Source organism: Indicator indicator, chromosome 11 (genome assembly GCF_027791375.1).
Source record: "Indicator indicator isolate 239-I01 chromosome 11, UM_Iind_1.1, whole genome shotgun sequence".
NCBI lineage: Eukaryota > Metazoa > Chordata > Aves > Piciformes > Indicatoridae > Indicator > Indicator indicator.
In genome coordinates this window covers 17,371,227-17,434,183 of record NC_072020.1, presented here as the reverse complement: position 1 = coordinate 17,434,183, position 62,957 = coordinate 17,371,227, and the positions used below count along the sequence as shown (strand labels likewise).

General features: G+C 48.9%; 2 protein-coding genes across 2 annotated transcripts in view; both read right to left on the bottom strand.

Moving 5' to 3' along the window:
- Nucleotides 1–25,810: 25,810 nt before the first annotated feature.
- MTURN (maturin, neural progenitor differentiation regulator homolog) lies at nucleotides 25,811–39,902 on the bottom strand. Its single transcript, XM_054385085.1, has 3 exons — nucleotides 39,741–39,902; nucleotides 34,131–34,253; nucleotides 25,811–25,939 (listed from the first exon to the last, which is right to left on the bottom strand). The coding sequence occupies exons 1-3, from the start codon at nucleotides 39,900–39,902 to the stop codon at nucleotides 25,829–25,831; spliced, it is 396 nt and encodes a 131-aa protein (XP_054241060.1). The 3' UTR covers nucleotides 25,811–25,828.
- Nucleotides 39,903–49,745: 9,843 nt separating this feature from the next.
- EAF1 (ELL associated factor 1) overlaps nucleotides 49,746–62,957 on the bottom strand; it is a 17,536-nt gene continuing 4,324 nt past the window's right edge. Inside the window, exons 3-6 of the mRNA XM_054384931.1 lie at nucleotides 60,281–60,417; nucleotides 58,197–58,363; nucleotides 51,926–52,156; nucleotides 49,746–49,990 (exon numbers count right to left, since the gene is read on the bottom strand). Of these exons, the coding sequence (XP_054240906.1) occupies nucleotides 49,944–49,990; nucleotides 51,926–52,156; nucleotides 58,197–58,363; nucleotides 60,281–60,417 (582 nt within the window). The 3' untranslated portion in view covers nucleotides 49,746–49,943. The remainder of the gene's footprint in view (nucleotides 49,991–51,925; nucleotides 52,157–58,196; nucleotides 58,364–60,280; nucleotides 60,418–62,957) is intronic.

Sequence of the window (62,957 nt, the reverse complement as noted above, 5' to 3'; positions counted from 1 at the left end):
TGCAACACCCCTTCTCTCCTACAGGCCTGCCTGCTGCTGCCACTCTTCTCCTAACCCTGCAACCATTCTCCTGCTCCACCTCTCCATAACAGAGCCTCTGCCAACAGCTGGTGAATGTGCCGGGTCTGCAGTTGCCCCAGGATCAAGCAGGCAGGGCAGTACTCTCTGGGCATACAGGTGAGGTGAGGACTTGTTTTCAGGAGTCACTGCCTTTTGGAGCAGCTGAACACATGAAGACTCCATCCCAGGTCACAGCAGCCACCACTGCTCAGCAGCCATTGCTATTCCAGCTGAATGGGGTTTAGTTGCCATTTCTGAGCAGGCACTGCCATGCTGCTTCTGCATTGCTCTTACTCTTCCCTGATGGGAAAGAAGCCTCTGTCTTTCCTGCTGTAGTTCCTCTGCATGCCCTCCTGCCTCCAATGAAAGAAAACTTCCTCCAAGAGACCCTGGCAGCCTCACACTTACGGGGGCCAACTGCAGCAGAAGCCTGAATGACATGTAGGAACAGCATGCTCAGGTAGCCTCAGTGGATACTACAATGCTGCAAGAGAGCCCACCTGTGCTCTCTGCTCCTGTTTTGGTAGGTAGGCCAGTTAATAGACACCAACCCTTCTTCTGGAAAAAAAAAAAGAAGGAGGATTATATGTAGGGAGTGAACGAGTTAACTTGAAAAGACAATCTTCCTGCAGCAAAGCAGATCTTCAGGATGGAGAGACAAAGCTTTGGCCCTTCAGTGCAGGTTTGTGAATCACATGCCAGTGGACCTGGGCTGAGAAGCTGCTGTTCAGATCTCAGCCTCCCCAGCGCCAGAAGCATCCCAGTTGAGGCTTACCCAGGCTTAATCTGCCAAGAGTATGAAAGAGCAGGAGCAGTGATTGACATGGTAATACAGCATCTCCCATGCAAAAACACCCTCACCCCCTCCAGCATTTTTATGGCCAAATACACACCTTGTTTTGCACTGTAAAGAGCATGGGAATGAAATGTGATAATGAGGCATAATGAGATGCATGGATAAGACAAGCTGTGGACAGGCAGTGAACATAAAAAGAGACATATCCATGTGCATGAAGGGAAGAGATGCCAGAGATACACTTTCTTATAATCTATCAGCAATAATCGTGACAATAATGTAGAGTTCTTTTCACTTCCCATCCTCCAGAAACCTTTGTGTGGCTGGAGAAAAGCAGCAAATAACCAGGCTTTCTGCCCAGATTCTTCTAACTTGACTCCAGCAAGCACTGGCCCATGAGCAAATGTCCACTAAGATCCATGTCAATCATCAGGGACCTTTATTTCAGCTGTTTTCCTGCCCCTTGCATTCTGCAGATTTTTGCTTTATCAGCAAGGAGAAAGCTGCATGGAATGCCTACAAGAATGCATTTTATATATAGAAAAACTGGGGAGACCTTACAGCAGCCTTCCAGTAGCTGAAGGGGCTCCAGGAGAGCTGGGGAGGGACTTCTAAGGGGCTTGTAGAGACACAATGAGGGGCAATGGCTTTGAGCTGGAAGAGGGGAGATTGAGACTGGAGATTAGGAAAAAAAATCTTTACAGTGAGGGTGGGGAGACACTGAAACAGGTTGCCTAGGAAAGCTGTGGATGCCCCCTCCAAGACTGGATGAGACCTTGAGCAACCTGATCTAGTGGAGAGCGTCCCTGCCCAGGTCAGGAGGTTAGAACTGAATGATCTTGAATATCCCTTCCAACCCAAATGATTCTATAATTGGAAAACATCAGTTCAGAATTCACTTTCCACAATCCACGGCACACTGAGAGCTAAAAGCTGCTTTTACCTCATCAGGAGTCAGAAGCAATGCCAGATCTGCCTCTGTTTCTTAAGCTGGCGAAATGAAGATCAGCAAGCTTCAGATCAGAGAGGACTTGAAAAGATTTTCAAATGGTAACTAATAGGGGAAAATAATATCTGAACAGTGCAGCAGCAGGAAAAGAGGCAATATTTGTTCACTGAACTCTTTTGTAATTATTGACATATTGCAACTAATCAGCATTAAAAAAATAAGTTGTAATCTACCCACGTCCTCCTCTTCTTGGCCTGTTTCCAGCACTAATTGCAGCAGGGGAACGTTCCAGACTGGGACCCTCTGGCTTTTCCATTCATTGCTTAGAGGATCTCCAAGCCTGCACAAAACATTAAAGGTTTTCTGACTTTTTTGCAGTAACCCTTTCATCTTTTTGCTCTTTTTGTGTGTGTGTGTGTGTGTGTGAGGCTGCAGCTCCCCAGTAATAACCCTTTAGCCGAAACCCCATTGCAAGCTGAACCAACAGTAGCAGATGCAGAAACAGATTTCCCTTGGGAATGAACCTCAAGTCAGTCTGACAGCTGTAGTGGCAAGCACTAGCAGTGTTCATTGCCCTTGTAAACCTTGGGGATAAACATCCCTAAGATGTCAGTGAGTGATGGTGGGGGTTGCACACAGTGTGAGTGCTGTGGCACACAGTGTACATCCCTGTACTCTCACTGCACGGAGGGATCATTTGTCTCACGCAGACTGTAGGTGCTTGCTCCGTGGCATGGAGCTCATGGGCAGGCAGTGCTGGGGTGGGTGAAGATGTTTGCACATGTGCACGTCACCATGATCAGAGTTCATTGATTCTTTTACTCCCTTGTATCTGCAGCTGTCCAGGTGGATGCTTCCTCTCACTGGAGCGGAAATTTGCGCAGTGTGAGAGCTGTGCAAAGACCAAACTGTGGCTGTGATCCAGTCCTGCTGCTGGAGGCAAACCTCTGTCAGAAGAGAACCAAATGATTCCATCTCTCTCCATCATGGCATAGGGGCCTCTAGGACAGGCTTGGGGATTTCTAGTCTGGTTTTGCTCCCTGTTCAAAGGAAACATTTACTTTGCTCCCTATTCTGCAGCCTTGCAGGAGAAGTTGTGAAGGCTGCACACCCTATTCTGGACAGGGAAATACGACACTGAAGCCATCCTCTAGGCAAATTTTTCTTTTCAGCCATCTTTCCAGATGCTATATTTTTGCCCTTTTGTCCTAAGGGGCAAGGAAATTACCAGTAGGACATCCACAGAGATGGAAATTTCACTGGTAAAACCAGCAGTTCACTTATTGTTGTTACTTTGACTCGTGCCTGGATCATCTTGCAATGGTTTCTATGACAACAGAAAAATTATTTCTTAACCTAAATCAAGTTTGGCAGACTTATGCTTGTGCATAGCACTTGCTGAAGGCTAAATAAGCAAATCTGAGACCAAAAGCAGACAAACTGATCATGAAAATAGAGCTTACAAGGATCTGAAATAGGGAAAAAAATCCTTTGTTTTCCTTGGGAAATTTGTTGCAAGTTTTGAGTTGTGTTTTTTCTCTTATATTTTGTGAAAGAAAAGCGTTAGAATGGTGAATAACATGAATAAATAAACTTAGCTTTTAAATGCAGAGACTTCAGGATAAATCCACTCTGTTTCTAAGAAAAGATGTGTGAGTATGCAGCACAAAACACCATAGGAAGAGGAAGAAAGGAGAAAGTGGGTGAAAGGAGAAGGTGGGTGAAAGGAGAAGGTGGCTGAAAGGAGAAGGTTGGAGAAAGGAGAAGGTGGGAAAATGAAGAAGGAAGGTCACAGAAGCTCCTCTTTAGGAAACATGGAGGGATTTCTGAAAATCACATTCAGTGCCTGTTTGCTACACAGGCAATGATAATAAATCTTGGTAAGCTGATCTCCAGAGTACACCATCTCACCTTTACGTTTTGTTTGCACATTCCTCCTCATCTTGCCCTCTGGAACCTTTTTATTAGCCTCTCTAAATACGGTTATCCCTGGTGAACTGGAAGCACTGGTTTGCAATGGTTCATCCCTATTGCATGTGTCTCTGCTGCATTTTGATGAGCTTTTGAAACAAAAAGCAATATAAATTTATTTACAGCCTGAGTGATGAGCGGCAGCATCTCACATCCATCCAATCTCTTAATTTCTGATTACCACAAAACCCTTTCAGCAGTTTAGTGCCATTTGTAACACTGATCTGGGTGCTGGGTTTAGGCAGTGGGTTACTCCTGATCATCTAAGCCCAGGTGTTTCCTGGGCTGGTTTAGTTCAGCTGTTTCTGACCAGGAGGTATCCTATTCGTGCTGTGGAGGATAAAAGCCCACGCCTGTGTGTGGAGCAGGTGCTGCTGCATGAGTACAGGTGAGTGTGTTGCTTTCTGTCCACAGCACAGCTCCTGCTTGTCTCAAAGGAAGCTTCCTAGAATGAGCAAAGGCAAAGCCATTGCTGCAGAAGGTAATGGCACTGTTTGTTGTTTTTCACTCTGCTGATGCTGCTGGATTCAGCAGAACTCAGTGGGAGTGATTCCTCTTCCCTTCCTTCCTATCTTCCTTTCTGTGTTTTTGATCTGTTTCCTTTTTGGCATCTCTTCTTTCTTCATACTCCTTCTTCCAGCATTTCCAAACCCAGCCTCCACAGCATCTTGGCTTCCTTTCCATTCCTCTCCATCTGCTAAAATGTATTCATGTTTTATGTATCAAATGTTGACATTTCTAATGGTGTCAGTATGGTTTTGAGTCAAAGCTTGAATGGAAACAAGCATTTGGGGCAGCATTTTCCTCTCTCCTCAGTATTATTTCAGACTATTTTCAGACTAAAGAAAGAAAACACTGCACAGTTGGGTTCTACTAGGAAGATTTTGTGAACAGCCACGATGGGTAGGAGCATTTTTTTGTTCTTTATTGGAAGTTTAAATGCCAAAAAGTGTGGTGGTTCCAGGTGGTTAACTCATGGAGCAAGTGGACCCAGTGTTTCAAGAATCCTGTATCAAAGTAAGGATCCACAACTGCAGTGAGTGTGTCTTTTGAAACATCCACATACACACAGGGAGTGGGATCCTGTGCTTAAAGCCACAATTCCACAGCAGTTTGGTATCATCTGGAGGTTGCCCTCCACCTTCCCTCAGGTGCAGTCTTCATTCTTCACTGACAGTTGCCTGATCATACAGAGACCCAGCTAAGAGGGAGAAACTAGCAACTCATTTCACAAAGAGGGGGAAAAAATTCCAGTTTAGCTCTCCAAACCAGCTCACTGATTAGGGAGAGTCAGAAAATCCAGCCAGCGGTTCATGGGCAGAGAGGCAGGTAGCCAAGAGGTAACAGCAACCTAGGTCAGTTTGGGCTCTGGCAGAACTTCAGCTTCAGGGGGAATTTTGAACATCTCATGCATGACTTGCTTGTATTCATAAAACCACCAGAGGCCTGACCACCTTGCTTCAGAAGCGTTGTGACTTTAGGGACTCTTACATCTCCAGTCCTGTTTTCCATTTCTGGTCTTCAATGCATTGATTGCTACTCTTCCTCCAAGCTGTTTGCTATGCATCACACTTCCATTTTAGCAGAGGTGTCAGACATATTGTCAGCTCTGGATATCTGGGCAAGAGAAATTTCTGCTGCTGTACAGATTCACTTGATCTATGGTTATGGGATGCCCATATCTGGCTGTTTGGATCTGAACTGTGTATTACACCAGAATAATTGGATTGCTGGTTCCATAGGACTCCCGATTACAAGCCACTATATTCAGACAGAGGCAAAATAAGAAATAGGGTCAGGCACAGGACCAGTCAATCCCTACTTTGCCAAAAAGAGAATTTATTTTTTCTATTTCATCCAGTCTCAAGTTTCAGCATTTGGAAAGAAAGGAATAACAAAAAATAAATCCTTCAGCTTGATTCCCTCTTGGAAAAATGAGCTGAAATTCTGCTTCCTGATTAATGTGATGAAGTAATAGCAGCAGGCTAACTAGTACATGGCTGAGTCTCAAAGGAAACAGAGGTGAGAAAAGGTTAGAGATGAGAAGACAGAAATAAAAATCACAATTTTCTGAAGGCTTCAGGTCGTCAAAGCCCTGCACAAATGTCCAGCTAGGTGAAATGTGCCCTCTTTACTCTTTGATCTTGGTCTGCGAGTGATTTGTGGTGTTTAGAGACCTCTGCCAACGTGCCAGCCAGTTATTAGGGAGTCATGGAAATCAGTCACAGCTCCCACCCTTGTTTCCACTTCATTCAGCAGCTTATGCCAGCAGGGAAGAAGCACTGGTGAAACAGAGACAAGCTCTCTCCATATGGCCCCTCTGCCACCCCTGCCTTATGTTTAGTTGTTTTCTCTTATGTTTGGTTCTTGCTGCTCCCAAGCTTGTGCACTGTATCCCATTTCCTCTAATCATTTTGCAAACAGACTGAATCAAAGGACATCTTCCAAAGAGAAGATCAAAAGTTCTGCTTTGTTTGCTGATAGAGGTCACTTACCCTGCACATTACATTCATAATTTATTTCTGAGTTGCTGTTTTTCATTCTAAGTGGTTCAACCCATATACAATATCCTGGTCTTGAAACAAGCTGAAGGCCACCCAGGAGCTGCTGAACCTTTCCCACTCTCCTGAGAGTGGAAGACTCGAAGTAACTCCCTGTGCTGACTCTTCTGCCCAGAGCAGCAATGAAAAGCTTCACCCTGATGCATCTGCTTCCCGCCTTTCCCGTTTGAAGAAAATTAAATAAGGGAATATCTGAGGGGCGTTCCTGATCCCAGTCCTCAGTAGGTAGGTGCAGGCCTTCATGGAGATTGTGGTTTGTATCAATCACATCTCACTGTGGTGCATGTGACATCTGTGACCTTTCATCAGCTTCAGTCTGAGCCTGCAGTGGCTTCCCAGGATGGTGTGTGTCTGTCTTACAATGGAGGCAAAGCTTCTCTCAGGAGATGAGCTCAGAAATTCATCCATCCTGCATGTCCCTCACAGGAAGGAGTGCATTGTTTAGTTTCGCTTTGCTATTTATAGTCACTAGGATCCAGTAGAGCTGTGGAGCTGCACAGATGTTTGCAGAACTGGAGCTGTATTCTTTTAACCCAAACTGCAGGTGGAAACACAACACAGCCTTGCACAACAGACACCTGAGGGTGTTGTCAGGGGGAATGTGGTGAGGCCATTCCAAAAGGAGTCATGAGAAGCATTCAGTCACAAAGCTAATATTTGGCAAGGGCAAAGTGACATGTCTGTAGACAATACAAAAGATGCTTCATGCCAAGCTGTGCTGCTGTGTAACTGTGTGGATGTTGACAGATGGAAGCCACAGCAGAGAAGACTCAGACCAGCAAAGCTAGCCCAAAGTGAACAGCAGTGCTAACTCAAAAGCCCTGTGTCTCAAGCAGAACTACAGCAGAGAGGAGACCCACAGGCTGAAATGAAAAATGATTTAATGAAATAGCCAAACCAATACTAATGCAAATATAAAGTCTATAAAGTTATTCTCAGCCTAGCAGTAGTCACAGTAAACTGGAAAGCAGTCCTCAGGTCAAAATGGCAGGCAAGTGCCTTCAGGAATGAAGAGCCAGGAGGAGCCCCCACCCTCAGCAAGCTTCCCCTTTATACTGGTTGTGATGTTCATGGTCTGCTTGTACCCATAGCCAGCTCCAGTCAGCTGTCCCGGATGACTTGAAGCTGCTATGGCACCAGACTCAGTGCTGATGTGGATACAGACAACACAAAAGGTGTTTTTGGAGGATGGTGAATGGAGAGGGATATAAGACATGAGAAAATAAAGCTTAGTGCCCACTGGAATTTGGCACGGCAATTCACAGTCTAGTGCTCTGTGTTCTCAGCTGATGTGGGCTGGAATAACTCTGCTGAAGTTGACGAAGGTCCAGCTGAGGGCTTGGAGAAAGATGTTCCTGTGTTAAGCTATTTTGTGTAAGCTTCACTCTGCCACCTTCCATGATGTTTTTTTTCTGCCTGCAGAACACCAAGGGCCAAATTTGGGCTATGAGGTTGTCAGGCAGCTTATAACACCCAACCATGCCAGTGTCACTGCAGCCACTTTCAAAACCAACACATGGAGGAGCACTGCAGTGCACAGCAGACAACAATGTGGTGACCAAGGCATGGTGCCCAAATCATGGTGACCATGCTAGGCTGGAGAAACCAATCATTCACAGGCAGCAATCAACCACAGCCCAGAAAGACTTGGCTTGGCTGTTCTCACCAGCTCAGCACTGGCAGAGCAGAGATGCTCAGGCAGCCAGCACTCCTGGAAGGGTGTTGTGCTTCATCCCCTCTGCTTGCCAGCTGCTTCTGCTCCTCCAGTGTTTGAAGAGCAGGCAGGAACCAGCAGCTGCAGATCTGCACACATGCCAGCTGAGCTGCTGCACCACTGTAGCCCTGGGTCTGCCCTGGATCTGTGCAGGGGTGAAGTCAGATGTAGGGCACACTGTGCATGCACAGCCTGTGAGTGATTTCAAAGGACAAGTAAAGCCTTCAACAAGAGGGCGTCCTGAGGGAACTGAGAATTGTGTCCTAGAGCATGTAGAATGCAGGCTTGTGATGGAAGGACTGAGCCATGTATAGCAGATGACTTGCAGAACAGCTCCAGTGCCAAGCACAGAGCCATTTGCAGGGACCAGAGGGCTGCTGTGAGGATGTTCAAGACTGTCTCAGGCTGTCTGATTTGTGGGGTTGATCTTTGTGGCCTAATTGGCAGAGACAGCTCTTACCTCAAGCCCAAGGGACTCTATAAATATACTTTGGGGTATTTACTTCCTGTGAATTCTTAACTATCATTAACTAACAATTGCCCTATTGATTACACAAGGGGGAGAAAATCACTGCTCTCTATAAGAGCTGCAGAAGCACTCTTGAGGGTTAAGATTCTCCTGGCTACGATCAGCTTCCCTGTTTGTTCAGCCTCCAACAAATTAAAGATGAGCAGAGCATCAGCATACAATACACGATCACATTTTTGACACATCCCATCTTCTCTTAAATCAGAACCTGTTTTCACTCTCAGAATTTAATAGAGCATGATATAAAGCCTTGAACAGAGAGCATTTCTTCTGAACTTTACTAAAAATAGCTTTCCTTCCACAGTGAGCTCATGGCTTTTTACTTTATCTTAGAGTCAGTTGGCTTTCCCTTCACACACACACGTATTTTATGAAGTGGAGTCACACCAATGAGATCTCTAAATTATTCATTTACTTTGTGTTTTATTTTAGTAGCTTCCTGTTATCAGAGTCTCAGAAAAAGGTTTGGCTGTTACACAAATGCACATTTTGCAGACACAGCTCCTGTTCTTGTATGTTCTCAAACACAGAAGCGTGGCCAGCAGATGGAGAGAGGGGATTCTGCCCCTCTACTCTGCTCTGGGGAGACCTCACCTGCAGTGCTGTGACCAGCTCTGGAGCCCTCAACACAGGAAGAACATGGATCTGATGGAGCAGGTCCAGAGGAGGGACACAAAAATGATCAGGGGGCTGGAGCACCTCTGCTATGGGGACAGGCTGAGGGAGCTGGGGTTGTTCAGCCTGCAGAAGAGAAGGCTCCAGGCAGACCTAACAGCAGCCTGCCAGTGCCTGAAGGGGGCTACAAGAAGGCTGCAGAGGGACTGTTTGCAAAGGCCTGCAGGGACAGGACGAGGGCAATGGTTTGAAATGAGAGCAGAGCAGATTTAGATTGGATGTGAGGAACAGGTTCTGCACCATGAGAGTGCTGGAACACTGCAACAGGTTTCCCAGGGAGGTGGCTGAAGCCCCATCCTTGGATATATTCAAGGTCAGGCTGGACAAGACTCTGAGCAACCATAAGGCTCTGTTCTGAGTAAAACTTGGTCCCTGTTCATACTGAGTCAGGTACCTGGAGTGAGGTTGTCAGAAGAACTCTGATTTTTATTTTTTCCAGCCCTCTAAGGCCTGAGCAGGTAACTTCAAGGCTGTGTTAACTTCTGCTTTCAAAGGGATAACTGCTGGGAGTGCTCTGTATAGCTCCTGCTCAGCTGGCTGTCCACTTCAGACTCCACTTCTGCCCCCCTCACCTCCATTGAGGTGTGACTTTTGAGTATGATAAATGCATTTTCAGCCACTCATTGCAGGAGAAATTTGAATTAACAAAAAAGGGAAATTAAAACTGGGTTCTGCATTTCGGTGCTGTGGTGTTGTAGTTAATTAGCCTCATGCAAGGCTTCAGAAGCTGAGTGACATTGTCTTTGATTAACACAAAGCTCCTATACAGTATGGTACAGCTAATAATCAGATTGTTGCACTGGGGAACCTGTTGCACCACAGCCTCAGTGCTAATGACGCAGCCGTGCAGCACAGACCCAGAATCCAGCAGCCCAGCATTTGCAGAAGCTGGGTTAGGCAACTCCTCAGAGCCCAAGACTGCATCCAGCAACGTCAGACATGCAGTCATTTTGGCTTCATTCCTTCCAAAGCCAACTTTGGTGATGACTAAGTGGCAGGTTTGCTTTTGAAATGCAGCGGTTACTGCTGATTTGAAAGAAGAGTGCCAAGACTGATAAGCTTGCTTACTGCTCTTGATCTGGCTGCTCAGGGGGATTGGAGCACTGGCCTGGGGGAAAACCTGCTCTTTGAATATTGTTGATTGGGGTGGTGCTAAAAAGGTTGCCTACAAAGCATCCAACAGTGATACAGGAAACAGCATTCTCTGGGTGATCTCTTGCAGACCCTTGTAGTTGGATCTCATCAGCTGTGGATGAACCAGTGGCCATGGTCACAGTCACAATCTGAAAAGGACAAGCCTTGGTATCTGAAAACGAGTTTGAAAAGGATGATGACTACCTGGTCCTGCCTAACACCAAACCCCTGCTGCTTTGCTGACATTCATGTTCCTACACCATGTACTGCTATGCCTCTTGGTGCGGCTCTCACAGGTGCTCAAACCAAAACTGACCGCTGCAGCCACCTGGTTTGAACAACCTCAGAGCATGGGCCACAGGGTCTAACCCCCAACCTTGCCTCTGCTGAGCTGGTTTTGGCTGTCATTCCCATGGGATGAGTGCATCCAGGAGAGTCTTGAATGAATGGTGACTTTCTTTTCTGGCCGGTGTCTAAGGATGTGAGACAAAAATTCCTCTGAGCAGGTTTTCTTTCACCTCCTATTTTGCACCTTACAGTGGTTTGGCCAGTCAAGGTGGGAGTCATCTCACTGACACCAGATGTCTCCATCAGAGCTGGCCCTTGTCAGTGAAATTGGTACTTGTAAGGGGTGAGTCATCTGCCCTTCTAGATATCTGCATTGAGGTGAGATGACTCAGGCCCTTCCCATTGCCTACAAAGGAAGCTCAAACCGCAAGCTCAGATACAGACGTTGATATTGTGAGGTCTAGAGCTGGATGAGTCTAGTGCTATTCTTAATATTCCCTGGTATGTCCAGACCTGCTGTCACTCCTGATCTGTCACTTCTCAATAAAGCAACACATTTGCCCTCAGAATGATGTGTCTCATGCCCACCTCCCTTCAGTGGGCACTCTCAAACTGGAAAGAAATGAAATGTTTACAGGATCTTATAGAAATGCCTCCTGTCCCTGCCTTCTATCTAGCCAGCTTCTAACTTCTGCTGCTGTTTTACAGTCATGTCTACCACCATTTTTTAAATTAAGACTTCTCCAGCTTCTTTCTATTCCTGCTGAGGCCAGACAAAGCATGCAAGGAGTAGACACAATGACAAGAGAAGCTAACACATAGCAGGAATTCTGCCAGCTGTATAAAATAAAATGATAACCTAAAGGACATTTTTTCTCTCTAGTCTCTTTTATTTTCTTAAAAAGAAAAAAAGACTAGTTATGTATGACAGCAATACAGACTCCTCCACAGGATGATCTTTGTGGGCAGTGTCCCTGTAAATTAGATTTTTCTTATCAAATAATTAACTTCATCAAGCAGCCCAAAACAATGCTTTGTATTAGACAGGGCCCCAAACCAATTAAGGCTTTATTATTCAAGCAAGCACCTCCCTTCAGCTTTTATCTCCTCTCAAGGGCTTGCACAGTAAAGCAGGCTCCTTTGTTTTGGTTTCTTTTTAATTAGTCCTTCTGCCCTGCAATCTTCCATTTCATTTTCCAGTATGCAGGCAAGTTTTGGCACATGCAGCACCGGACTTGACAGCAGCATGATATTAGCCAGCACAAGGTCAGCATGCAGGAGGGAAGCTGATGCAGGAGAGGGTGGAAGGGTGGGGATGAGAAAGCTCTGAGCGTATTGCTACCTGGTTTGCAGTTCCTTTTGCATGGAGAGCTTTGTTCTCCAAAGCTGCCAACACAGGGCATCTTTCCTGACCACTTCCTTCTCCCTTCACACGGCAAGGAATTGTCCAGTCAAGAAAGCTGCTCTCACTGAAAGCCAGATCACTTGGAAATGAGACAGTCTGGGTTTGAAGAAAGCCACCTTTTGTTTTCCCTTAATGCCCTGCTGTTTGGCAGGCTCTGAGATCCCATGTGCAAGTCTGGAAGGAAGGCACACCAGGCTGCCATCTTGGCTGCAGAGGAACAAAGCTCCAAGAGGCCCTGCAGTTGTCAGTCTCCCAGTGCAGCTACCTGTTCACTCACCTCCTGCCATCCAAGCTCATCGAGGGTCCAGATATTTCCCCTCCCTCTCCTTATCACTGAGGACTCCCAGGGGTGCTGATGCCGTTCCCTCTCCTCTGCATCATGAACAGGAAGCTCCAGGCTGGGTTTAGTAGGAAGCTTCACACCACTAATTGGAAAACCTCTGGGGTTTGGTTGAGGTTCTGTTGTCTGTTTTGTTGCAGGTCTGTGGCAATGAGCTGGCTCCTGCTCCCCCAGCAGGGTTAATTATTTATGAATGTTCCACAGGGGCCAGGTCCTGTTAGAAAATGATGAATCCAAAGGTTTGCTGGCCACACTGCCTGGCTGCTGTTGCAGTTCTCACTGAGCATTGGCAGATTAGGATACAGCCTGTGTTAAAATTTGTGGACTAACTAATTGCCTCCTCTGGGAAAAGAGGGCCCTTTCCAAACCCTCATCTCCATGGAAAAGAACAGACCTGAAGTAGCCACTAATGTCTCTGTAAATGCCCCCACATAAGGGTTTATATGACTGTAGCTGCTGCACGCACAGCAGCAGGTGCACACAGGCACCAGAGGAAGGTGACAAAGATTCTTTGAGCATCTTCTGCCCGGTGAGAGACAGCGGGCAGGCTGGTGCTGAGGTGGTAGGTAGGTGGATCTCACCAGGCACTGCAGAGAAGACAGCTCAGCACAGATGTACAAGGGCAGCTGGTTCCCTTCACACTAGGCCTTGATGGAGAGTCCCTGCCTTGCTGCTCCCTTTGCTACACCACAGTGCCACGGACCTGGATGTATTCTCCACCCCAGACATAATCAACAAGATGTTAACTATGGCTTCTACAGGAGGCAGTTTTTTAAACAAAATGTGCAGGATGGTACTCCTTTGGCTTGTGGTTTGCCTGCACTTTGGTGTGTGCCCGAGATCTGCATGTCCTTTCCAAACACTAACAGCAGTGGCTGCACATCTGCTGAGGAGCTGAATATATAACAGAACAGGCAGCAGCCCAAATGAGAGTCCCAAGCCTTGCTGCTGTTGGATCCCATTCAACTCTTTTCCCTAGCTGCCATTTGCTCTAGCTGTGTATATTAAAATGCATAACAAAGAACTTCTACCCTTATTGATGCGATTCTGTAGCCAGAACAGCAGAGAACAGCATGAGCTGAAGTACAGCTGATATGAATTTTCTCATGAAAAGCACCCAGATTTTATTCTCTTCTTGTGTACAGCTAAATACTCAGTAGTAGCTTAGACCTCTACAAATCAAGAACCTATCACCCACTGCATGTTTTCATCCTTCTGCCGAATCACCTTGTTCTCTCCTGATTTCCAGCAGAGAAACTTTGAATGGTTAAGTTCAGCCTGCAAAAGCTGTCTGTGGGTTGGCACAAGGTATGAGCTGAGACAAATGTTGTCCCAGGCTCTCTGTCACTTCAGAAGCCATCAGTCAAACACAGACAGAAGCAGATGTTATGTTGAGGCATCTACAGCACATCCACTCCTGTAAACAGAATCATACAATCATGACATGGCTCAGGTGGGAAGGGACCTCAGAGATCATCTACTCCAACCTCCCAGCCATGAGCAGGGACACTTCTCAACTGGACTCAGCTGCTCAAGACCTCATCCAGCCTGGCCTCAAACACCCCAGGGAGGAGGCAGCCACAGCCTCCCTGGGCAGCCTGTTCAAGAGTCTCATCACCCTCCTACTGAAGAACTTCTTCCTCAGATCCAGTCTAACCCTGCTCTGCCTCAGCTTCAAACCATTCCCCCTTGTCCTGTCTCTAGACACCCTCAGGAAAAGTCCCTCTGCAGCCTTCCTGTAGGATCCCTTCAGGTACTGGCAGGCAGCTCTAAGGTCCCTCTGGAGTCTTCTCCTCTCCAGGCTGAACAACCCCAGCTCCCTCAGCCTGTCCTCACAGCAGAGGTGCTCCAGCCCTTGGATCATCTTTGTGGCCTCCTCTGGACTCACTCCAGCAGCTCTGTGTCCTTCTTCTGCTGGGGACATTGGACCTGGAGGCAGGATTGGAGGTGGGGTCTCAGCAGAGCAGAGCCAAGGGGCAGAATCCCCCTTCTTGCCCTGCTGGCCACAGCAGGAGATACACCACTTACAGCAGAGACATCAAATGGGTGGTCAGAGGTGGTGGTGTATTTGTGGCACCCATTAAAAGAGAAGAGGGAAAGTTAATTTCCTGTTTTGAAGTGAGTCTCAGTTTTATCAGGGGAAAAACTACTTCACTAACCTGCCCTGCTGCTTGCAATTTCACACACACAACTTTCCTGTTTAGCCACTAAGGAGATCATTCTCTGCAGCACGGATGTGTCATTCCTGTTAATGTTGATGATAGTCCCACATATGCCATGACAGAATAAATGCCAAGCTATATGAACAATTTACTCCATAGGGGCAATGCAGCTCCTTCAAGCAATGCAGGAATCTGTCAGCAAAGTGATGGGAGCTTGGGAAGAGCAGAGAGAGCTTACAGAGAAGCTGAGATGCAGGGATGTTGCTTTGCCAGCTTTGGCAGCAAAGCCAAAGAAAGATGTTCCCATTCATCCTGTTCCCATCCCTTGTCCCTTTGTGCTGTCATTCCCTGCTCCTCAAGTTGAAACAGCTGTAAACAAGCTGCTACCATGACTGAGGTTTAAAATATCCCCTTCAGAAGAAACCAGAAACCTGGTTGCTCTGGTTGGTTCTTAACCCGATTGCCCTGGTTGGTTTTTAGCCAGCTCACCTCATAGTGCAGTTCCACAGACAGTTGTATCAGAGGCACTGGGAGCAGCCAACCATCCCTAGAGGCCAGGAATAAGTGATCAGGGAAGGACTGGGGAGAAAAGTTCGTACCCTGGTAGGCAGGGGAGCTGAGGATATGGAACCTTGCCAGGGTGCCTGCCCTGCACACAGCACATGTCCATGGAGCTGTGGCAGAGCCCTGCCTCTGCTGGGGCTTGCCCAGCTGCTGGCTCCAACAGCATTTGGTCAGCACCTGGCTTCTCACCTGCACCTTTGCCCAAGCTGTGAGGCAGGCTGTGCAATCCTCCTACATCAGAGCCAGGTCATCCAAGGTACATTCCCTGTCATCTGCCCTCTGAGGCACCTCTGGCTTTGTTAAAACATCTTTAGGAGTTCTCTGTGCAGCCATAAAGCAGCTGGTTAAATGGACAAACAGAGCAGGAGCTGGATGAAAATCAGCTCTCTGACTGAGCAAGCTGAAGAGGCAACTGGGGTTTTGCTCTTTTATGAGACTCTTGTAAGGGCTGAGCTATGCCAGTAAAATCAGCTTTAACTACTCGCTGCCTCTGAGCAGCAGTTATCACAGGTTTCACCTCTGAGCACGGTTATCAGTGATCAAAACCAGTGGCACTGGGTGCTGACTTGCCAGGGGGTCACAGCCACTGCAGAGGAGCTAAGCTCCTTCTGCCCAGTGTATTCCCAGGGGATGCAAACCCCTGCAACAGCCCACCTGCAGACATGGGATACTTCCAGTCCCTGCCTTTTGCCACCAAACATACTTCACTAAGAAATAAAGCAGGTACTGGCATTTCTGAGGTCACCCCACGGCCTGAATGCAAGGACATACCATATGGCACTGAAGGAAGGCAAGCAATCACAGGGAAGGAGGAAAATTAAACCAGGTTTTTGCTGCCTCCACATAGAACCAGCCTCTGGATGAAGTTGTTTACTCCATGTCCACTTCTGTTCCCTGCTTTGGCCGAGCCAGGTTGCACTCAGCTGTCACAAGGCCTTCTCCAGTCCCATCAATCCCTTCTTCACTAGCCCCTCACTATGATGCACTCTTCCTGGTCTCCGTCCTCCCACATCTCCCTTTTACCACTCCCTTTCCTTGTCTCAGGCACATCACCAGCTCCTGAACCACTGTGAGGTGGGATCTCTGATCTCCCAGATGCCTCCTCCTTAGCTCTTTCACCTTCCCTTGAGCTGGCCTGGGCTGGCATGAGGTTGATGATGCTGTCACTCTGGGGTTGACTGTACCAGCATGCCCACTGAGAAGCAAGAGAAGTAGTAAGCTGATGTTGACTGCTTGATCTCCACAGTAACAAAGATGCCTTTTCTTCCCTCCAAAATCAGCCCCCACCCCAGTTCTGAAACACTGTCTCTTTACTCCAGAGATGGAAAGTCTATCCCTGCTTTCCCTCTTGAGCTCTTTTATATGCTGCTGCATGGCAGCAGGTTCCCAGGCTGGTGGAACCCCCTTCTGCTGCTGGGCTGCAGCCTGCCTTTGCCAAGGGAGCTGCATGGGCCAAGTTAGCTCATTAGCTTGCTTGGGAGGGGCCAGGGAGGGCTGATGAATTCTGGTGAGCAATCACATTACCGGTTCTGCAGGCAGTCCCCTCCTTGCCTCCCTGCTTTGGATGGCATGACAAAGAAAATGCACATTGATAAAGCCTAAAGGAATTTAACAAGAGCCTTAACGTGATGGTTCCCAGAAAGGTGCCTCCTGTTATCCTGCAGTGCTGCAAAACCACAGCAGCCATGTGGGGGGCACCAGGGAAAGGAGGTTTTGCTGCATGATTTGAGTGGCCTCAGCAAACATTTCATTGTCCCCACTTTGTATCTTCAGCTCGTGGCTTGCTGCATACACATACAGAAAGCTGCCTTGCCCTCAGGCTCAGACATTTCACAGAGGTGAGAAAGGATCCACCGTGCTGTGCTTCACAATTCAGGCTTTGCATACAGCATTTTGTTGCTGCTGCACTGACTCAGAAGGCCCACACAGGCTCAGCCCCAGAGCTGAAGTCATCAAGGCTAAGGTGTACACTTTTTGTGGCCTGTGGCATGAGGAGGAGAGACATGACTGGCATCATGGGTGACCACCCTAGGCACTGCTATCAGGAAGCCCATGGAGAGCTGGGTGACCCACCAGGAGCCTTTGCCATGAGACAGAAGCAGGGCACAGCTGGCATCCTTGGCACCCATAGCTCCATGCTGCCACTCCCCATTACTGCTCTGTGACTCATAGACAGCTCAAAACCCTCCCTGATAAGGATTTTACAGAAACAAAAACAAGTGCAGCAAACAAGAAGTAATCGGATAATAATAATAATAATATACCCCCAAATTTCCTGTCATTAACCAAAAGAGCCAGCATGATGGGATACAAACTGGCACTACTTTTCTGTGTCAGTTGCTGCATTTCCAGTACACAGTCTCCTGAAGGAATCCTGCAGATCCCAGCTCTCATCAAATCCCTTGCTGAAGCATCATCTTCTCACCACCCTTTAGCCTATGTCTGTGTTAGTCCCTTGTGCCAAAACTGCCATTCTCATGCCACTGTGGAAAGCTGACTGGATGTGGAGTGGCCATCTGTGGCCAGCTTGTCAGCCTCAAAACCATCTGAATGTAAGGGAGCTTGGCTCCCTTGCATGGCCACTCTATCCCAGAAGCTGAGAAGGTCCAGCAAAAATCCAGCTCCAGTCCCAGGCAGGGGTGACAGATAAAATGAGTGCCTATGCAGGGCAGGTTGGAGTGCAAGGACCTGGGCAAGAAGAGGTTATATCTGGTCTTCAGCTGCAGCATGGCTGAGGCCAGCATGGCATTGGGGAGGCAGCTCAAGGCTGAGAGCAGACCAGTGTGACCAGTAGCCACACCACTGCAGCACAGACACACACACAAAGCTTACTCTGATGGGACATTGCTCCTGATGCAGTGCAGCCCTGCCGTGGTCCCTGGAGGGATGAGCAGCACTGGGGCTAAAAGGTGTAGGCACCAGTTCCCACCACCCTCTGCAGTTCTGACTATGCCAGCACCCATCTTCAGGCTGCTTCTCCCCACTTCTCCCTATCATCTTCCCCAAGGCAAGCTCTCAGCCCGCCCAAAAAGCAGGATTTTTTGCCTCATGGACCGGTTCTTCTTCTTTTCACAGTCTGACCCCTCCCCCAACAACAGCTGAAGCTGCAAGAGAGCAAAAGCAGGGTCCAGCAGGCCAGCGGCAAAGTCGCTTTTATTATCCCGTCAACCTGGGCTCGAATTGCTGCAAAATCCAAGCTCTGCTGACCTCTAGGGGACTGTGCAAACCCAGACGTGGAAGAGCACTTGGGAGCTTGTGGCTTTCACCCTCTTCCCTATCGGTTTGTCTAGCAAAAGGTATAAAACCCTTGCCTTGGTGTCCCAGCCACAGCACTAGGCGGTGCAAAGCAGAGGTGAGTACACCTAGGCAGTGGGAATCCAGTGAAATGTGCTTTCCATGCCGTCCCATCACTCACTGGACAAGTGGTGGAAGCAAGAAGAGAAGAATAGAATAGAGAAGAAAGAATAGAGAATAGAGAAGAAACATGAAAATCCACACAGAAAACGTGATGTGCTCCTTAACGCAGCACATGAAGCTGCACAGCTGCACAGCAGCAACTGCACAGCTCTCATTGCTCTGTTTTCCTTCACATGAAGCCCAAACCTGGCACAGCCCTGGAATATCTGGATCTCTGGGGAAAGCAGGACATGGCTGGAGAGCTGGAGTGCAGACAGGCCTGGGCTGGGGTCACAGCTGTGCAAACAGCAGATTGTCTCCAGCTGCAGCCACCAGCTTGTGGGGGAGGTCCTCACCACAGCAGGGCAGCTTCTTGTCCCTGGGCTGAAGTCCATCTTAGCAGAGAGCCGCTATCTAAATACTTTAAGTTCACTTGATTTGACTTTCTGATGAAGAAAGAAGTCCATCCAGCACACCTGAGTGGGCAGTGGGCTCCAAGTAGCTGAAAGCAAGCTGAGACCATCACCTCTTCCACAAGAGTGGCTGTATTTGTAGCCAGACTAATTGCCACGATGGCTTCCATCATGTGCAAAGGTCTCTCAGGAGGTTATGGGGCTTGTGTTGCCAAGGCCACACACCAACACAAGGGAGTCAGTCCTGGCAGATACTCCACCAGCTACAGGACCAGCTTTATAGACAACAATGGGGGCTCTGGACACACCACAGGGCATGGTCCTCCTCAGCACTCGTGCCCTGGGAAGTGTTGAAACTACAAGGCAAGTGCTCTTCCAAGCACTGGAAGGTACTCTTAGACCCACAGACCAGGACTTATGACAAAAGGTTACAACTGACAGCATTTCTTCAACTAAATCAGCATGAGAAGATGTCTAAATAGCAATTAGAAGTGCAGTGTTTAAAGAAAAGAGGCAAATGAGTTGAACAGAACCACCCATTTTCATGTCAGCATTTTTCCATGTCTTTTAATTACAACAGATGTCTCCCTGATCTGTGCAAAGCAGCAGAGGACCTGGGAGGTTTGCAATACTGGCTCATCCACAAACATCACTACTAATTTCCTTCTGATAGCAAATCCACCACCTCAGGCTGCACCAAACCAAAACCACCCATGGCTCTGGGTCCTGTCCTACAGAGCAGGGCTCCTTCTCAGTACCCAAAGACCTGCAAACACCACCTTTGTCCCACCACACACTGCCAGTGCCCAGAGAATGCCAGTCCCTTGCTCCCTCTGCCTAGCATAGCCCCTCAAAATCCCCCTTCAGCTGATGTTGCTCACAGACAAAAGACTCCAACAGTCACCAGGGTCTGGCAAGCTCTTTAATGGCAAGCTGATGGTGTAATGACTGCTGGGTTCGATGCCTTGGTGGTGAGAGAGGAAGGAGGACCAAAAGTAAGGCAGTGCTTTGCTGAAGGCTTACAGCTTTTAAAGCATTGAACAAAAGGGCAACCTCTTTTGATGACCCATTTGACAGCATTGTAGGCCCAAAGACAGAGATCTTCCAGTCAGAAAAATGGTGGAAAGCACCGCAAAGCCAGCCATGGTTCAACATGACTCCTGCTTGACATGCTGAGGTGTAACTGGTCCCTGCATTAGTAAAGGAAAGCTTGACAACAAAAAACCAAAAAAATTGCACTACCTGGAATCCAGAGATGATGTTTCCACCACTCTGCCTGGAGATGAAAGCAGGCCTGGAATCCAGAGCTGACAGTTCCACCACTCTGCCTGGAGATGAAAGCAGGCATCCTCCACGTGCAGTGCCACTGCTGAGCTTTGCCTGCACGAGCAGGGGCATGTCAGTACAGAAGGGGACTTTCAGAGTTCAATGCATTTTACATGAATCTGGTTAGCTTTACTGCAGTCAGCAGGAATGAATTCAAGGCAATTCTTTTCTGCAAACAAATGAAGACACTTTTTGTCAGCCTGGACATTGCTTGTGGCCAGGCTCACACCAGCAGCACAGTGCTGTGTGCCTCTGCAGAGCTGGGGCTTGCAATAGTACCAGGCTGCCTTTAGGAACTGCCTTGCTTTAGAGAAAAATGATCAAGGAGAGAAAAGGCAAACAGAGCAGGTAAATGATCAGTTGGTTCCCTGGTGGTTGTGGGGAACTAGTTTCCTTCATATGTCTGCCACAGACATCAGAAACCAACAGTAGAACTTCAGCAAGTTTCAGGATCATAGAATCATAGAGTGGTTTGGGTTGGAAGGGACCTCCAAAAGTCACCCAGTCCAAGCTCCCTGCACTCAGCAGGGACATCCTCCACTACAGCAGCTTGCTCAGAGCATTCTCCAGACTCACCTTCAGTATCTCCAGCCATGGAGCCTCAGCAACTTCCCTGGGCAACCTGTGGCAGTGCTCAAGCACCTTCTTGCTGGAACTTGTTCCTCACATCCAATCTAAATCTGTTCTGCTCTGATTTCAAACCATTGTCCCTTGTCCTGTCCCTGCAGGCCTTTGCAAACAGTCCCTCTGCAGCCTTCTTGTAGCCCCACTCAGGTACCAGAGTCTGATAAAACCTCTTGGTGGCAGGGTCTGCTCTCAGTCTTTCCTGATGGAGGTAAGGACCACGTTTAAGGCATATCTGTATTTTACTATCTGCCTTGGAAGTGATGTCCCTGAGCCTTCAGCTCCCTGGTGACTCTGCAGGGACCTCCTCAAGCCCAGGCTGCCAGAGGTTTGAGAGCTGCAGCCTGGAGTCTGGCCTGCCTGAGTCAGGCCAAGGCTTCCCGGCTGCAGCCACAGGCTGCCGGGGAGGAGAGGAGCTCCTGCCAGGATTGAACAGAGAAAGCAAAGCATTCCCCTCTGCTTGGTCATCTACAGAAAGGGACATCCAGCCTGAGCCCCTGAAGGGATCCTTCTTGATCTCCTGTGTTCTGTGGCCAGGCTGAAACCAGAGTGCTGAGGAAGAGACCTGCAGGCTGGGCCAGGCTCCCACCATGACCCCCAGACAAGTCCCATTTTCTGGATGCCCAGCCTGGAAAGCTCCAACATTGCATGATCTGCAGAGACTGGATTATTTAGCGAGGCATCGCTCCCCATGAAATGATCCTGGGTTTGGCACCTAAAAGACTGCTCTCTTCCACAAAACACCTGTGCTCTTCCCCTAGCACCTTACGTACTTCTCACTCCCCAAGCAGCACTCTGCCAATTGCATTCGTGTCATGTGCTCAGAAGCCTCAGTTCTGCCAAGAGGCTCTGCTCTGCTACATTCCTACTTCGCTAAAGCATGAAGTGCCTATGAGAGGAAGGTGAGGGACAAAGGAGGTTGTTCTGTGTCCTTTCACTAATGGTTTGGTTTGGGGACAGGCAATGATAATGCACACCTCTTTTCACCCACAGATCTAAGAGCACTTTACACACTGGTTGGCAAATAATACTAATGGCCCCTTTTCCAAAAGGCTTAAGGTGGGACTTCCGAAGGAGTTATCCTGCTTCCACTGTATTTCCTGGAGGCCTGCCAGCTGCTGAGACCAACCCAAAGCCAAGGGCAAGGTGATGGCAAAGCTCTGAACCACATCTTCTCACCAAGTCCCCAGGCTTGCAAGTATTTATGCAGGTGTTTGCAGAACTTGGTTCTCAGTCTGGCAGGCTAGGCACTGGGTCATGCCACCCCTGGGTAATTGTTGGATGGTCACTAACCTCAATTTCTGGTAGGAGCAAGGGAAAAAGAAAATACAAATAAAATATAAAAATACTTTGTAATACATCGAAACCAGTTCTGTATCTCTGGCATCATTCGGTAAGCAGGGAACAAGTAACACAGCAATACAGGAATGTACTTGGTCAAGGTAAGCAATCAATATTTTTTGATAAAATACACTTTATATTAATGCTCATTCACACTTAATGCACATGGAAATCCAATTTTCTACATATAAAATTCCAGCTGATCCTCACTGCTGCCTGCTCATGCTTCATTCAGTTCAGCAGCAGGGCTCCAAGTATTCAGGCCAGGAGGGCTGAGCTCTGCAGGACCAGTCACATGGTCCCTGGCCCATTGTGCAGGGCCTTCCAGCTCTCCAGCACTTCAGTCTGGTGTGGAAGTCACCCAAATGGCACATGGCACTCCAAAAAAAAGGGAGTTAGTGAATACGGAAGATAATAAATCTGCATCATTTACAGGTTACATTTGCTTCAGCCACGTTAACGCTCAGTTGGGATGCAAGGAAAGGTGGCAGAGGGCAACGCCTTCCGCCCTCCCAGAAGCAATTACAACCACTGGATCTTATAGTTGGTCCTCATTTCATGGATTCCTGCCTGCCCCAGAGCCCAGATCTCACAGAGCCTTGCAAAGCCAATCCTTTGCAGTGCTTTGGCCAGTTGAGATCCTGTCCGTCCTGCACCACAGGCCCCTAACACTGTGCAAGGGTTGCAAGGTGCCTCCAGCTGTGGGTCCTCAGCTACTACCCACCTCAACCCTGCACCCTCCCCATGGCTGTGCAGTCGCTTTGCGTGCAGCCACATGCTGAACCAGACAGTGGGACTGACCCTGATGGAAAACTGCCTGTCCATGAAGAGGGAGAGGGTAATTTTCCCACCGACCCCACAGGGAGGGATGTGTGTGGGTTTGTGCCCACGGGGGTGCTTCCAGCCACCTGCATCTAGATGAAATGGGTGCAGGCAGCTAGCAAATCTGAATGGCAGGGCTTTGCCTCCAGCCTGCATGCCTTGCATTATGTTACAGCAGACCAAAGCCAGCCCCAAAATTATACTGGTATAAGCCACAACCAGACAGTCATAGAATGGTCTGGGTTGGAAGGGGCCTCCAAAGATCATGCAGTCCAATCCCCTCTGCAGTAAGCAGGGGCATCCTCCACTACAGCAGGTTGCTCAGAGCCCTGTCAAACCTCACTGTGAATGCCTCCAGGGATAGGGCCCCAGACACCTCCCTGAGTAACCTGCTGCAGTGTTCCAGCACCCTCATAGTGCAGAACTTGTTCCTCACATCCAATCTAAATCTACCCTGCTCTCATTTCAAACTACTGCCCCTCCTCCTGTCAGTGCAAGCCTTTGCAAACAGTCCCTCTGCAGCCTTCCTTCATGTACTAGAAGGATGCCGTTAGGTCCTGTCCCTGAAATTACTGTACACTCTGTGTGTCCTGAGACACTTTTTCCATTGAAGTTTTTATTTTTCTTTCTGGAAGTCATTGTGTAGGATGTTAAGTGCTGTGAGTTCCTGTCCTTAAGGTAAGGAGGGTAGCACTATCCAGCAAAATAAAATCACCAATAAATTCAAAATACATGTGCAAGAGGGCTGGATGCTACAAAAAGATGCTACATGGCTCTGTTTCAGGCTATGGCATCTGTTTTAGCTGGAGAGGAAAGCAAAACTTAGGGACTTACAGCAAGGATGGAAAGCACTGGGCTTACACTTTATTTTAGTAAGCAGAAAGCCTATTGCTGCTGTGCAGTGTTACACAGTGAACTGCCACAGCTCTCACATCACCAGCCCAGAGAAAATGTGCTGTGACTGCCATGTTTGTGCTGCATGCCCAAGGAACATGCCAAGCTGCATTAAGCTGTTTCTCTTCCACTTACTCTATTTTAAATATTCTTAAACTCTGACTTTTGCAGTGTTGCAGACACCTCAGGCACCACACACTGTCCCAAATATGGAATGTCTTTGCCCCAGACTGGTATAATCAATTTCTATGCCACTCTCTAGCCATCATCAGAAATGAAAACTTGATCTCTTAGGTAACACTGGGGGGGAAAAAAAAGTATTTAAAAAAAATCTATTGAAGAGACACTACTCACAATAGGGTTTTCAAAATGCTCTGAATTGTTTCTAGAAGTTGACCAAGCACCTTCTCTTCACTCACTTGTCATTTGATAGAGCTAATTCTGTATAACAGAGCTTTAGAAGCATGGGGCCTTCCTTTCATGACTTGTGAAAAATGGGAAAAAAAGGAGTAAATTTAGAAACACTCTGCTGAGTTGTGGAAACAGCTGAGCAACAGCACAGCCTCCTTTCCTTCTCCTATTTTCAGTACAAAAAGCAAGTAAATAAAGCGACCCTGCATATTCACAGTCTGGCACTCATCTGAGTCACTGAAATCTAGGCAAAACAGGTGAAAAATAAGCAGGATCTTCTCCTTTATACCAAGACCCCACCAAACCCCTCTGGGGAGCAAGTCCCCAGCACAATAAAACCTCACCATGTTTTTCATATCAGCCAAAGGAGTAGCTTTTTAGCACCCTCTCTAAAGAAGGTGGAGGAAGAGGAGCAGGCCCAGCACCACTTCAGGAGCCAGGTGCTGGTTTATGCCCTCATGGCTCCCCAGCAAAGCTGCACCTCAGCTGCCCATGGTGCCAGGTTTGAGTCACAATTATGCAGTGTACCTAAACCAGCAACGTTTGAAGCCAGTTGCCATGCAGAAGCAGGACAGGTGATGGCTGTTTCCAGTTGATTTGTAGGAGAGCAGCATTTGGCTTTGGATGAAATGGTGTCGGGGTGCAGGGCTGGTCATGCTGCTGACACTAACTCCTCCTGGTTACTCATCCAGTGCCAGTAACTCTGGTGCCATAGAATCATACCAAAGAATCACAGACTGGTTTGAATTGGAAGGGACCTTAAAGATCATCTAGTCCAACCCCCTGCGTTGTGCAGGGACACCTTCCACTAGATCAGGCTGCTCAAAGCCTCATCCAACCTGGCCTTGACCAGCTCCAGGGACGTGTCAATGAAATGACATTAATGTGACTAACACCCTACTCTCCTATATTTCCCACTTCCTATTATATTTTGAAGCCTCCACATGCACTTTTGCAGTACCAACCACTACTAATCTCTCCAAGTTTGGTACTTTGTCCAAAACAATAGCTGTTGAACTGAAAAGAAAGGCGCAGGTGCTGCTTGCTTTCTGCATTGGTTTCCTTGGGCAGGTCACCGGTGATGCCACCAGGCAGTGGCACTCCCATCACACGCTCCCTACATTCTCAGCTCTCCACGTTCACTGCTCTCCAACACAAACTGAAGAGACAACTCAGCCACAAAACTACTTCTAGGCTGGTAACAGCAGGGTGTAACCGAGACAACTCCATAGCAAACTCACTGAAGCAGGAGCAAAAGTCAGGTCACTTCTTGGCAAAGCTGATCACAGGTTACTACTATTGAATTTTATTTGTTTGTTTGAACTGTTTTGTAAAACTTTCATCCTGGGAGCCAGCTATCCCCATGTGATGTGCTCATCAGAACAGGCTAGCGTGGGGCCACCTGAGCCCACCTGGCACCAAAGGTTTCCAAATGTTTCAGCATCTCAGACAATCACTGCTGACTGACACCCATCTGTTGGTGATCGGCTTCGGGTTCCTCTTCTTCCACGTCTGCGTTATACTCTTCAAATGCATCGTCATCAACATCTGGAAGCCCAAGTAACTATGAAGAAGAGAAAATTCTGTCAGTGCTCACTGGTGCAGCTCCACTGCACACCTTCACACAATGCCTAGGCCCCACTTCTTCACAACCTCAAAGCCTGGAATAATAGTGCTGCATAACCATCTTGACTCTCTTTCTCTCCCTCCTGAGATGCAGAACAACTTGAAAATGCATCCTCACACCAAGTGAAGTGCTCAGGGACCAGAAGACAAACACAACCAAAGCAAAGTACTTGCACAAAGCCTCATGTTCTTCCCTGAGGTCATGTCAGGAATTGAGACTTGGCAGTGGTTTAACTTCAGAAGGAACTGTGATAATACTGTAGCAGGAATTATCTTGCTTTAAGATTGTCTTTGGCAACTCCACAAAGCCAAAGAAGAAAGCATCCTCACGCAGAACTGGCTAGTATGGAATAGGTGAGGAGGCCCTAAAACCCCTACAGATCCCACCACATTGAGTGCTTCTCTTTTACCCTTCATCCCACCACACCAGACAAAGCTCTGCATGCTGGGTGAAGCCCTTGCAGTGGGAAATACCCTGTGTGCAACTCCAACTTCCCCAAGTCTCTTTATATTTCTGCAAATCAGCTTTGGCCTTGTGAAGAATCCCCAGCCCACCTTCCTTGGACAATGTTTGGATGCCTCCATCCAATGGTCATTTTTTCACCACAGGAAAAGGAGCCAACAGAGATGTTTGAACTTTCCCCCTCTCCTCTAGAAGGTTTCCAAGCCAACAGAAGTCAGGAAGACAGATAAACCAAATAACAGCCAAAATAATGTATCTGTTGTGGAAATCTCAGAGTAGGATCCTCCACCGGCAGCTATTAATATCCACAAAGCAAAACCATGTCCCAGGCATTATTTGGAATGCCAATGTGTCCAGCTTGCCAGGGCTGCAAAAACAGCACAGATGATGCATGGAACACCCTGAATGGAGAGTGCCCTGGAAGAGGCACAATCCAGGCAGACAGTGAGGAGAGGGCACTGTCTAGGTGGTAGGAGGAACATGAGAGGGCTGTGATGAGGCAGGTTTTTAGGGACCTACAGTAATGTAGCCTGTGATCGATATTCAGAATTACTCAGTGGGTAGAATGCCAAGGCACAGAATTAGCCTCCGGGTCCAGTGAAGCCTGCATCCCTCATGGCCTTTGGGTCTAGTGAAGCCTGCATCCCTCATGGCCTCTGGGTCTACTGAAGCCTGCATCCCTCATGGCCTCTGGGTCTAGTGAAGCCTGCATCCCTCATGGCCTTTGGGTCTACTGAAGCCTGCATCCCTCATGGCCTCTGGGTCCAGTGAAGCCTGCATCCCTCATGGCCTCTGGGTCCAGTGAAGCCTGCATCCCTCATGGCCTCTGGGTCCAGTGAAGCCTGCATCCCTCATGGCCTCTGGGTCCACTGAAGCCTGCATCCCTCATGGCCTTTGGGTCTAGTGAAGCCTGCATCCCTCATGGCCTCTGGGTCTAGTGAAGCCTGCATCCCTCATGGCCTCTGGGTCCAGTGAAGCCTGCATCCCTCATGGCCTCTGAGTCCACTGAAGCCTGCATCCCTCATGGCCTTTGGGTCTAGTGAAGCCTGCATCCCTCATGGCCTCTGGGTCCAGTGAAGCCTGCATCCCTCATGGCCTCTGGGTCCAGTGAAGCCTGCATCCCTCATGGCCTTGGGTCTAGTGAAGCCTGCATCCCTCATGGCCTCTGGGTCTAGTGAAGCCTGCATCCCTCATGGCCTTTGGGTCTAGTGAAGCCTGCATCCCTCATGGCCCCTGGGTCCACTGAAGCCTGCATCCCTCATGGCCTCTGGGTCTAGTGAAGCCTGCATCCCTCATGGCCCCTGGGTCCAGTGAAGCCTGCATCCCTCATGGCCTCTGGGTCCAGTGAAGCCTGCATCCCTCATGGCCTCTGGGTCCAGTGAAGCCTGCATCCCTCATGGCCTCTGGGTCCAGTGAAGCCTGCATCCCTCATGGCCTCTGGGTCCAGTGAAGCCTGCATCCCTCATGGCCTTTGGGTCTAGTGAAGCCTGCATCCCTCATGGCCTCTGGGTCTAGTGAAGCCTGCATCCCTCATGGCCTTTGGGTCTAGTGAAGCCTGCATCCCTCATGGCCCCTGGGTCCACTGAAGCCTGCATCCCTCATGGCCTCTGGGCCTAGTGAAGCCTGCATCCCTCATGGCCCCTGGGTCCACTGAAGCCTGCATCCCTCATGGCCTCTGGGTCCAGTGAAGCCTGCATCCCTCATGGCCTCTGGGTCCAGTGAAGCCTGCATCCCTCATGGCCTTTGGGTCTAGTGAAGCCTGCATCCCTCATGGCCTCTGGGTCCAGTGAAGCCTGCATCCCTCATGGCCTCTGGGTCCAGTGAAGCCTGCATCCCTCATGGCCTCTGGGTCTAGTGAAGCCTGCATCCCTCATGGCCTCTGGGTCCAGTGAAGCCTGCATCCCTCATGGCCTCTGGGTCCACTGAAGCCTGCATCCCTCATGGCCTTTGGGTCTAGTGAAGCCTGCATCCCTCATGGCCTCTGGGTCCAGTGAAGCCTGCATCCCTCATGGCCTCTGGGTCCACTGAAGCCTGCATCCCTCATGGCCTGTGGGTCTAGAGAAGCCTGCATCCCTCATGGCCTCTGGGTCCAGTGAAGCCTGCATCCCTCATGGCCTCTGGGTCCAGTGAAGCCTGCATCCCTCATGGCCTCTGGGTCCAGTGAAGCCTGCATCCCTCATGGCCTCTGGGTCCAGTGAAGCCTGCATCCCTCATGGCCTTTGGGTCTAGTCAAGCCTGCATCCCTCATGGCCTCTGGGTCTAGTGAAGCCTGCATCCCTCATGGCCTTTGGGTCTAGTGAAGCCTGCATCCCTCATGGCCCTGGGTCCACTGAAGCCTGCATCCCTCATGGCCTCTGGGTCTAGTGAAGCCTGCATCCCTCATGGCCCCTGGGTCCACTGAAGCCTGCATCCCTCATGGCCTCTGGGTCCAGTGAAGCCTGCATCCCTCATGGCCTCTGGGTCCAGTGAAGCCTGCATCCCTCATGGCCTCTGGGTCCAGTGAAGCCTGCATCCCTCATGGCCTCTGGGTCCAGTGAAGCCTGCATCCCTCATGGCCTCTGGGTCCAGTGAAGCCTGCATCCCTCATGGCCTCTGGGTCTAGTGAAGCCTGCATCCCTCATGGCCTCTGGGTCCAGTGAAGCCTGCATCCCTCATGGCCTCTGGGTCCAGTGAAGCCTGCATCCCTCATGGCCTCTGGGTCCAGTGAAGCCTGCATCCCTCATGGCCTCTGGGTCTAGTGAAGCCTGCATCCCTCATGGCCTCTGGGTCCAGTGAAGCCTGCATCCCTCATGGCCTTTGGGTCTAGTGAAGCCTGCATCCCTCATGGCCTCTGGGTCCAGTGAAGCCTGCATCCCTCATGGCCTCTGGGTCTAATGAAGCCTGCATCCCTCATGGCCTCTGGGTCCAGTGAAGCCTGCATCCCTCATGGCCCCTGGGTCCAGTGAAGCCTGCATCCCTCATGGCCTCTGGGTCTAGTGAAGCCTGCATCCCTCATGGCCTTTGGGTCTAGTGAAGCCTGCATCCCTCGTGGCCTCTGGGTCCACTGAAGCCTGCATCCCTCATGGCCACCAGGAGCAAACCAGCTTTGTAGTTGCAAGGTTTCTTCAGCAGTGAACAGAAGTGATGCTGACTAAACCCCTTCCTTTGCCTTTTTGCAATGCTTAGGGAGAGACCTCCAGCTGAAAATGTTCTTGTTTTCTGAGCAGGACAAGGAATTAAACATTCTTGTGCATGCACACCTTCCCAATCTAATGCTTAACTGAACATGAAACTGATTGATTTGTTGTCAGGTTTTGTTTAATGCTAAAGCTACAATTCAAATAGTCTAGTTTTAAAAATTTAAAGGCAAGGCCTTCAGACCTTCTTATCCACCAGTATTATTTTTGCTAAACTCATTTGGTGTATGCTCTGTGTATAACACCCAGCAGAAACAGTTTTGATCCCTTTTTGCCCAGCTCTGGTTGTAATTCCTCCTTGATTTGCAGGGAAAGGAGCCACAAGGCTTCATTTAATAGGAAACTGTAAAATTAGCATGGAAAGCACACTATGCACCACAAGAACTGCCAAGACACACGTGGAGCAAAAGGGTGGGGAGCACATCCTGCTTCCCACACATCCCTGCACCCTTGGGAAACCCAGCTCTCCTCTCCCTGGCACAGCCTGAATAAGAGGAATGCTGCTGACATCACTGGTTTCATGGGGTGTAGGAAGGGATGGGATGGGATGGGATGGGATGGGATGGGACGGGATGGGATGGGACAGGATGGGATGTTCCTTCAAGAGAGGTATAGTGTTGTTCTCCCAAGGATATTTTAGGATCTTCCAAGGCACCAAGAACCTCAGTCATACAAGTCCTGCTTTTAGGGGTTGCACCTCTCCATTTCCCACAGGACCACTGTTAACCCCTCACTGCCCTCCAGACTGCAGTGACAAATCCTTGACTCCAAGTTTGGGAGGTAAGGGTCCAAAGTGCAGAGAGCTCTGCAAACACTGGGTCAAAGCAGAAAGAGGCTGTATAAAAGATGAGGACAAAGTAGAATGAAAGTGGCTTGAGCTGACCCTAGACCAACTCCCACCTCATCTCCTTTCAAACACTAGTTTCTGTTTCTAGTCCTTAGCTACTTCATATATTAAAGTATCAGCAGTTCAGTACCCATGGAAGGATTTCAATGAGATCAAAAACAAGCTGGAGAGAACTGATCCACACCACTCAAACAGCCAAGGGGAACAAAACTTCCCAGTGGGAATGAAGAGTGGTGAAGAGGGAGAGACAACCACCAGCAGCTGCACCACCTGAACTACATCTGTGTGCTCCTGCTGGCTAGAGTGTGTGCTCCAGCTGGTGGCAAAGGAGAGGTCACTGGGATGTGTGTGGATTCACTTGGATAAATAGATTGCTTCCACCCTGCAAACTGCCCAGGCCAGATGCCAGCTTTCAGCTGAAGGTGAGCTCAGTGTGGGAGCCCTGGAATTTGCTGCTGAATTGTAAGGCTTCATGTTTTGGTTCTCTGCAAACTCTGCCAGTTGGTGTGATGTCCCTTAGGCATTTCTCATCTCTTTCTTAACTCTTTCAATGTGCCCCAATTTTATAGAAATAACCCAGCAGTTTTTAAGTCACGGCAGCAGAGTGCCACTGCATCCTACCAAAAGCTGGTGTGCAAACACACTGGAGAAAAGACAAAGCAAGCACAGGACCAAGTTTTAGTGGGTGACACAACGCCATGCTGGAGATAACTTGGTTCTGCCAAGCCCTGGTGTGAAGGGTTCAGTCTCCTTGCAGAGTTTACAAGCACCAGCATGGACATGCTGGCACCAGAGAGATAAGGGCATCACAGGAACTGGGATGATCTAGGCAAATGGTGGTATTTGAGCTCAGTGAAGAAATGCCCTGCAAATGCTCTGATACCACCAGGCAGGGCTTATTAGCAGAGGATGGATGAGGAACGGAGTGAAGTAACCCCAGGAAATAATTTCCCAAGGCTGATGTAAGGTGGCTTTGTCCTGGCCTGAGGGTGACAAATAATTGTTTCCATACATGTGCTCTAACACCCTTCACTTTTAAAAATCTCTCCTACCATGTAGGTGCTATTCATATTAATTACAAGGAGGGAATCATCTCAATACAGTCCTTCTTAGGCTTGTCTGCACAAAACCATGCCTCAAATGACAAAACTCATTTTATCACACCAACGCAAATCTCTCAATGCTAGGTCAAAGGAACATCTGAGAAACTTAAATCTTTGTGCTTCATCCAAGAGAAAGCGAAGAGATACTTGACTACAGTCTGCAAGAGGTCTCTGACAGCTGAGGATGCTGGTTTTGAGCAGACAAAAGCATAATGAAATTCAACAGCTAGGGAGCAAAACTGAAAACATGCAGACTGTAAATAAAAGAGTTTTTCACAGGAGCGGAACTAATGAGGAGAAAAGGAGCCCAGCAGGGCTGTATCCTTTAAATCACCTGAAGACTTTCCATCAAGGCTGAGTGTCTTTGGAAAAGGCCCACAACTGATGTGCTTGGTTGTGGGAATTACAGGGTGAAATGTGATGTTTTAACAGAAGGGCCTAGATGAAATGACTGCAATGGTTCCCCTTGCTTTGAACCTTCTGAAGAGCAGCTTAACTTGGTTTGACTGAAGCCAATTCCTCAGGAACTTCAGAGATGCTGAAATAAATGTGGTTTGAATGAAGTAAGTGATCTGTACCAATTTAATTAAGGTTTCTGACTTTTTTTGAAGTCCTCTGTAGTTAAACTAATGCAAGTTTCTCCTCAAAGGCACAGCTCTTCAGAGCAGGGGAAAACAGCTATGAAGATCCAAGAGCCAAATATTGTTCTGGGAAACATATTTATATTTTTATGTTTTCACAATTCCAAGCAGCTATGCTGATGGATCAGATTTCCAGTCCTTTCTAAGAAAAGTCTGCATCTGTTCTACTTCTTTCCAGCCTCTCAAAGAATTCTTTAAAATGATGCTCTTTTATGTGGACCAGCTGTGGTGGTCCATAGCAAGACAATGCAAAGGGTGGAAGGCAGGGAGGAGTTTTCATATGCAGGCCTCCCCTTTCTCTCTGAATGCTTGGGATACACTTTCAGGCTTCTCAATTAGCCAGAAAAGGAGGGGAGGGGGAAAGCTCTGCATTTCCAGCTGAGTATGAAAATGTCCATCCATCAGCATTCCTGTGGGTATCATGAGAGCACAGCTCTGGCAGTGAACCTCTGCCCTGCTTTGCACCAGTCCCTTACCCAGCCCCAGGTGATCGGAGGAGAGGCTGTGCCAGGAGAGGACTTGGCAAAAACAAACAGCAGCTGGCCTAAATCACCTCTCCCTGACCAAACGCAGGCCTTGAACCAAGCCTTAGTGTTAAACAAGGACAGCGAAAGCTGAGCAGCAGCAAAACAGAAAAATACAAATCCCCTCCCCACAAACCTCAGCTTCAGCTCCAACTTCTTCTCAAGCAGTGGCCAAACTGGAGTTTGCAAATACCAAGTGGCAACCGTCCTAACAAAACCTGGACCATGCAGGGGGAAAGAAAAGCAAGCCCTAAAGTAAAGCAAACCACTCTGAAGAGAGACTGTAATTCCGGCCTCCCAGAGGTTTACTCTTGCTGTTCAGATCCTTGCCAATCTCCCCAGGTCCAGTGCCAAGAACAAGTCCACCCCAAAGTCCTGCATCCCATCCCTTGGCGCCAGTGCCGCACTGGGAGAACACAGCCCCCGTGCCGCTGGGAGCCGCAGCCACCGGCCTGGCCTCCCGTCCCCCCAGCACTGAGGTGCCAATAAAAAGGCAGCTGCCTTCCAAGAGGCCATTTCCAGTCCCCTGGTAGCAGCTCACAACAACAGCCCAGCCCCAGGTAACTCCTGGGGATTCACAGATTGCATTGGGTTGGAAGTCATCTTGTCCAACCCCCCTGCAGTCAGCAGGGATACCTCCAACTAGAGCAGGGCCACGTCAAGCCTGATCTTGAATGGCTCCAGGGACAGGGCCTCAACCACATCCCTGGGCAACCTGTTCCAGTATCTCACCACCCTCACTGTGCAGAGCTTCCTGCTGATGTCCAACCTAAATCTGCCCTGCTCCAGTTTCAAACCACTGCCCCTCGTCCTATCCCCACAAGCCCTTCTGAACAGTCCCTCCCCAGCCTTCCTGTAGGTCTCCTTCAGTTATTGAAATGCAGCTCTAAGGTCTCCCTGTAGCCTTCTCCTCTCCAGGCTGAACAGGCCCACAGGGAGGTGTTCCAGCCCTCTGATCATCTTTATGGCCTCCTCTGGACCTGCTCCATCAGGTCCATGTCCTTCTTGTATTGAGGACTCCAGAGCTGGACTGCAGGTTGAGGTCTCAGCAGTGCAGAGCAGAGGGGCAGGATCCCCTCTCTCCATCTCTGGCGATACTGCTTTGGATGCAGCCCAGGCTGCCATTGCCTTCTGTTCTGCAAGCCCATTGCTGGCTCATGTCAAGCTTCTCCTCCCCCAGCATCCCCAAGTCCTTTTCTGCTCTCAATCTCATCACCCCCAGCCTGGATTGATATCAAGGGTTACCCCAACCTAGGTGCAGGACCTTGCAGACACAAGTCCCTGCAGAAGAAAGACCACCTCATTCCACTCAGTGCTATCCTATCACAACCCACAGGCAACTCTCAATGTTTACAAGTCAAAAAGAGGCACTTACTGGCCTGAAGGACTTGAAGACTTTTTCCAGTATTTCATGGAGTGTCTTTTTCCCACAGGAGGAGATGTAATCCTGGGCAAGCTGCAGGAAGGGTAAGCAATCCTCACTTTCGCTCCACACGTGCTGAAAGCCAACAGCAACACAGGAAAGGAAAGGCATTAGCAGGAACCCACACTGGCCTCTCCACATGCTTCTACAAGGTGCCACATTGTAAACATCTGCCAAAGGACACTAGGCCTATGCACCTCAGGCCTGCACTGCGGGTGGGCACTGCAGGCTGCTGCAGAAGCCATGCTTCTGAGGAGGAACCTCCATCTCATGAACATGAAGCATCAGAAAAGCAGGGAAATGGATCCAGGAGGTAAAACACCTCATGGCTGCACTGGGAGCGGAGGACAGGCACACCTTCTGCATGTGCATTTTACAGGTGAGGGTGTTCGACAGCCCTGCTCAGACCTGGAAGTCACCATGGGTTTTCTCTTCTGCATTATCTGCTGTAATGAAGCCCTCAGGCAGAGCTAAGGCATTTCTTTGTCTTCCTGGTGTTACTGCAAATGTGATATGACTCTGCAGGTGGAACTTCATGTGCAATGCTCTTGACAATGCAGAAGAAAAGATGCAAAACATCCCCTCAGGTTAGACATAAGGCCAAGGAGAACCATTTGGGCACTCACAACATCCTGACACTTCATGCCTCCATCCCTCCCTCTTCTTCCTCCTCAACCTGAATCTTCTCTTCCTGAGCAGTCACATTTAAACCCATTTTGGGTACTCCTCTCATTTTTTTATTGTTTCAAAGATGCTGGTTCCAAAGCCTGGCTCTGTGAAGCCTCTCCCCAAACCTTTACTTATCCTGCTGCTATCAGGCTGCTTGAAACAGAGCTGGTGAGCAATGGTGGCAGCACTCAGGCAAGAGTGTCTCTGGCACAGCAGGGCAGCACAGGCTCATGCAGACTTCTAAAGACCTTAAGAAGCCTTTGTGCACAGACCTGTCACAGCAGTAACACTGCAGAGCTGCTTTGAGACTCTTACACCTCTGCTGTTGCACAGCAGTTCTTTTCCCTCAAAGTGCCAAGCAGCTTTTCCCTGTGCTATAAACAGCAAGTGATGCTTACAGCAGGAAAGAGGAGGCTCTCTCTGCAGCTCAGCTAACATCCAGGGAAAGAGCAAGAGGGACAGATGTTGCACTCCCTCACACAAAGCTTGCCCATCACCTCCCTGAGCAGTGGTGGCACCTGCCCAGGATGCATCTCTGCCCTTGCCAAATGCAACTACCACTGAACGTCACCTCAGCTGTGTCTGCAAGATGACAACTATAACTGCCTTGCTATAAGCCTCCCCTGACCTACATTTTCTTTGCTGCTTGTTGCATTTCACAAGCACACACACAGTGAAATGTTTTGTTAGGAAGAGAGCCCTGCCTTACTGAGCAGGTTCTGTGCTTGCCATATAACCAGTCATCTCCTAAGCAGTGTGGCAATGAGCTCTTTACAGGCTTTCCAAGTCTCAAAGGCACATCCCACAAGTCTCAGGATACTTGTGTCATCCCTGTAGCCATATAAATACGTGGCCACATCTCAGCTTTTGTTTACAACATGAAAAGTTAAATAAAGTCTGCACTTTGTGATTTCTATGGCCTAAAAAAATCCAGAAGGTACACAAAGTGAACTCAAAGGAACCCTCTTTAAAGTATCGAATGAACACTCTCAAATCTGAGCCTTGAGATTTGAGGTCTGACCCATCATTTCTTAGTACTCAGGGTCAGCAACAATTGTTTAGTTCCTCCTAATCTTTGCATCAAACTGGAGAGCTGGATACTGCAGCTTGGTAACTGATGGTTCAGGCTAGACCTGTTGTAATTGTTTACAGGTATCAGATGATGCTGACTGCCAACATCCTGATTCTTGTTTAAATTGTGGCTTCTTTTGATGACCAGAGCTATACACAGAAGCTTTCCACTTAAATGAAAATCAGGCTTTGCTCTTTTATAAATAACAGCTAGCTCATTCCCTAGGGAAAGTTAACCCCATGCTGTCCTGCCATGGTTTTGCAGTCTCCTCTCAAGCTGCACCACCTTTTAGACTCTGGTATGAATTTGTCAGCAGTAATGCAGAACAAGGTGATTTATCAAGAAGGGAAAGCCTAAGTGAGTAACTCATCGTTGAGCCTCTGGGGAGGATTTTGTAGAGCACTGTGAGGCCTCCAAGGATTTTCACATCTCCAGAAGATTTAAAACTTTGGCTGTGGCAACAAATGCACTACGAAAGTGCCATTAATGCACGCAGCTCACTCAGAAAGGGATTGATTTCATCTCCCTCTCCCCAAGAAAACTCAACCATAGCAAGGACCAGGTTTATGACACCTGGAATTTCAGCTGCAGCCATAGCTCTCTGGGGACCGTGGCAGTGCAGGAACTGAGCTCCACCACTGACTCACCCATCTCCAGAGGAACCTGCAACAGGGATTCTGTCCTCTCAAATTAAAAACAAGCATGATCCAGGGATTCACCTCCTGCTTGGAAAGTTGGAGTAGCCAACAAGGCTGCACAAACGGAGATGCTTTTCCTGGAGAATCTCTGATACCCGAGGGTCTCTTTGCAACAGCAGAAGTGGCCTGCCAGCACACCATGGATCACACTTGGCCATGGCTGTGCAATTAAAACATCATTTACTTCATCACCCGAGTACATGTATGCCAGGCCTGCCTGGTTTTGCTCACAGTTGCTTTGTGTCACTACAAAAGCACAGCCATTGATTTCCACCTCAGATGACCTAGGAGCATGGTTGAATTATTTAGTTCAGTGTCTATACACTGCACATAACTGAGCCAATTCAAGGGGTTGCATCTGGAGGGGAGTGCTTGCCTCACACCTTCAGATGATCCAGCATTGCTGGATAACAGTGTGACTTGCTGGACCACCTTCTAACCAGCTCATGCTGCATGGCAGCATGCAGCAAGTGGTGGTTCCTTCCTTGTTTCTTTTATTTTCTTCTCTTTGCAGAAAATATTCAGACTCATTAACTCTGTCCTAAAATATTTGACAGGAAATCTTGCACCAAGGCAGCACCCCATTTTTGTTTGCTTTATTGATTACTTCGAATCCAGCAGTAACACAGACTACAAGAAGAGCATGGCAGCCCTCACCCTCACTGATTAAAGCTATACAAGTCAAATTAATTTTTTGAGAACAGCACGAGCCTCGGGAGCTAAATTATACATAGTTCATCTATCTAAAATGCTGATTCAGAGAGCTTTAACATCCAAGGTGCTACTGAAAATGCCAATGGGCATCTAGATGGCTCTTCTGTGTCCCTAGCATGTTGAAAAGCTAGCCCAAAGATACCCTTTCAGGAAATTAAAATCATATGATTGTTGTGACCTGGAATCTCTGATTTTCTGCAACATTCAGAGTTATTCTCTCCCAGACTGCATTTGGCAACCTTGCTCTGTTTTTCTCCTCCTCCCTTTTAAGTTCATCATTTCCTCTTCACAAGTGGGTTATCACAGACTTCTCTGGCACCTCCTACATAGCTTTTTAAGTCACTTTGTTATGAAATGAAGATGTAAAGGAAGAAAACAAGTATTACCAAGCACCAGATGCTTATTAAATGTGAGGCTCTTTACCAGAGCCACAGAGTGCACAGAAGGCTGTAAAATGTGCCACTGTGAGTTCCATTGATATTTACTCACTTTCACACCCCATTGTGTCACTGGAGCCATGCCAGGAGGCTCAAGTGCAAATGAGAATCACTCCCCTGGCTTGTGTTAAGTCTCCTTAAAACAACCTTGAGTCTGTAATTGTGTATAGAAACTTATCTTCTGGAACATAAATAAATGACTGTAGAAACCGAGACAGCTGAGCTGGGAGCAGAAGTGAAGCCCCACAGTGCAGGAGGAGAAGAAGACACAATGCTGGTGTATCAGCTCATTAGTGGTTCTAATCACATTAAAGAGACACCATCAATGGGGAGAGGATTAAGAATGACACCTGTCCTGCCATTACTACATAAAGGGCCATAAGTTCATGCCAAAGAAGACAGAAGAAACCCCTGCCTCTAGTCTTCCACTGTTTACGCTCAGCATTTGACAGCATCTGGCCCTTCCACACAGTGTCACTACTGGTGGCTTTGGGTGGAGAGTCCTTCCCACAGCAACCCTGAAAGTGAAATATTTGCTAAAAAAAAAAAAAAAGAAAAGGGAAAATGTGGCTGCAAATCCACAAAAAACTGGCCAGTGTTGGAAGCATGGGAATAGGGACTGAAACTGCTTAAGCTTTTCTTCAAAGTTGGCCAGGTTTAGTTTTGAAAGAGCTGGCTCAGTTGTTGAGCAGGACATAAAAGAAACAACACAGCTCTAAGCAACATGAGGAGTTTTCTTTGTGATGTCCGACGCCATCAGCATCCCACCACAGCTTTAACCTCTTCCCACAGCAGACTCCTGCATGTCCCTCAGGAGTCCAGTAGACACAGCCCTGCCTGGACACAGGCATCTTTAGATGGAAAGGAGCACCGGGTGCTGGGAGACGCCGTGTGAGGCTGGTCCAGTCCAGGAGAATCTACTCCCGGTGATGCTTCATGGCCACATCCAGGGCTGCAGCTGAAGGTCTCCTGTATCCCTGGACAGCTGTGCCACCAAACTCCAGGGAGCTGCTGTCAGAACCCAGCACGCCCACCTGTCCGACACACAGCACCACTGCCCTACTCCCTGGGATCGGTATCCCCAGAGACGTTTCTTGTCTGCGGCCTCCATGTACCCATCTGCGGAATGGGCTCACGCCGCCCGTACCCGTCGGGAGGGGAATTAACGGGCATCGGTCAGGCCGCTGCTGCGGCGAGGGAAGGACCCAAACCACCCCCGCAGTAACGGCAAGTCCGAGGAGGTAGCTTTTAACGGTAACCCCAAACCCCACCACGGCCCCGCGGCGAGCCGGCACTGCTCGGTAAGTCATCCTGCAGTCGGCTCACCGCCGGGACGGTCGACAACGGCACCCGCCGCGTCCCGGAGCCGCGGGCTGCGCGGCCGTTGCCTTTCCGGCACAAACTTGCCGCCGAGCTCCGGGAGCGGCGGCCCCGGCACGCACCTGCCCATAGCTCCGGCCCCGGGGGAGCCGCAGGGGTGTGGGGGTGCGCGGCCCTTCTGTCATCCTGACTCCATTTTATTCCTGCCCGTTCTCCATTTGCCGTGCCCGCCCGCCCGCCCGGCCCTGCCCCGGCCCCCCGGCAGGATGAAGGGGCCGTAGGGGCAACGGCAGCTGCAGCCCCCCACGGGGCGCGGGAGCCGCGGGGAAGGGGCTCTCACCTCACCTGCCCCCCGGAGCCCGCAGCCTGTCCGGGGGAAAGGCCGGGGGTGTCCCTGCCCGAAGCCTGCCCGTGGGGCCGCCCCCGCCGGCAGCGGACTCCATTTTGCAGGCTCTGGTGAGCGGCAGGGAGAATCCCGCCAGCCCCCCGCCACCCCCGGCCCTGCAGCCCTCCATCTCCGCATCCCTCCCGCCCCCCGGGCGCTGCTCCTCAGGCGCTCCCCTGAGTCCCGGGGACCCGCACGGACGGCGCGGGGGGAGCGCCCCGAGCTACCCACGCGCGGCCGTGGCCGGTCCCCTCCCCGGGCACTCACGAAATTGTCGCCGCAGGCGGGCTCCGGGCACAGCACGTAGAAGGAGACGCCGGGCTCGGCGTAGAAGTCCATGCGGCGCTCGGTCTCCTCGGCGGCGATGAGCTGGAAGGGCGTGCGGGCGCACCACCGCTCCGCCGCCTCCGCCAGCGCCTCGAAAGCCATCGCCGCTGCCGCTCTCGCGCCCGCCGCCTCGTGCGCCGCCCCGCGCCCGCCCCGCAGCCGTTATCGGGTCCCAGATGCTGGTTGCCGGTTGCCAGGTCCGGCCCCGCCGCCGCGGGGTAACACCGGCTGCGACGAGCGGCCTGCGAACGAAACTCCGCCCGGGAGCCGCTGTCAGCAAAGCCCCGCCCCAGAACCGGCCTGAAGCGCGGGTCCTGCGCCGGCGGCAGCGCCCGGCTGGCTGCTCGCCTGGCTGTCCGGCTGTTCCGGGGAGGGCTGGAGCTCCGCTGCTGTGACACTGGCTGAGAGCTGGGGTTGTTCAGCCCGGAGGGCTGCAGGGAGACCCTCTGGTGGCCTTTCAGCACTGAAAGGGGCCGATGGGAGAGCTGGACACAGACTTTTGAGCAGGGCCTGTTGTGACAGGACAAAGGGTGATGGTTTCAACAAAAAAAGGGAGATTCAAACTGGAGAGAAGGAAGCAATGTTTGACCCTGAGAGTGGTGAGACCCTGGTCCCTGGCCTAGAGAGGTGGGAGATGCCCCATCCCTGGAACCATTCCAGGTCAGGTTGCTTGGGGCTCTAGCAGCCTGCTCTAGTTCCAGATGTCTCTGCTGAATGCAGGGGGCTTGGACTAGATGAGCTTTCAAGGTCCCTTCCAACCCAAAGCAGTCTGTGGTTCTGTGAATGCAGATGGACTCAACCCATGACATTGGAAAGCTTTACTGGGTGGGATTTTGGCTGGATGCCCAAGATCTCATAGAGGTGACCACAGAGCCCACACGTGGAAGCAGGTAGGAAGACTTTGCAGGGACAAATGCAACACTGGGCTCTGAATCTTGTCATTACTTATCCTGGTCCCTTTGTCAGGGGAAAATGAGGCTGTGACATCAATCTGCTCACTGTAGCAGCCTGGGGAGCTGGGTGCAGTGATGTCTGCACAGCCATCCATGGTGGTATGGGAGGTTCATAGGGACTCCTACCTGTGGATTATGTGGGACCCATGGGTTTGCAGGCAGCCCAGGGCAGGACTGGTGAGTCTTGAACAGCTAGAAAGGAAATCCTAACTCTTTCACTGTTTCCTGGGAGGCAGGGGTCCTGCAGAAAGCCAAATGTGACCACAGGCTATTGGAGCCCTGGGGGTGTGAGGCTGCGAGTCCTGGACAGAGCTCTGCAACTTCAACAGTCCTTCAGTGTTGGGTGTTTGGTGTCAAGTATATTTACATAATTAGCACAAAAATGAGCTATGGAAAACTACAGCCCTTTCTCCTGAAAGGTGGCATTGTTGGTTTGCCGGACACCAGTGGGCAGGGTGCCACCACCTCGGCAGACATCTCTCCCTCCATAGCTGGGCATGCCACCAAGGTTGACCTCAGTCCTGCTGTCTCTGCACTTCCCCAACACCTGGCCTTGTTTTCTGCCCTCCCTGAAGGCAGTGTTGGCACTGGGTGAAGACATGGTGGTGGGAGCCAACTCTTGTCCTCCCTCTTGCTGGAAAGGGGAGGTAAGAAGCTGTCTGCTGCAACAGGGTCAGCTGGCAGAAGACAAACTGTGTCAGAGGGGAGGTATTTGTGGGGATGTGCTTCCATTTCCACCTCCTTTCAGGACATATCAGCTCCAGTGCTTTCTATCACCCTGAGCCAGGGCACCATGAGGTCAGGGAGCTACGGCTAGGTCACATCAGAGGGATGCCACTAGCCAGGAATCATGACCTGCTGGAGCTGACATTTCCCTCTGAAGAGTGTATGGAGAGAACTGGGAAGGGAGAGCATATGCAGGGATGTAGCTGTGCTGGTTGAATCAGAAATAGAAATGTTGGCATTTTACTGGGGTCTTCTGGTTCTGTGCAGGTCCTCCACCTTCCCAGAAAAGAAATTGTCAGGTCAAAGGTGAATGACAGCATGAGGGTGGAGTGTACAAATCAATTTTCTGCCATTTTCATGGACTGGAAGAGGTGTGGAGTGGAAGTTTTTTAAAGTGCTAGGTCCCTGCCTCGCTGAAGTGACCTTCACAAAAGCCCTTGCCTCTGAGATGCCTGGTGATGAGTGTGGTCTAGAAGGCTGGAAACTCAACAGCCCTGTGCTGAAGGGAGGAAGGGAAGAGAGCACCTCACTGGGTGTTTACTATCCCCTACTCCCCCAGGACACAGTGACATGAAATGGTGAGGGGCAAAGGGGCAGAGGAGAGGTGAGTGAGAAGCTGCAGGAAGTGGAGGAGCAGATGTGTTTCTGAAACATGTTGGACAAGGCAACTTGCCTGCAGCTGTGGTGTTTCCCCAAAACACTGAGGCACTGTTCTGCTCTAGAAAGGGTTAGAAATTGGACAAGTCTAGCCCATGACCTGGCCACCCTCAACATTTTTTTCTCTCTGTGTTTCTTGTGAAGAACCCTCACTGGCCTGCTGCTGGTGACCTGCCAAGCACTTGGCATTCCTGTGCCTGCCCAGCTGTAGGAGCCCAGCTGCCTTCCTGCACCCTCCCTGCCAGCTAAACACGGAAGGGTCAGCAGGGTGAGCTCCAGTAAATGATTAGAGCTGCACCCTTCACTGCTGTGCTGTGTCAGTTTCTGCTCTTCCAGTTCTCTCCTAAGGAAAAACCTGTCCTCTTGCTCCGGAAAAGGATCAAGAAATGCTAGGAGGGAAAAGGTGGGTAAGGGGGTCTGATCCCCTCACGACCAACCCCTCATAGACCTCCTTTAATCTAAGGACCTTGAAAATGAAAATATTTCTGACTGTTACCAGTACTGGCTCATTCACAACATGCATTTCATGTGCCCAGAGCCTTCACTATTGAGAGCTTGAGAGGTGCTGAAGCAGCTGTCCTCTGGTCTGTGGAGAGCTTTCAGGGGTGCTTGCACCACTGCAGCTCTACCAAGTGTTCACTGACCCTCTGGCAACATTAAATGTCTTCCTGCAGCACAGCAGTGCTGGGTCCTTCCAGGGATCCAGTCTGAGCAGCTACTATCTAGCAGATCAGTATTTAACTGCTGAGGTTGGTGACATGTGAACATTTTGGCACTGCTACCATATTTTCAACCTACCTATGGGGTGCTGCATCCTTCCCCCACACAAAACCACAACCCCCTTGCCCTTGAGGCTGGGCCCCAGGAGCCAGCATGTTGGTGTCTTGCAATTTGTTCCCCACCAGACTTCTCTGCTGCAGAGGACATCAAGCTCCTCACAGCATCCAGCCAGCCATTTGTGTTTTTCTTGTCTCTAGCGAGGGATGCAGCTGTGGCTGCCTCTCTGCTTTGGGTTGCTCAGGGTTTGTTGTTTTTTTTTTTTAAATCTCATTGCCATGGTAAATGGAGTTGAAGAAATAGCAAGAAAACTGTGAAGATCCAAGCCAAGAAGATGTGAATTAGAGGGAAGGTGGATTAGAAATGCGCAGGTTCTCAATTAAGTTTTAAACTACCACAAAATGTGAGGTAAAAATCTGTACAGAATAAGGCTCCTGCTGCTCCCACAACTCCTGACATCCTCCCTTTGAAGTCAGTGGTTGCACATCCTACTACTTTGGCAGTAAGAAATGAAGCACACATATAGTGCTGGAGAGCTGGGCTGTGCAAAATCCTCTTGCTCAAGCAGCTTCCCCTGCTGGCACTGCCTGCTCCAAAATAGGCACTTCAAAAAGTCATCAAACACCCCCCAGATCTGCCCTCCTCCAAGTCACTGCTTTTTAGGGGTGGGAAGATCATGTGCTAAACATGAAGGAGACCATGCTGGTGTCCTGCTATCTTCCTGGTTCTGCAGGCTGGTAGGTTTGCAGTCTCTGTTGCTCCAGGCACCCAAACCAGCAGCAGCAGCAGCACCCTGCAGGATGCTGTGCAGGAGCAGTGGAGCGTTGCTGGGCTTGGCAGTGCTGGGCATTGATTAAATCCACAGCACACTGCATTTGTGAGCAGTGCACTGACAGATGATGGAAGCATTTGATGACTCAGCAAACTGAGGGTGACACAGGAGGCTGGATTTGCCATGGATCACTTCACCTGAAGCTCTGTTCTGATCCTCAAAGCCCAGCACGAACCCTTCTTCCTTCTGCATGCAGGTAAACCCAACAGGAGCTGATTTTGACAAAAGCTGATTTTCCTTTGAACACTGAGCAGGGGGCTGCAGGCACAGCTGCCATCAGTGCCCTTTGCAAACAGTGGCACTCATCTGAAGTGTTGAGGCAATGGGAGGAATGAAGAGTTGTGAGCTTTGTTTAGGGCTGGCCAGCTGAGTGTCAGCAAGCAGCCATGGCCTGAGATGAGGCACAGAGTGGGTACCCAGGCTGGGTACAGGGGTGAGAGAAGCTGGGAGAAGAGCACTACTCAGCTTCTGCCTTTGCATCTTGTTGGGACACAGAGGCTGGTATAGCCCAGAGCCTGCCTTGTTCACCAGGCAGTGTCTGCCAACACTCCTCTGTTTGTGCTGGGTCTGTGTAGCCAACAGCAGACTGCGTGGCCAGGCAAGCCAAGCGTGGGGGGTGTTACTGATGGGGGCTGAAAGGTGACTTTGCAAAGACACCACCAAGCAAACAAACAGGAGTTCTTGTCACTTTCTCTTCCCTTGTGACATGGAAAGGGCGCAGAGCTGCAGACTGTCCCTGATTTCCAGATGAATTGCTCCACCACTATGAAAGATACTCTCATAATAGTCCCAAATTAGTTAATTGCTTGATGTGCCAGAATCCTTAATGCTCTGCTATTTTAAACATATGGAAATGGATTCAACACTTCCCATCTAGTTAGAGATGGAAATTTATTGCAAGAGGCTCCACTTCTTCAGCTTCAGGCAGGCTCTGATACTCAGCTTCCTGGGCACAAGCAGGTTTTGATGAGGAATTATGACTGTAACCAGAGTGAGTTCTTTTCCTTCTGAAGGCTGGGAGAGGCAGAGAAAAATTGACGCTGGTACAAGTACTGGTGTGAGCTGACACAGATCTGCAAGGTCTGGCACATTGCTCCCTGAGGGCCCTTTTACTGAGTGTGGACACTGGCCCTGGCTTTTGCTGCCTTTGCTGTGCCAGAAGGTCCACACTGATGTTGGAAGCATCACTTACTTCTGTGACAGTCACTTGCTTTACATGGAGAGCAGAGGCAGTGACAGCAGCGACATTGGCCAGGTCAACACCTCACAGCAAAGGAAGCTCTTCTCCTGCCCAAAGTTAGCCTAAGCTTCCAAAGGCAAAAAGCAGTTATCACTCTGGATACCATCCAGAGGGACCCTGACAGGCCTGAGAGGTTGGCCAATGCCAGTTTCAGGAAGTTCAACAAAGCCAAGTGCAAGGTCCTGCAGCTGGGCCAGGGCAACACCAAGGACAAATCCAGGATGGGCAGAAAATGGATGAAAAGCAGAGCTGAGAAAGACTTAGAGCTGAGGATAAGCTTATGGTGAGCTGGCACCCTGTGTTGGCAGCCCAGAAACCAACCCTGTCCTGGCCTGATCCCCAGCAGTGTGGGCAGCAGTGGCAGGGAGGGGATTCTGCCCCTCTGCTCTGCTGAGACCCTACCTGGAGTCCTGGGGCCAGCTCTGGTGCCCTCAACACAAGAAGGACATGGAACTGTTAGAGCAGGTCCAGAAAAGGCTACAAAGGTGATCTGAAGGCTGAGGCTGAGAGAGTTGGGGTTGTTCAGCCTGGAAAAGGCTGCAGGGAGACATTAGAGCGGCCTTCCAGGATCTGAAGGGGTCCTCCAGGAGAGCTGGAGAGGGACTTTTGACAAAAGCACAGAGGGAATGGCTTCAGACTGGAAGAAGATGAATGGAGATGAGACACCAGGAAGAAATTCTTGCCCGTGAGGGTGGTGAGACTCTGGAACAGGTTGCTCAGAGCAGTTGTGGAGGCTGCAAGCCTGGAAGTGTTGAAAGGCAGGTTGGATGAGGCCTTGAGCAAGCCGGGCTAGTGGGAGGTGTCCCTGCCCATGGCAGGGGTTAGAACTGGATGATCTTGAAAGGTTTTTCTGACCCAAACCATTTTATGATTCTATGATTCATCTGCAGCTAAAAGCTCTTCTCTGAAAGCCAGAGTGGTTGGCAGCCTCAGTCTGTTGGGACATCTTCCTGCACAGGTGAGCCCCTGTTGATGTCATGGGCATGAGACTGCTGTTAGGGTGGGATGAGAAGACCTGCAGCCCAGCCCTGGCTCTGACCTGAGCAATACATCTTCAGAATTTTTGCAGAGAAGCTGGAAGGGGACCAGGTCACACAAAGTGCCTCCATGTCAGTGGTTAGCTCAGGTGAGGAGGGCACTCACAGAACAAAGGTCCTGCTTTGGTTTGCAGCATATAGGGGGCCAACAGAGAAGCAAGTGACTGGATCTTGCCCTCTGGAAACCAAAGCTTTTTACTAAAAAAATGATAATTTGTTAGTTACAACATTTGAAATGCTGACAGTCTACACTCACCTGCAGTGTCCAGCTCTGGAGCCCTCAAAATGAAGGACAAAGACCTGATGTAGCAGGTCCAGAGGAGGCCACAAAGATGATCAAGGGGCTGGAGCACCTCTGCTATGAGGGCAGGCTGAGGGAGCTGGGGTTGTTCAGCCTGGAGAAAGAAGGCTCCAGGGAGACCGAATAGCAGCCTGCCAGTACCTGAAGAGGGCTACAAGAAGGCTGCAGAGGGACTGTTTGCAAAGGCCTGCAGGGACAGGACGAGGGGCAATGGTTTGAAATGAGAGCAGAGCAGATTTAGATTGGATGTGAGGAAGAAGTTCTGTACCATGAGGGTGCTGGAACACTGCAACAGGTTGCCCAGGGAGGTGGTTGAGGCCCTGTGCCTGGAGATCTTCAAGGTGAGGCTGGAGAAGGCTCTGAGCAAGCTGCTGTAGTGGAGGATGTCCCTGCTGAGTGCAGGGGGGTTGGACTGGATGACTTTTGGAGGTCCCTTCCAACCCAAACCATTCTGATTCTAAATCATTATCAATTATTACTCCTAAAGCAATTCTAGCTACAGGAGCAGCCATAAGCAGGCCATGTTTGCTGGTGAAGTTTCAAGGTAAGCCAAACTACAGATCACTCAACAGAAAAACTGTGAGTAACTGGAGCTGCCTTGAACTCCTCACCCATTATCCCCAGCAGGCAGCTCACCCACAAAGGCAAAGCAATATTGTCTCCACTGCAGTTCATTCTGGTGGCTGCATTCCATGTGCAGGGTTAGTTCACACCTAAACTAAGTGGCACCTTAGGGACATTCCTACTTGATGTGGAAAAAACAGCCTAAGGTGGCAAGATCTTCTGGTGCTAAAATCCTAGAGGATTAAACCCTACCAGCAATAATCAGGAATACTTGGTTTCATTAAGAGGTTTAATCAAAATATATTTTAGCCAACTGACTTCTCCAGCATGTTAAGTAATTAAAAGCTTTCTAAAGAGCTGCTTTTCTGCAAGCAAGTTGAAGTTCAGTTTCCATCTGTTTAAAACTTGCCACCAATCATGAGCAAATGAAGAGCCATCTAACAGGCATGGACAGGTGATGTGCACAATTTGGTAATCAATGACATTTTAAGACACCCCCCACCCCACCCCCCCAGTCCCAATACCAGGCTGGCAATGGCTTTAAAACACACTGAGAAAAAGGGACCAAAGTGCCAGCTGCCTTTCCTGGCCTTACAAGTTGCCTCCAGATGAAGTTTCCACACAGTTCTCCTTCCTGAAACGTTCCATGTGGGAGGGGTGGAGACCCCAGAGAGCTCGTCAGGCAGAAGCTGCCAGGAGCCCCTCAGGACATGGTGGCAGGGAGGTGACAGGCTGGTCACACACAGACACTGTCCTGCTTCTGTCCACGAGTGGGCTGTGGGCCACCACCTCACTCAGCCCTGTGGGCAGCCAGGTGCTGTACTCTGGACATGAGGCTGAACAACAACAGGCTGGCCATCCTTGAGACAGAGCATCCTCAGGGGAGGTGAAGGGTGGCCAAGCACAGCTGAAACTGTGTGACAGGATCTTGATTTGGTCACCAACAAGCAGGGAGGGAAGAAATCTTTCAGGGAGGGATAGCAGGGAAATGTGACCTACAGTACAGATACAAAACAAGGCAGAAATTGATCCTCACAATGAAGCTTTCCTACTCACAGATCTGAACCATCATTAGATTGGTGATTTGCATCCCTGTGGCCTGGTGGTGCCTTATCCTCTGAAGTTTCAGACATTTTATTTGCACATCATCAGTAAACTCCTTGTGACATGCCCTGGATGTCAGAATGCAGGAGCAGCCAGTGAAAGATAAGCCAGGAAAATGCTGCCCTGCTGCTCTTCCATTTCAGGAACTCAGGAATAAGCTGCAGGAACTGGGAAATGGCACCAGAGAAATGCCTCTCTGCTTCCCCACATCTTCAGCTGGGGAGAACTCAGAAGCAGCATTAGCATTAATTAGACCATCAGCCACCATGCAGCTCTCCTGCACCCAAGTGTAACACTCCCCCCCCTCCCCCCACCTGATACCAGCTTGTTAAATCAGAGCAGTTCTGCTGTCAGAGGAGGAACAGGGAGAAAAAAGTCAGAAAGAAAAAACCCAGCAGTTATGGCTTTACATCAAGTGTATTCCAAAGCTGTCTGTTCAAACATGGACCCACATCACAAATCACTTTAAAAAACCCAAATATTTTGAAAGGTATGTACAAGAATGCAAAAATATGCCTAGATATGTATCTGATGCAAAGAAATAAACCAGGTCAGAAAAGCTCCCTTCAAATGTCCCCTTGCTCTTCAACACCTTATAAAAGCTCAGTAAACAAGCAACAGTGAAGCCAGAAATTAAGAGGTGGACAAAAGCAGACGATGCAGAATGGAGAGGCCACCACTTCAGCTTCCCATTCCTCAGGATGGCACCACAGCTGTGGCACCACTTTTCCTATGCCAGTGAATCCTGGATTTAAAAAGCCAGTCTTGTGCTCAAGCTCATTTTCCACTGGCACTCATTTTTCATGTGAGCAAAAGAAGTTAATGATATCCCAGCCAAGCACCTTTCAAACCCCCTGGAACAGGGGCGATTTCATCCTAGGCAAACACTGCATGTTCTGTGCACTCCTGCCAGGCACAGAGATCCTGTCCAGCAAATAGCCTGGACCAAAGTCTGCCTGGACAACTGGGCTGGGAGAGGGACTTCTGCAGTTTCACCACCAATTGTTTAGTTGTCTCTTCTCTCTGCATTCTCTAGGAAACTGCAAAGAAGAGGCCAATTTCCCTAAGTCCAATATCTTGTGTCTGTGACTGGTAATTGGGGTCCTAAATACTTCTGAAGGCTAGGACTGAGTGTCTGAGTTAAAGGAGATGCTTCAGTTGCAAAGATGCTGATCTCAATCCTGTTTGTCTGTGTTCAGGTGACTGATGTCTGTCCTTTATCTCACTCTCAGCTGCTGTATGTGAAATGCAGCCCCCGTTTGCAGAAGCAATCTGAGGAAGTGCCAGCATTGCTTCCTCCAGGAGAGATGGCAGGAATTGAAGTCCTCTTTAAATAAACTGCTTATAAGGCACTGATGCAGCAAGGTTTGTGATGAACATGGGTTTATCGTTTCTGGTTTCCAGCTCTTTAAAAGTTAAGTCCATTAAATCGATCATAAATAGCAATAAAAGGCATTAGAAAAGTCCCAAATCAAAGAAATCAACTTCATCATAAAACTCAGTTTCTGACAGCCCCACTTCAGTGCACACACCAGCTCCTGCCTGGGTTGGGAACTCAGTTGTTGGCTCATGCTCATCCTATCTGTATACAAAAGTCCCCCTCAAAGTCATGATGGGCTGAATGTCTCCTACAAACAAGAAACTCTTAGGTGACATCATATAACCACACATTAAACTTAGAGGTGATGGACAGGACCATACCTTGGCTTCCCCACTGTACATGATCTATGTAAAGCTTTAGAAGGATAAGAATATACACAAAATGTACACTTCATTCACAAAGTCAAGCAGCCTTCCGTAGCTGCTATTTTGTAGGGCTGTGCCTTTCTCCTATTAAAATTCCACACATGGAACTCTCTCCCTGTGCCAGCTCCTCTTCCTAAGCCATAGGATCACTTCCAGGTACATGAGTTCTTCAGGGATATGTAACAGAAGGAGCAAAAGCCCAGCCTCTAGTCGTCGCTGTCACTCCCAGACTCACTCAGCTGCAAGTCATTTCCTAAGGGGGACAAAGAAAACAACAAAGCAGCATCAGTGAGTAGCTGTTAACTCAGGTTTAGAACTATAGAATCACAGAATGGGCTGGGCTGGAAGGGACCTCCAAAGCTCATCTAGTCCAACCCCCTCTGCAGTAAGCAGGGACATCCTCAACTAGATCAGGTTGCTCAGAGCCCTGTTGAGCCTCACCTTGAATATCTCCAGGGATGGGGCCCCAGCCACCCCCCCAGAGAACCTGTTGCAGTGTACCACTACCCTCATAGTAAAGAACCTGTTCATAGCAGTCAAGCAAAGAGCAGTCAGGTTTACATGGGAGGGTTTGAGGAGCACATGAAGTGAAAGGAAGCATCACCTGCCAGTTGGATGGAGCTGCTCTCCATTTGCCACAACGTTAGTTGCTGCATGGAGCTGACACCAGGCCAGATCCAGGCCAAACTGAACAGTATCCTTAGCTCCACAGCCACCAAAGCTGCTCCCTGGTGGGAGAAGAGCACTCCCCATGCCAACAGCTGCACCAGGCATTCCACAACCTCCAGCCAGCCAGGCTCTGAACTGGGGAATTCCCTGCCTCTCCTGGCCCTTTTGAAATAGACATTTTTGGTTTAGGCCATTTGGGTAGCCAAGGCAAGGCCTCCACTTGTCAATAAGCCAAAAGGAAATTGAAAGCCATTACAGCTGAAGGCAATGGGCTGGAAAAGCTGACACATGCTGTGATGGTGAAGGGCCCCTCCAGAGTGCAAAGAGAGCACAGACAGAAGAAGCCAGGACACGGATCAAACTTACAGCCTCAGACCCTGCTCTGCTGGGATCTGGTGAGGAAGACAAAAGGGGGCAAGAATCATGCTTGTGCTCTTCACAAGCATCCTTCCATGGCCCTGTGAGAGCAGCTCTGCAAGATTTCTCCATCCTCCCTCCCCTTTTATGAAACCAGAACTTGGGTTTGACTTGAATACTCAAGCACATACTAATCCTCAGCAAAAGGATTTTAAATCCAAAGACAATTATCATTGCCTGAGAAAAGGAGATACCCTTCCAGCTCCCAAATTCTCCTGGAGTCAGAGGCTTGTTCACACTCCCTGATGTGCACAGTACTGTTGCCTGGCCCAGGAGAAGCTGGAAAGAGGCAGTTCATAACCAGGAACAGGGAAATGTTGAACCTTGATTTCCACTGAGGCATTCATGACTGCCAGGAAGACTGCCAGGCCTCTCCAGTTCTCCACCAGGCCTTTCCAGTGCTGCCTGTGTGATGCACTTGTCTCCTTCAAGCTGGGAACCCTACAGTGTTCTGTGTTTAAACTCCACCAGTCCCCTGGGTCTGCCAAGGAAGGAATGCAAGCATGCCTCGGGAGGAATTAGGAACAATTGATGATAACTAAGTTCTAGATGCTTGTAATTGCATTATTTTAACTCCACTGAGTCAGAATATAGCTCATCTAGCACCAGGCAAAGAGCAACCAAGTTGTATGCTTTCCCTCCACAGAGAGTCATGCAACAAGCTGCTTTAGAAGCAGATCTTGCACTTTTCAGAGGCTGCAGTGAGCAGAGAGTAAACCCTGTGACAAAGCAACACAGCTAACAAGGAAGACCTCAGAGGCTGTATGGCCACCAGACAGCCTTGTGCCATTCACAGCTCCTTACAGACCCTTCACTGACACATGACAACCCCTCTATTTACATCTAATCTGTGTTTTCACATTAAAATAATTCCTGTCCTCCTCTGGGCCCCAGATCCTCCCACAGTGATGCTTCTTGACCTGCAGGTTCTAGAACAAAATGCAGCAATCTCCACCCCTTCAGAGAGGTCTTAGCCCTCTGTACAAAAGCTCTGTCCATGTATTCTGGCTGGTGGAGCTCCCTGGGACTGCCACTTCACAGAGTTAGCCCAAGAGGCCAAGGAAAGGAGTGGTGCCAGCAGCCCCCCGCAGCCCTCACTTACGGAGCGTGTTCATGAGGTGGTTGCTGCCCTGTGGCCTGCTGGTGCCATTGGCCACAGCATTCCTGTTGTTGTACTGCTGGTGTGGAGGCTGGGAAGGGGACACATGTGCTGGCTCTTCCCCCTCGCTGCTGGAGCTTTCGTCTTCACTCCCAGATGAGCTTTCTGAAGCCGAGGAGCTGCTTCCGCTGCTGCTGCTCATCTGCTCGATAATCTCAACCTCTGCTCTCAGCTCTGAAATGAAAGGACATTCATCTGGTTGAAACCAGCAACAGGGCCACGTGGAATTCGGGGAAAGAATATGACAATGCAACCATTTTGTCAAGTATTAATTTCTCCCATCAAAACATCTTATATGAAATAGGGAGACAGGAAGGAAACCAAACCAATGCTGAAAGCCTTTTTACTTCGTTGTTGTAGCTAAACTTAAAGAAGCAAAGAGCACAGGTTAGTATCCTGACCCCTCATCTCCCCACTACTGTTATTTACATACTTCACACACCTGAAAGCCCTTCCTGCTGCAGTCTTTTCTACAGGTTATATGCTCTACATACAAAGTAGAGCTCCTGGTTGAGTTCTGCAGGCCAACAGCCAGCCCGTTTTTACAAAAGCATTTTGAGATGGAGGAATCGCAGCTATCAGCTGTCAGTGACATTTAGGCTTTCAGACAGCACAGAAAGCAGGGGGAATAGGCATGGCCACAACAGAACCTGCCCTGACTTCCAATCCTGTATGAAACTGCTGCAGTGCAAAGGCACAGATCTCACTGAAAAGCAACCTCAGAAGCAGATGGATCACATCAGATAACTTTACAGCAGGGCAGATGAAGACAGATGGGAATATTCCCCATGCTGGGGAGTGGCAATAATTCCTTAACCTGCTATACAGCTTATGAGAAGCCAGGAAAATACAGACTGCTCTGAACCTGGGGAGTTACTCAAGTCAGACACACCCAGTTGAGGGTTTCCATTGCAAAGAAACACTGGAACACCACCACAACAACCCCATCACCAGCAGCTAGCATGGGTGTGATGGTTTGAAACTGTCATTTTTAAGACAATGGGCTAAACTGCTGCTTACCAAATGGGCAGTCAGGTTATCACCCCAAATCACACCACATTGTTACATCTGTCCCAACTGTAAGTGGCCTCGACACCATTAGAGAACAATTCTGTTGTACCCACCCACAAAGTGGAACATTCAGTGGCTTAGCTCACCTGCCTAGGAACAGTATTAACAGGTGTCAAACACAGGAGGTGAAACTCTCAGCATCAAGGCTTTTGTTGTGCTGGAAGTTCTACACCCACAGGGTTAGCACTCACTGCTTGCCCTGCAGAAGGCACAGGCTAAAGAGACAATGAAAGAAGGGAGAGATGAGACATTGTCATCTCTGCCTGACCAAAGGAGAACAACTGCCAGGAGTCACTCACCTTAGGTCACAGTTGTGTAAGAGTGAGGTGAAGCCCAAGCTCCTTGGCTAGGGACCACCCTTCTTAGCATGGCATAGCCAGCTCATGTTAAATGAGTCTTTCTCTCAGGTGGAAATGGCAGTTTCAATGCTTCTTATCTTTAGCCCCTGCAGGAACATGTCTGAGCAACTGGAACTCTTCCTTTTATTAGTCAGATCCATTTTCCTTGGACTGCTTAACATGACAGAGGACCAGGGAAGTTTTTCAGCCTCACATTATTTGCTGTAGAGAGTTCCTCTAGCTCAGCACATATTGGTTTGAGAAATTCAGTTTCGTTTTGCCACTTTTTAACCTGCTGTTGTTCAAAGTTCAGAGCTCAATTTCAAATGCTCTAGTTGTGTTGAATCAGAGGCAAGGGAGAGCTGCTGAAAGGCAGCAGCCACATGCTGGATATTGAAGGACAGTGGGATTGCTCCTCAACTTACTTCCTAAATCTAGATCCCCAACTAGACTGCCTGTGTAATCTGCACTTTAGCTGTGTGCCAGGCACATCTTCTTCCTCTTGAACACACAGTATAAGAATCCTAGAATGGCTCAGGTTAGAAGGGACTTCAGAGCTCATCTCCTCCAACCCCCCCACCCTGGGCAGGGACACCTCCCAACTGGACTCAGCTGCTCAAGGCCTCATCCAGCCTGGCCTTGAACACCTCCAGGCAAGAGGCATCAACAACCTCCCTGGGCAGCCTATTCCAGAGTCTCACCATCCCCATACTGAAGAACTTCTTCCTCAGATCCAGTCTAACCCTGCTCTGCCTCAGCTTCAAACCATTTCCCCTTGTCCTGTCTCTAGACACCCTCAGGAAAAGTCCCTCTGCAGCCTTCCTGTAGGATCCCTTCAGGTACTGGCAGGCTGCTATTAGCTGTCCCTGGAGCCTTCTCTTCTCCAGGCTGAACACCCCCAGCTCCCTCAGCCTGTCCTCATAGCAGAGGTGTTCCAGCCCTTGGATCATCTTCATGGTCCTCCTCTGGACCCTTGGAAAGCTCATGATGAAGCATGCTTTGGAATTTCATGGGTAACACAGTGGCATGCAAATGTCAAAATGTAAGATAACTAGAGAGGGGATCTCCCTAGTTTTGATCTGCACAGTGGGTTTCCATTCTTTAAGAGTCTTTAAGTGAAGGTGGAGCATTAATTGTCTGGAATTGACTGCTAATGGCAAAACTGAGATGCATCCTGTGTTATTAATGACAGCATCCTATGCAGTGCTAGTGGGAATTCTGTTTTTCCTTTGGATTTAGGAACAGGATCTTTGGCTTTCCTGGTCTGGTAGGAGGCATCCCTGCCCATGGCAGAAGGGTTAAAACTAGATGATCTTTAAGGTTTTTTTCTAACCCAAACCATTCTATGATTTTAGGTAAACAAGAAGCTTTTCAGATTTTTAAGCACTGAATTTAGGGTCTCCAAAGCAGAACTATGGTTTTGGGGCTCTTTTTTTTTTTTTTCCCAAGTAGGGCATGCTGTAATTATGTCAATGTTAGTGAAAGAATTTCTGTGATTGTCAAATACATCTGATAAACACTGATTATTTCATACACATAAATGGCTGCATTGTGGGGGATGTCTGAGAATGTTCACTGCTTAATGGAATGTCATCAGATGCAGCCAAGTATTCAAAAGAACAAGCCCTTATCCTCTCTTTGCTCCCTTCAGGCAGGAGGACAACATAACAGCTTGCAGGGAAAAGAATCCCAGACACAGCCTCCCAAAGGCTTCATGCAGGGGAGGACTGGTGCAATTCCCACAGGCTCTGACTCTATCCTCAGGTGCTGCTGTTTGGACAGCTGTATAATGGGAAAGAGAACTGATCTACCTGCAAGTTCCTTTCCCAGCTCATCTGAGAGGGGAGCTCTGGGAATGTATATCTGAGAGTACTGGGGAAGAGCAGAAACTTGCACTGAGGTTAGCTTAAAACTATCACCGGAGCTGCATCTTATCACGTCCTGAAGTAGCACACACTGGGAGCAAGAGAATCCCTGCACCACAGATCCTTCAGCCACCTCCTCTGGGGATTCTCAATTCTGTGCAGTGCCCACTAAAGAAAAACCACAGAATTTCAGCTTTATGCTTTGTCTTTCTTTTGTACAAAGGAGGTATTTCCAAGTTCCACCAAAAGGAAAGCCAGTGCTTGGGTAGCAGTATTGGATCCATACTGAGACCAGTGCTGCTTAATCTTTTCATCGATGGTATCAACAGCAAGACTGAGGCACCCTCAGAAAGTCTGCAAATGATACCAAGCTGAGTGGTGTGGTTGGTTAAGTCTGAAGGATGGGATGGGGCCATCCAGAGGGACCTGGACAGGCTGAAGAGATGGCTGAGCAGAATCTCATGAGGTTCAGTAAGGCAAGGCCCTGCACCTAGGCCAGGGCAATCCTACAAGAGCAATCCAGGGGGTGATGAGACTGAGAGCAGCCCTGCAGAGAAGGACTTGGGCGTGCTGGTGGAGGAGAAGCTGGACAGGAGCCAGCAATGGGCACTTGCAGCCCAGAAAGCCAAAGGCAGCCTGGGCTGCATCCAAAACAGTGTGGCCAGAGATGGAGAGAGGAGATCCTGCCCCTCTGCTCTGCTGAGACCTCACCTGCAGTGCTGTGTCCAGCTGTGGGATGCCAGCTGATGGAGAGGGTCCACAGGAGGCCACAAAAATGATTAGGGGGCTGGAGCACATCTGCTATGAGAACAGACTGAGGGAGCTGGGGGTGTTCAGCCAGCAGAAGAGAAGACTCCAGGCAGACCTAACAGCAGCCTGACAGTACCTGAAGGGGGCTACAAGAAGGCTGCAGAGGGACTGTTTGCAAAGGCCTGCAGGGACAGGATGAGGGGAATGGTTTGAAATGAGAGCAGAGCAGATTTAGATTGGATGTGAGGAACAGATTCTGTACCATGAGGGTGCTGGAACACTGCAACAGGTTGCCCAGGGAGGTAGTTGAGGCCCCATGCCTGGAAATATTCAATGTGAGGCTGGAGAAGGCTCTGAGCAAGCTGCTTTAGTGGGGGATTTCCCTGCTGAGTGCAGGGGGGTTGGATTGGACGACCTTTAGAGGTCCCTTCCAACCCAAACCATTCTATGATTCTCTGATTCTAAAAGAGTCTCCTCAGAACTTACAAGCCCTTGTTAATAAGAAGACAGGTTGAGGGCAGGTAACAGCACTGCAGACTATCTCACAGCTTTTACAGGTAGGTTTTATTAATTACTTTTATTGTACAATGGTACCATTTTAGCTCTACTTTTCCCAAGCAGTTTCTTATGATATAAATGGCTCAGAAATGCTGATGCTCTAGACAATCAATGCTGGAAAGAAGTTATAAAGAGCCTATACTGCAAGCAAAAAAACCCTGCTCAGGTATTTTTGCTCTTTTGGGGCCTTGAATGACTCTCCCTATAAAACACCAACTTGAAGTCCTTTTTTTTAGTACAAGTCAGGTGTTGTTTTGCTTGACTGTGGAAATGAAACATCAAAAGTTATTTATTTGGATGATGAAAAACTTACTGGGAGAGTTATAACCAATGTGATTTCTATTTTAGCCCATTAGAAAATGGTCTTTGTAGAAGAGATGTCACAGCTGACCAACGTCATTAAGGTTTACGAGTTGCTGTCTGTATACAAGATGTGCCCCAAGGGGTGAAGGAACTTATTCCACACACTGAGAAAAGATATTTGAAATCCACAAGTGATTAAGTTCTTATCACTTGTTATCTTTCTTCTTACCTATGACACAGAAAATAAAAATGGCACTGCAGCTAAGGGAACTGTGGCTAACACCCTCAGATGGAGACTCTGCCTGCTGACCAGCATCCAGGGATTGCAAACACTGCTGCTGCCAGAGAGTGAGGCCAGCCAGCACCTATGCAAACACACAGATAGCTTAGCAGTGAAAATGTCACCTGAACTGAAAAAATATCCCTGCTAGGTAATTAACAGAGTCTGGGCAATTAACACAGGCTAAGTCTACAGGCGAAAATAGCTATATAAGACAAAAAAAGAGAAAGAGACCCAGAAAAAAAGAACAATCTTCTATAAAAAATAACTGCATCTGGTGCCAGAGAAGAAACACAAGAGAACCAAACAAAAATTTCAGTTTGAAGTCTTCCTTCTTCTGACAGTCTAGCCAGATACCACCCCAGTATGAAAGGAGAGACAGCATGCCCTGCCTGCAGCAAAGCATGGCGACAAAGCACTGCTTAAGCAGGAGGCTGAGGGCAGCCAGCCAGCCCCTCAAGGTGGCTCAGCAGAAGCACAGCAGCTCCGTGGCAGCTGTGACCAAGGCTGCAGAAGAGAAAGCTGCAGGGCTGTTTTCTCTCATCCTGCCCCTGCCAGCAGTGCTGGGCACAGGAGCAGCTCCAGCCTGGTGGTGGGAACGCAGCCACTCAGCCCTTCCACCCCACTGGCAGCAGCTTCAGCTCCACTCAGTGCAGGACAGCTCCTCCAAGCCACGGTTCCATAACCAGATCTCAGATCATTAGCTTTTGTGGTTGTTTCCATTCGACTGCTCTAGCAACCAGCTACACATTTCCCAATTCATGCTTATTCTGACTGCTTTTCAGAATAGAGAAACAGTTTGGAACAAAGAAAACTATCCAGAAAAGGAGGTTCTCTCATGCCAGGGGAGACTGCAGCATAAGTATCTGTGTTGGCAGAGGAGCATCAATAATTCACTCAGATGCCTTAAAGATAACCAACCTGTCAAGTAGCAGCTTTTAATCTCTGAACATTCCCACAGTTTTATAAACTGCACACTCATTTTTTTTCATTATAAAGAGGAAAGGCAAACCCAGCCCAAACTCAGGAAACTACAAACCCTTCTTTACCTCTCTTAATGTCATCCAGCTGCGGCTCAGGCGAGGGGTTATCCTTCAAAGGAGAAGTTTTGGGCCCAGCTGCTGGCTTGGTTGGGGCTCTGAACTGTGAAGGAGGCTGAGATGCTCGGGCAGACTGCTGCTCTATCCGGGCCTGAATCTTACTGCTGCCTTCTGCTCTGCAAAGACAAACCCACCACGGACATCAGCATTGGCAACATCCTGGCACTGGGGTGTCACCCATGCTTTCCTTTTGAACAGTGAACTGCAGCTTTCTTTAAGCAACTCCTGCTTTCAGTAACAAGCCAGCATCCACCACTGCACTGCAGCACCCTTGCAGAATGTCCTTTCCATCCAGACTGGTTCAGTGGTACCAAATTCTCTTCTTGAAGAACAAAGAAGGCTTTAATTCAGCAATCAGCATTTGTATTTTTTTCAAAACCAATCAGCAATCGTAGTAACATAAAGTAACTGCACAACAAAACAAATCCACTCGTAGCAAAACCCTGCTGAAAACAACCACAGCAGAAGGAAGAGATTTCTCACTTGCAATTAAATCGTCTCAAACCCATCTCCTCTCTTAGAGGTCAACTCGACTGGAGCAATCATTCTTGCTGCTAAATGCAGCATGCAAGCATTTAATTCCTGCTTCTCATTCATTTGCCATTATCCCTTAAAAACAGTTTAAGCTGTTTCCTTAGTGGGAAATAGCCTCCAGAGCGACGCTGTGCTTAGCTGCTCAGTTCAGGTCAGGAACTTCTTCCTTTCACTAACTCAGTGATGGGATGGAGACCACAGGACGCTCAATATCCTTGGCAGTGAAAGTAGCAACCTCAAAGGTCATCTAATTCCAACCCCTATGGGCAGGGACACCTCCTATAACCCCAAAATACACACTGGATCCTCCTTTTAACCTTCGGCCACCTAGGCCACATAGAATCACCATGTCCCCAAGTGCCATGGCCACACGTTTCTTGAACACCAGGAATGGGGACTACACCACCTCCCTGGGCAGCCTGTTCCAATCCCTGACCACTCTTGCAGCAGTGAATTTTTTTCCTCATCTCCAACCTAAGCCTCCCCTGGTGCAACTTGAAGGCATTTCCTCTTGTCTCATCACTAATTACTTGAGAGAAGAGACTGACCATCTGCCTCCGACCACCTTTCAGGGAGCTGTATAGAGCCAGGTCTCCCCTTAGCCTTTTTTTCTTCAGACTAAACACCCCCAGTTCCCTCAGCTGCTCCTCACCAGCCCTGTTCTCCAGACCCTTCACCAGCATCGTTGCCCTCCTCTGGACACACTCCAGCCCCTCGGTGTCTCTGTTATACCGTGGCACCCAAAACTGAACACAGTATTCAAACTGTGGCCTCACCAGTGCCCCGAACAAGAACAAGGATTCTTTTTCATGAGATATGTGAACAACTGTTTTCTCTTTAAATCCCAATAGCCTGTGGTCCAGTGATGCTGAAAAAACACCATCAGGGACAACAGGTACCTGCAGAGCAGCAAGGCTACAAAAAATGTTCCAGCTGCACACACTGTGTGCAGTGAAGGAAGAATATTGGGTCAGAGAGGGTTTCTGGGCTCAGCAGCTTGTCCAGACAAAATCTCACAGCCACTACTTCTACAGTTCCTCCTCCGCTGGATGCTTTGAGTTTATGTTTCCCTTTATTTATCACTGATCCAAGGCAGGGATGAGTGTTTCTTGCTCCCTAGGAGTGTATTAGTAAAGCATCATGACTGCTTCCACAGGATATCCTTTTGATAGCCCTAATATTTCTATGGTCTTTTTCAGCTAACTCGAGATTCCTGAAACATATTCCAGCTTCCAAAGCTTCAAATCATCAGAGATGTTTGTTTCACTGTCAACTATAATTATGTCCTTTCAGCAATAGAGCATTTCCAGATTCCTTACTCTTGGATTCACGCTCCTACTGGCGTTTCTAGGCAAGATAATTGGCCATGTGAAGCCTGTAAGGCTTGGTAATTAAACACCACTACCAAAGAAAAGAAAACAGAGCTCTGCTTCCAAAGAGTCTGAGGAAGAAACTTCAGCAAGAGTTAAGCTTATCAGCAGTCCTGTCGCCAGCTTTACCTTGTTTTTTTGACTTGGATGCTGCTACTAAGCTTTTCCAGCACATACTCCCCAGTGTCATGGTTGATAATGAGCACACAGTCCTTCTGATACGGCCTTTTGTTTCCTTTGAACACAGTCATGGGTGGAGTGGAGCCCTGGTATCAAAGAGAGAGCACACATTTGGTTAGATTCCCCTGTCCCAACGTTCATGATAAATGACTCCAGGCAGCGCAATGATCACCAGGCTGGGCAGTTAATCTTTAGCTCCTGCAGAAAATGTTCGTTCATGAGAAGGGAAAAATACAGCTGTGTGCAGCAGATCAGGCATTTCCTCATGCCTTTCAGCATTTTAAACATCTCTGCAGGGACAAAACATGTTCTCTTGGATGCCTTTGTTTACAGGACTCATTCCCCACATGGTAACCTAAGAGAATTTGCATCGTTTGCCCTGATGAGTGTCAGAAATCTTCCTGAGGTTTCTCCTTCAGAAAACATGGGTTTGGATAAGAGATAAAGTTGTGACTAATTGTGTAGCAGAACTGTTTCCTGAAGAAATATTTGGTCAACTGAAGAAAAGTAATTTAATATGCTTTGTATTTATTTCTCTGTCTATATAAAAGGTAGATTACAAGTAACTGTCACCAACCATGTAAGGACAACTGCCTTCTTCAAAGCCAGAGCAGCACAGGGACACAATGCAGTTCACAGAATGGTAGGGATTATAAGGGACCTCTTGAGATCAAGTCCAATCCCCCTGCCAAGGCAGGGTCATCTAAAGAAGGTCACACAGGAACATGTCCAAGTGGGTTTTGAATGTCTCCAGAGAAGGAGACTGCACTACCTCTCTGGGCAGCCTGCTCCAGGGCTCTGTCACTCCTAAATTAAAGAGGTTCCTCCTCATGTTTAAATGGAACTTCTGATGTCCAAATTTGTGCCCCTTACCTCTTATCCTCTCACTGGGCACCACTAAACAAAGCCTGGTGCAATCCTCCTGCCACCCACCCTTGAAGTACTGATCAGCATTGATGAGATCCCTCCTCAGTCTTCTCTTTCCCAGAGAAGAAAGCCCCAGTTCTCTCAGTCTTTCCTCACAGGAGATGTTCGAGACCCCTCAGCATCATACTGACATCTCTTCTCCAAAGCAAACAGGATACTGTGACACCTTCCAGGAATCCCCACGTCCCACAGAGCCATGTCCCAATGGCTTAGGCTAAGGAGCAATAGAGACATGCTCATGTGGCTGGGACTGTGCCCAGCTGTGCTGCGTCCCCAGACCTGGGCTAAGAGGATATCTGTGGTCAGCAGCAAGGACATAGGACATGCCACTCAAAGGGGACACACAGAAACACCTTCTCAGCTAGGAGACCTCCTCAGACCTCTCTGCAATGTACAGCTACTGTACAAAAGACATTGCAAAAAAAACCCAGCTTATTTGGACATGGTATAGGAAAGCAGCCAAAGTCAGGGAGAAAGCGGAAAAGGGCACTCTTGTGTCACACTTTATTCTGAGCAGCAGAAACTCACAGTCAGATTTTAGCCACTCAGTGCAGTTCCTGTTCTCCCTATTGCTAATGAACAGAATTATGTTTGAATTTAAAAGAGCTTCAGAATAGTAAGGGTGGGGAAAAATACCAGAATTCTCAACAAAGGCACAGTGAGAGATACAGATAGGATGAAGAAAGGATGTCTCAAGAAAGCCTGCTCTTCACAGGCATGTCACATCTTTATCACTCCTGCATTTGAGCGAGGAAAGGAACATTTAAGAGAATAAAAAGCAAGCTGACAGTCAAATCCTGATTGCTATTGACAACTAAGCCAGGAAACGTATAATGCACAACTTTAATGCAAATTGATCAGTGTTTGTTTGCTGTCCTCCTGCTACCCAGTAGTCTCCTAACTCAGCAAAGACTGGGATTTTGGCTAAAAAAATAAGCAGATATGGAACCCTGCTTAAGCAAATGAACAGCCTCAGCCATCTGTTTCAAATGAAACCTTTAGGTTTGATGCTAGTGCCCAAAAAACAGTGGCTCACAGATCCTGCTGATCATAGGATAGAAGGAGGAAGCAGGTAAAAGGGGTGACATTGAATCAATTTGTCTCCATGCATCAGGGTTTTTTAACAAACAGAAATTATTCACAACTATTAAAGGCATTAAATCACGGAATGGTAGAGGTTGGAAGGGACCTCCAGGGATCATCCAGTCAAACCCCACTGTCAGAGCAGGATCACCTAGGGCAAGGTCACACAGGAATGTATGCAGGTGGGTTTTGAATGTCTCCAGAGAAGGAGACTTCACAACCTCTCTGGGCAGCCTGTTCCAGTAGCAAACATGTTCCACATGTAGAAGCAGTCCTTCAACTTATCCAAGCAGCAAGAAACACCAAAATATCTCCACTGAACAAATCATCAGAGGTATCATCAGAGGTATCCTCAGGGACTAGTTCAAAACACAACTCCTAATCTAAGTCTTACCCAGTCGTTGAGCAACCGAGAACCAAAGCAGGATCCAAGCAGTTTAGTCCATCTTGTCAGGCTGAAACTACCCCAGAATTTCTTACCTTCCCTAGCTCTCAGTCTGCAGCAGGTGACAATGCCCTGGACTAGGACACATGGAGCAAGTGTGCTCAGCACCCTCAGCTGCCTGGGCTCCTGAGCATGCTGAAGGTTGACGCTGCTTGTGCTCACCAGAGGACA

Bases quoted from the DNA above. Each gene is read 5' to 3' on its own strand.
- MTURN (XM_054385085.1), bottom strand. From the start codon at position 39,902: ATGGCTTTCGAGGCGCTGGCGGAGGCGGCGGAGCGGTGGTGCGCCCGC. The intron at 34,254-39,740 runs GTGAGTGCCCGG...GTTGGCTTTCAG, and splicing joins CCGCCTGCGGCGACAATTTC to CACGTGTGGAGCGAAAGTGA. The intron at 25,940-34,130 runs GTAAGTGCCTCT...TCTTCTTCATAG, and splicing joins TCTTCAAGTCCTTCAGGCCA to TTACTTGGGCTTCCAGATGT.